This window comes from Mesoplodon densirostris, chromosome 3, assembly GCF_025265405.1.
Source record: "Mesoplodon densirostris isolate mMesDen1 chromosome 3, mMesDen1 primary haplotype, whole genome shotgun sequence".
Classification (NCBI taxonomy): Eukaryota; Metazoa; Chordata; class Mammalia; order Artiodactyla; family Ziphiidae; genus Mesoplodon; species Mesoplodon densirostris.
The window spans coordinates 42,902,833-42,958,288 of NC_082663.1; the positions used below are offsets into that span (position 1 = coordinate 42,902,833).

The window sequence follows — 55,456 nt, forward strand, 5'->3', positions numbered from 1 at the left end:
TGTTTTTGACTTACCACTCAGAGAAGCACTGAGGAAAACATCTCTCAATATTTTATGAGCTAGAGGACATTAACATCTCAAAGAGTACATTTTTCCCTTGAGGGTCACCAACCTGTGAAATGAAGGTCAAAAAAGCTGAGTGTGAACATGATTAGGGCATGTTCTTAAATATATACCAAAATGTTCACACAGATTTTTAGAGTAATGGAAAGGAGCTAAAGGAAATGGCTCCCTTCTGTTTTCAGATTTTTTATTTTTTGTAGATTTTTTTTTCATTCTAAGAAAACAGATATGCGTTTTTCTTGTTGTTTGTTTTTTGCGGTACTTGGGCCTCTCACTGTTGTGGTCTCTCCCGTTGCGGGTCACAGGCTCCGGACGCGCAGGCTCAGTGGCCATGGCTCACTGGCCCAGCCGCTCCGCAGCATGCGAGATCTTCGCGGACCGGGGCACGAACCCGTGTTTTCTGCATCGGCAGGCGGACTCTCAACCACTGCGCCATCAGGGAAGCCCCGGATATGCGTTTTAAGGAAAGGTTTTCTAGAGTCTACCCGTTCTAGAAAATACTAACCTCTGTGGAGAGGAAGTGTTCTATGTTTAAAACCTTCTTGAGTGTATGCGCATTGCATACACACTGCAGAAATGAAAAGCACAAATGTGTTTATAGTGGTAAGCAAACCTCCCCCCAGCCCCTGCCTCCTGATCACTCTGTTACCCTCTCAGGAGGTACCTGCCATTCCCCATGACACAACTTTCAGAGAGATTCTATTTGTACAAGCAAATACCTACTTATAAAAAAGATAACTTGTAGTGTATTATATGCTGTTCTGGACTTTTATTTCGTACCTAACATGTCTTGGAGATCCTCCTATAGCAGTGGATAAAGAGTTGCCGCATGGTTTTTCAATGTAAGTTTAATGTTAAGGCATTACAGTTAATAAATTATATGTTGGGCTGCCCTGGTGGTGCAGTGGTTGAGAGTCCGCCTGCCAGTGCAGGGGACATGGGTTCGTGCCCCGGTCCGGGAAGATCCCATATACCGCGGAGCAGCTGGGCCCGTGAGCCATGGCCACTGAGCCTGACGCATCCGGAGCCTGTGCCCCGCAACGGAAGAGGCCACAACAGTGAGATGCCCGCATACCGCAAAAAGGAAAAAAAAAAAAGAAATTATATGTTATTTATTTTTGCCAATGAAACAGCAAAGCTGCAACTAGATTAATCCTTAGTTTTCTGGGCTTTAGTATCAAATAGTTCAAAGCTTTAACATTTTTCTCTCCCCTGGGGCTCTATTTTCCTTGCTAAGATGCCCCATTCTATGCCTGTCCAACTCCCATCTGAGGTTCGACATCGTCTGGTTTAGTCCTAGGATCTCATTTTTGATGAGTCAAACGTAATAAACCCAGATGGCGTGGCTCAGATGTCCCTTAAGTTTAAAAGATTAAAGGATGAAGTGAAAGTAAATATATAGGACAGAGGGCTGAGGGTTTGTTGAATGTTGGATATTTGAATGTGTGTGCGTGCGTATCTTAATTCCTAATCAATTACAGCTAAAGTCACCTCCCCCCAGCTTTGCACTTGGCGACTAGGATTAATGCAGTTTTAGCTCATATCATAAGACGAGTGCACATCTCTGGGCTGTTCTGATCCGCTAGATCACTGTAGTTCACAAGAACAGAGCACCCCCTCAGATATTTCTCAAACACCGTTTCTGATTCTCTTTTTCTCTGGGGGTAAGCAAGGCAGACACACTTGCCAGGGATAACTGAGAATGTAAGGGCAATCCTTGACGCAGCAGCTCGAGCAGGCTGTGTGCTAAAAGCAACTTCGAAACATGCCCTATAAATAGCCGTTCATTGTCAGCAGCAGTGAAAAGACAAGAGGGAGTGTGCGGCGCTGTGATTCAGGCCTAATTAGAGAGTTGCGTCTGCGCAGGGTTATAAGCGAAGAGCGGCTCCAACAGATGCTGTAGTCAGTCGGCAACTGCGAGGGTTCAACACGGACAACGTAGCCGGGGCGGAAGGAGTTCGATGCTGGCTTGGCCTCCACTATGGCAAAAATCATCTTGAGGCATCTCATAGAGACTCCAGTGCGATACGAGGAGGAGTTTGAAGCTCGAGGGTTGGAAGACTGCAGGCTGGATCACGCTTTATATGAACTGCCCGGGCCAACCACCGTGGACCTGGGGAAAGCCAGGGTGGCCCAGCCTGCCCCCGTGGACACCGCAGAGATGCCGCCCCAGAGGGACGAATCCCGCTTCCAGGTCCTGCTGGACGTGGTCCAGTTCCAACCCGAAGATATCATCATTCAGACCTTCGAAGGCTGGCTGCTGATTAAGGCTCAGCATGGAACCAGAATGGACGAGCACGGTTTTATCTCAAGAAGCTTCACCCGACAGTATAAACTGCCCGACGGCACTGAAACCAAAGATTTGTCTGCCATCCTCTGTCACGACGGAATTCTGGTGGTGGAAGTAAAGGATTCAGTTGGGACCAAGTGAAATCTTATCGGTGCCTGTTCATACAACATGAAGAAGATTCTAGCTCAGCCCATGGTATCACGAGAATGTGTGTATTACCTATGTTTGAAATGATTTTTATGAAGATTAAAAATATAGACATAGTTCCTGGTATGTTGAGGTTGTCTTTGTTACTTTTACTCAGAAAGGAAAATTGTTAAATATGTTCCTACAGCTCAAGTTGTTGCTATTCTTACACCTGAGAAACATGAACAGTTTAGGAGACCATAGTCTGATAGCAGAGACGACTCAGAATTATTTCTTCGTTACTCCAACAATGCCAGAGAAGCTGCATTTTTAACAATTGATGGCAAAAGAGCCACACTAATTTAAGAAATTCTTATCCATTTTATGAAAACTTTCTATATTGCTGAAAAGAGCTGTGATCCCCTTTGCTTGATAAGCTTTTCTTTTCAGTATATTTTATTACAGTGGAGTGGAGCTTTGTAAACAGAGTCTGAAGGTTAAAATATAGTATTTGAAAACTGGGTCTGAAATATATTTATGATTCACTACATTTGTTACTGCCTTAAACTTATGTTGGGATTTTCAGATATAAATCTGATTTTTAAAAGTTCCAAATACGTGCCTCTTTTTTTTTTTTTTTAAGCTAAACTGGATCTTATCTGCAGTGTTTTCTAAAGCACAGCGTATGTTCTGTGGATATTTATGAAACATTAAGATGTATTAACTCATACTCATAAATTGAGTTTAGGAAACCACTTTAAAAGTACAATTATTGAATTCAAAAAATTTTAAAGTATGCTTTTTAAATGTTACTTAAAATTTTAGATTTCAGAAGATGGCAAAATGTACTGCATCTTCTCACTGCATAATCCTTGGCTTTAAATAGCCTGGCAGGCAGTGGAAGTTCGGAGGCCCGAGCTTACATGGGAGTCTGAGTTTTTACAGCACAGGGGCTGCTTCTGTTTCCCCCAACTGCTACTTTGGCCCAAGGGAGCGCCTGACACACTGGTGATTAGGAATATTGTGTTCAACAGCTGGTCTGTGACATTCCAAAGATTTGCTATCTCATTCTGTACATATGAAATATTTCTTTGAGGAAGGAGCTGCTTTTACCCCATACCCCATGTGAGGCTGAGGACAGTGCTATGAATAGAAGAGGAATTCGGGTGTGGAAGACACCAGGGTAGCTACTGACTGCTGACAATACTGCTGAACTCCTCTATGGTGCTTTATTCGTAGTTCACATGCAAACACGAGAGACATGAAACAACAGAAAAATAAATCGGACAGTTAAGCAAGTGGTTTTGAAAACAGAGATGTTTGTTTACAGTCTAATTAAATTGACAGGATTTTGAAGCTTCATGTTCATATGAGGTTACGGCCCATGCAGTGATGTTTGTGCATGCAACTCTAGAATCACAAATTCTGTTTGACAAAGTGAATATTACAGACCACCTCTGCTACATAACAAAGTTAATGGTAATTAATGGGATTGCATCTACTAATATGATTAGAACTGAGATACCATTTGTCCCACATTATTCTTTCCCATTGCTGGACAGAATAGTGTGAACACGAACTAGTGCTTTGAGAAACAAACACAAAAACCCCTCTCATGTGGCCTTGATCTTACTCTAGATGAGATCTTACGTCTGAGAAAGTTCAGAAAGTGAATTCTCACCACCAGGAGCCACTGATAGGAAATGTTTAAAAATTATCATTAAAATAAGCACATCATTCAATTAGCATTTATTTTTTCTAAGACAAATTTTAAAGTAATACACAGCCATTTTTTTGATTTGGAAAATAGATCAAACATTATCAAAATTAAAAACCATTTATTGGTTGACAACATTTTCAACTAATCTTCACCATTCCTTACTTTAAATGCTACTCTAACGTATAAATGCTTGTGGTTGTAGGTTGGGGATAGAAATGGTTAAAAAAAAAAACCATTAATATTCTTCTACGACCATGAGAGAGCTACTTTTTTTTTTTTTTTTTTGCGGTATGTGGGCCTTGCGCTGTTGTGGCCTCTCCCGTTGCGGAGCACAGGCTCCGGATGCGCAGGCTCAACGGCCATGGCTCACGGGCCCAGCCGCTCCGCGGCATGTGGGATCTTCCTGGACCGGGGCACGAACCCGTGTCCCCTGTATCAGCAGGCGGGCTCTCAACCACTGCACCACCAGGGAAGCCCCGAGAAAGCTACTTTTAATTCCTACTTCAATCTTCTCTTGCACATAAATACATGTATCACTCTTCACAAAATTAGGACTATATTTGCAAGGAGTTTTTTTTGTTTTGTTTTTTAACATCTTTATTGGAGTATAATTGCTTTACAATGGTGTGTTAGTTTCTGCTGTATAACAAAGTGAATCAGCTATATGTATACATATATCCCATATCTCCTCCCTCTTGCATTTCCATCCCACCCTCCCTATCCCACCCCTCTAGTTGGACACGAAGCACCGGGCTGATCTCCCTGTGCTATGCAGCCGCTTCCCACAGCTATGTATCTGACATTTGGTGGTGTATATATGTCCATGCCACTCTCTCACTTCGTCCCAGCTTACCCCTCCCCATGCCCGTGTCCTCAAGTCCATTCTTTACACCTGTGTCTTTATTCCTGTCCTGCCCCTAGGTTCTTCAGAACCTTTTTTTTTTTTTTTAGATTCCATATATATGTGTTAGCATATGGTATTTGTTTTTCTCTTTCTGACTTATTTCACTCTGTATGACAGACTCTAGGTCCATCCACCTCACTACAAATAACTCAATTTCATTTCTTTTTATGGCTGAGTAATATTCTGTTGTATATATGTGTCACATCTTCTTTATCCATTCATCTGTCAGTGGACACTTAGGTTGCTTCCATGTCCTGGCTATTGTAAATAGAGCTGCAGTGAACACTGTGGTACAGGTATCTTTTTGAATTATGGTTTTCTCAGGGTATATCCCCAGTAATGGGATTGCTGGGTCATATGGTAGTTCTATTTTTAGTTTTTTAAGGAACTCCCATACTGTTCTCCATAGTGGCTGTATCAATTTACATTCCCACCAACAGTGCAAGAGGGTTCCCTTTTCTCCACACCCTCTCCAGCATTTATGGTTTGTAGATTTTTTGATGATGGCCATTCTGACTGGTGTGAGGTGATATACCTCATTGTAGTTTTGATTGGCATTTCTCTAATGATTAGTGATGTTGAGCATCCTTTCATGTGTTTGTTGGCAATCTATATATTTTCTTTGAAGAAATGTCTGTTTAGGTCTTCTGCCCATTTTTGGATTGGGTTGTTTGTTTTTTTGATATTGAGCTGCATGAGCTGCTTGTAAATTTTGGAGATTAATCCTTTGTCAGTTGCTTCATTTGCAAATATTTTCTCCCATCCTGAGGGTTGTCTTTTTGTTTTGTTTATGGTTTCCTTTGCTGTGCAAAAGCTTTGAAGTTCCATTACGTCCCATTTGTTTATTTTTGTTTTTATTTCCATTTCTATAGGAGGTTGGTAAAAAAGGATCTTGCTGTGATTTATGTTATAGAGTGTTCTGCCTATGTTTTCCTCTAAGAGTTTTATAGTGTCTGGCCTTACATTTAGTAATCCATTAATCTTTAATCCAGTAATCTTTAATCCATTTTGAGTTTATTTTTGTGTATGGTGTTAGGAAGTGTTCTAATTTCATTCTTTTACATGTAGCTGTCCAGTTTTCCCAGCACCACTTATTGAAGAGGCTGTCTTTTCTCCATTGTATATTCTTGCCCCCTTGATCAAAGATAAGGTGACCATATGTGCGTGGGTTTATCTCTGGGCTTTCTATCCTATTCCATTGATCTATATTTCTGTTTTTGTGTCAGTACCATACTGTCTTGATTACTGTAGCTTTGAGGTATAGTCTGAAGTCCAGGAGCCTGATTCCTCCAGCTCCATTTTTCTTTCTCAAGATTGCTTTGGCTATTCGGGGTCTTTTGTGTTTCCATACAAATTGTGAAATTTTTTGTTCTAGTTCTGTGAAAAATGTCATTGGTAGTTTGATAGGAATTACACTGAATCTGCAGATTGCTTTGTGTAGCATAGTCATTTTCACAATGTTGATTCTTCCAATCCAAGAACATGGTATGTATCTCCATCTATTTGTATCATCTTTGATTTCTTTCATCAGTGTCTTATAGTTTTCTGTGTACAGGTCTTTTGCCTCCTTAGGTAAGTTTATTCCTAGGTATTTTATTCTTTTTGTTGCAATGGTAAATGGGAGTGTTTCCTTAATTTCTCTTTCAGATTTTTCATCATTAGTGTATAGGATTGCAAGAGATTTCTGTGCATTAATTTTGTATCCTGCTACTTTACCAAATGCATTGATTAGCTCTAGTAGTTTTCTGGTAGCATCTATAGGATTCTCTTGGTATAGTATCATGTCATCTGCAAACAGTGACAGATTTACTTCTTCTTTTCTGATTTGGATTCCTTTATTTCTTTTTCTTCTTTGATTGCTGTGGCTAAATCTTCCAAAACTATGTTGAATAATAGTGGTGAGAGTGGGCAACCTTGTCTTGTTCCTGATCTTAGTAGAAATGGTTTCAGTTTTTCACCATTGAGAATGATGTTGGCTGTGGGTTTGTCATATATGGCGTTTTGTTTGAGGTAAGTTCCTTCTATGCCCACTTTCTGGAGGGTTTTTATCATAAATCGGTGTTGAATTTTGTCGAAAGCTTTTTCTGCATCTATTGAGATTATCACATGTTTTTTCTCCTTCAGTTTGTTACTATGGTTTATCACATTGATTGACTTGCATATATTGAAGAATCCTTGCATTCCTGGAATAAACCCCACATGATCATGGTGTATGATCCTTTTAATGTGCTGTTGGATTCTGTTTCCTGGTAATTTGTTGAGGTTTTTTGCATTTATGTTCATCAGTGATATTGGACTGTAGTTTTCTTTTTTTGTGACATCTTTGTCTGGTTTTGGCATCAGGGTGGTGGTGGCCTCACAGAATGAGTTTGGGAGTGTTCCTCCCTCTGCTATATTTTGGAAGAGTTTGAGAACGATAGGTGTTAGCTCTTCTCTAAATGTTTGATAGAATTCACCTCTGAAGCCATCTGTCCTGGGCTTTTGTTTTTTGGAAGATTTTTAATCACAGTTTCAATTTCAGTGCTTGTGATTGGACTGTTTATATTTTTGATTTCTTCCTGGTTCTGTCTCAGAAGGTTGTGCTTTTCTAAGAATTTGTCCATTTCTTTCAGGTTGTTCATTTTATTGGCATATAGTTGCTTGTAGTAATCTCTCATGATCCTTTGTATTTCTGTCACGTCAGTTGTTAGTTCTCCTTTTTCATTTCTAATTCTATTGATTTGAGTCTTCTTCCTTTTTTTCTTGATGAGTCTGGGTAATGGTTTATCCATTTTGTTTATCTTCTCAAAGAACCAGCTTTTAGTTTTACTGATCTTTGCTATTGTTTCCTTCATTTCTTTTTCATTTATTTCTGATCTGATCTTTATGATCTCTTTCCTTCTGCTAACTCTGGGGTTATTTTTTTGTTCTTCTTTCTCTAATTGCTTTAGGTGTAAGGTTAGGTTGTTTATTTGAGATGTTTCTTGTTTCTTGAGGTAGGATTGTATTGCTATAAACTTCCCTTTCAAGACTGCTTTTGCTGCATCCCATAGGTTTGGGGTCATTATGTTTTCATTGTCATTTGTTTCTAGGTATGTTTTGATTTCCTCAGTGATCTTTTGGTTATTTAGTAGTGCATTGTTTAGCCTCCATGTGTTTGTACTTTTTACAGGTTTTTTCTTGTAATTGATATCTAGTCTCATAGCATTCTGGTCGGAAAAGTTACTTGATACGATTTCAATTTTCTTACATTTACTAAGGCTTGATTTGTGACCCAAGATAAGATCTGTCCTGGAGAATGTTCCATGAACACTTGAGAAGCAAGTGTGTTCTGTTGTTTTTGGTATGGAATATCCTATAAGTGTCAATTAAGCCCATCTTTTTTAATGTATCATTTAAAGCTTGTGTTTCCTTATTTATTTTCATTTTGGATGATCTGTCCATTGGTGAAAGTGGGGTGTTAAAGTCCCCTACTATGATTTTGTTACTGTCGATTTCCCCTTTTATGGCTATTAGCATTTGCCTTATGTATTGTGGTACTCGTATGTTGGGTGGATAAATATTTACACTGTTATATCTTCCTCTTGGATTGATCCCTTGATCATTATGTAGTGTCCTTCTTTGTCTCTTGTAATAGTCTTTATTTTAAAGTCTATTTTGTCTGATATGAGAACTGTTACTCCAGCTTTCTTTTGATTTCCATTTGCATGGAATATCTTTTTCCATCCCCTGACTCTCAGTCTGTAGGTGGCCCTAGGTCTGAAGTGGGTCTCTTGTAGACAGCATATATATGGGTCTTTGCAAGGAGTTTGATATCCTGATAATACTCGTTCTTGTCTGTTGTCCTCCCCACCTCCCACTAACCTAGACCCATCCTCTTCCCTTCTTTGTCCCAGTCTGAGCCCAAGCAGGCTTACAGGCCACGTCATTCTAGTTTCCAACTGGGTTCAGCCAATGGGAGGCACTGACTGCAGAGAGGGGCTGGAGAGAGGTGGTGGTGGGCAGGAGGAGAGAAATGTCAGGGCATTTCTTTCCCCACTGCCAGCCTGCTGCAGACGGAGGCTCTGGCAGGACCTGCATCCCCCCAGGACAGGAGCTTTGGAGAGACAGCCTGTCCCCCAGGATTTGGACGCCGGCATCCTAATCCTTTTGCCCCTTCAGCACATGGGGTGGTGACGCTCTCTGCCTTTTCTTGTTCCTGGTGCTTCACGAGCCTCTATTGATTCCCTTTATTTTGCCTGCTGTCCCATAAGTGATTCCTTCATTAAAGTCCTTTTCAGGAGAGAAAAGAAATTTTCACATATTGAGATATGGTGAAGTCATGGCTAATACATGAGTTTACCCGAATTTTAACTGCTAACTAAAACAGCCTGTTTGTACCCTATCAAATGTACATTGTACATCTGCTTTAACTATTAAAGAAAAAGGCACATTGACTAGAAGTAAAGAATGTCCATGTTAAAAATAAAGATCAGGGCTTCCCTGGTGGCGCAGTGGTTGAGAGTCCGCCTGCCGATGCAGGGGACGCGGGTTCGTGCACCGGTCCGGGAGGATCCCACATGCCGCGGAGCAGCTGGGCCCGTGGGCCATGGCCTCTGGGCCTGCGTGTCTGGAGCCTGTGCTCTGCAACGGGAGAGGCCACAACAGTGAGAGGCCCACATACAGCAAAAAAATAATAATAATAATAAAAAAATAAAGATCAAATGCCTCCCTTCCTGGCCTGCCAGTGCTGGAACTCCTTTGATGATAAGACTCCCTTCCCAGGTGCCAAGGCCATACTGACTTGCTATGTTTCTGTTTTTCTGAAACCTTGAAGGAATGGATTCCTGACTTATTTGATGTTCTTGGTTCTGACAAGATATAAAAGTGTGTTAAATCCATGCTTCTCTGGAGCAGTTCTCTGGAGCGATTATCTGAGAAGCTATCTTCCAAGCTATAATCCTCAGTTTGGCTCAAATAAAACTCTTTTCTATTCCTATTATAGATTTTTTAATTGATTGTTTTCATCAACACAGGAGATGGAATTCTGGCTTGTTTTCTTCGTTTGTTTGTTTTTGCCAGAACCCTGATTGATTGACCTCTTCTTCTTCTCTTCTTTTTTTAAAAATTTTTATTGGAGTATAATTGATTTACAATGTTGTGTTAGTTTCTGCTGTACAGCAAAGTGAATCAGTTATACATATACATATATCCACTCTTTTTTAGACTTTTTTCCCATATAGGCCATTACAGAGTATTGAGTAGAGTTCCCTGTGCTATATAGTAGGTCCTTATTAGTTACCTATTTTATATACAGTAGTGTGTATATGTCAATCCCAATCTCCCAGTTTATCCCTTCCCCCCTGCTTTACTTCTTACCTGATTAAAAAAAAATAGTGCATTACTTTCTTTTGCTAGCAAACATGAACTGATTTGTAATGGCTATGCACTATTGCAACACAGATAAACGGTATTATAATTTAACCATTCCTTTTCACTACTGGCCCCAACAGCAAGCAGATGACACTATTAAATTGGAATAATTTAAATTAGAATAATTTATTTGTAAAGAGACTAATTACAAAGGAGTGAGCAGGGTGGAGAGGAGCTACAAGGCAGTGTCATAACTTGAGGGTAGCATTGTGGAGCTCTTAGGTCCCCCGGTCCAGAGGGATGAGAGGAAGAAGCAGGTCTTAGAAATCAAAAAGAAAGTCAGATGGAGGAGACCATCAGCTGTACCTTTCATTTGAGGGACCAGCCCAAGGTGACCTCATAGGCACCGGGAGAATAAATACTTTCCCCCTCCAGTCTCCTACCAGGGCACCCCATTGGCTGAACTTATCTGATAGCCGGAGGGTGTGGGCTTCCTGTAAATACAGTTCAACAACCTCCCAGGGCAGAGAAAAGTGGAGAGTGACTCCTGGGGTCCAGGGGCAAACTCCAGCACTTCAGTAAAGTGAGGACTGTTGCCATAGCTCTCTCTTAGGAAAGCTTTTCTACAAAATACAGCCTGAGACAAGGATTGAAGAGCCGACAGTTTATTTGGGGTGTGTAAGCCCAGGATGGTAAAGGTGAGGAAATAGGGGGAAGGAAGCAAGAAAAAATGGGAAACAAAGTGATGCAATGTGCTGTCATGCTGGCCACTGTTTCACAATGAACTACAAAGAGACTGCAGCCTCTGGGCAGGGATGTTGGCTCAGCACCTGGAACTTCTCCAAAAAATTTTCAGGAAGAAATCAAATCTTAGAGCAATCCACAGGGAAGAAAGGAAAGGGAATTTGCCCCATTCCGTACTATATCCTATATCTTATCAGTCAAGGTTCAACTCACAGGGAGTAGACCTTCCTATACTCTGAGTTATATCATCCAACCCCTTAGTGGCTGCTCAGAAAATCAGACCCCATGCCCCACGGTGTGACATTTCATCCAGGCTAGGAGCAGAAGGATGACTCGGCATGATTAAGGCTCAGTCAGGGTGAGGAGTGCAGCCTCGGGGATTCCACTTGGACTCTAGCTACCTAAGGAGGCTAGACAAAGGCTCTGGCAAAGGTGGCAGCATCGCGGTCTGGGAGGCAGGGGATACTTTCAAAAAAAGAAGCCAGGTGAGAAGGTACACAGGGTCTGTAGCCACAAGAGTCTCAGATCCAGAACTGTAGGAAGAGGGTGCCAGGCAAATCACACAGTCGTACAGCATCTACACTGCCTTCAAACTATGGACTGTAATATCACCTTATATTTTGATCTAATTTTTAATCTGCTTAGGTGCAAAGTCAGTCCTCTTAAACTTCTCTGGATTTTTCTTTTTCTGAAGATAGTGGACCAATCCTGGAAGTCCAGAAGATTTTGATTCCACGGATCTCCCCAAGTCCAAACTGCCCTTATCTTATTTCTCACCTACTTGTGATGATCTGAAAATTGCTGTTAATGCGTCTTAGCACATCCAAAGAGTGATTTCAAAAAATACAAATAACAACTTCAGGTTAAAAAAAAAATCCAAAATACCTAATAATCATTTACTCAAGCTTAACGAAAATCATTTTTTCAATAATGACCACTGTTCTCTTCAGAGGTTCTCAAATAATTAGTTGGAAAGAAGAATTAAAATGTTGGTTCATTATGCTGGCTAATAGCTTAGACATTATATTTTGAAAATAACTCTCTGTTAGCAATTGAGTTGGCTAGATGTTCTCCACAAAATAACAGAGAAGTATTTTAAATTTGAAGAGTAAATGATTCTAAGTAACTATTTTCTTCTATATTTCCTTAGCATTGTTTAATATATAAGAGCATGTATGTTTGCATGTATATGTTTATAAAATCCTGTTTATTAATGTTTTCTAACTTCAAGGACAAATACAAAAAAACATATTGTGGTAAGATAAAATGGTCTCTATGATACCATTCTTTGTAATTTGTTGAGACCTTCTTCATGACCCAGTATGTAGTAAGTTTTCTTAAATGCACAATGTATATATGAAAATAATCCATGTGTATATTTTCTATTTGAGAATATATATGAACAATCTCCTAAAGAAGGAGACAGAAGCAAAAATAAACAAATGGGAGCTAATTAAAAGCTTTTGCACAGCAAAGGAAATCATTGACAAAATGAATAGACAACCTACTGAATTGGAGAAAATATTTGCAAATGATATGACCACTAAGGGGTTAATATTCAAAATGTATAAACAGCTCATACAACTCAATATCAAAAAAAAAAAAAAAACCCAAACAACCCAATTAAAAATGGGCAGAAGACCTGAATAGAGACTGCAGTGAAACCCGAGACAGTGGGCATGCGAGCAGGGGGCAGGCGGACATCTTGGGATCCGAAGAGTGGCCAGGCCGGCTGAGCAGGGGGCTGCAGACACCAGGTCTCTTCTCAGAGAGATGGACCATGGAGACTGAGCTGCTGCCATGACTGGAGGCTTATTCATCTATAATCACAAGGGTGAGGTGCTCATCTCCCAAGTCTACTGAGATGACATTGGGAGGAATGCAGCGGTTGCCTTTCAGGTCAATGTTATCCATACCGGGCAGCAGGTAAGCAGCCCCATCACCAACACTACTCGCACCAGTTTCTTTCATGTTCAGTGGTCCAACATCTGGCTGGCAACTGTCACCAAGCAGAATGTCAATGCTGCCATGGTCTTCGAATTCCTCTGTAAGATGTGTGACATAATGGCTGCCTACTTTGGCAAGATTAGCAAAGAGAACATCAAGAACAATTTTGTGCTCATATATCAGCTGCTGGATGAGATCCTAGACTTTGACTACCCAGAGAACTCAGAGACAGGTGTGCTGAAAACCTTCATCACCCAGCAGGGCATCAAGAGCCAGCAGCAGACAAAAAAGAGCAGTCTCAGATCACACTGGGCAGATTGTCTGGTGGTGGGAGGGCATCAAGTATAGCCAGAACGAGCTCTTCCTGGATGTGCTGGAGAGTGTGAACCTCCTCATGTTCCCACAGGGGCAGGTGCTGAGTGCCCATGTGTCAGGCCAGGTGGTGATGAAGAGCTACCCGAGTGGCATGCCCAAGTGCAAGTTTGGGATGAATGACAAGACTGTCATTTAGAAGCAGGGCAAAGGCACAGCTGATGAAACAAGCAAGAGCAGGAAGCAATCAATTGCCATTGACAACAGCACCTTCCACCAGTGTGTGCGACTCAGCAAGTTTGACTCAGAGCACAGCATCAGCTTCATCCCACCAGATGGAGAATTTGAGCTCATGAGGTATGGCACCACCAAGGACATCATCATTCCTTTCCGAGTGATCCTGCTAGTTTGGGAAGTGGGATGCACCAAGCTGGAGGTCAAGGTGGTCATTAAGTCCAACTTCAAGCCCTCACTACTGGCCCAGAAGATTGAGGTGAGGATCCCAACCCCACTGAACACCAGTGGGGTGCAGGTGATCTGTATGAAGGGGAAGGACAAGTACAAGGCCAGCAAGAATGCCATCATGTGGAAGATCAAGTGCATGGCAGTCATGAAGAAATAGCAGATCAGTACTAAGATTGAGCATCTGCCCACCAACAACAAGAAGAGATGGGCTTGACCCCCCATTTCAATGAACTTTGAGGTGCCATTCGCACCTTCTGGCCTCAAGGTGCACTACTTGAAGGTGTTTAAGCTGAAGCTGGACTACAGCGACCATGATGTCATCAAATGGGTGCACTACATTGGCCACAGCGGCATTTATGAGACCTGCTGCCAGCTGCCTAGTGACAGCTAGCCCCCCCCCACCCCCCTGTTCCATAGGTCTGGGTGCCCTCTACCACCACACATCAGTGTCTCCTCCCTCCTGCTTTGCTGCTTTCCATTTGCACCAGCCCGAGTCTAGGTCTGGACCAACCACACTGCAAGCAGGGCTCCCTGAGCAGGGCAGTTTCTGAGGCTCCTGCTCCTCCATGCATCTGCCTGCCCCAGCCCAATGCCAGGCTCTGAGTTCTGCGACCAAAGCCAGATGGGCCCCATCTGCTCCCCTCCCCTGTGGCCATATCCCTCTGGAGTGGGAGGATTGGCTGCCCCTCACCTTAGAGCTCCCCCAAAGGCCAGAAATGGATCCCCAGCCCTCAGTTCCCACTTTGCTTTGGGATAGTGTGAGCTTCATTTTGTACATGTGTGACTTCGTCCAGTTATAAACCTAATAAACTCTGTAGAACGGGAAAAAAACAACAACACCTGAATAGACACTTTTCCAAAGAAGACATACAGATGGCCAACAGGCACATGAAGAGATGCTTAACATTGCTAATCATCAGGGAAATGCAAATCAAAACCACAATGGGATATCACCTCACACCTGTCAGAATGTCCATCATCAAAAAGATCACAAATAACAAATTGTTGGCAAGGATGTGTACACTGTTGGTGGGAATGCAAATTGGTTCAGCTACTGTGGAAAACAGTACAGATGTTCCTCAAAAAACTAAAAATAGAATTATATGATACAGTGATTCTACTTCTGCGTATATATTCAACAAAAGCAAAAACACTAGTTTGAAAAGATACATGCATCCTAATGTTCATAGCAGCATTATTTACTACAGTCAAGATATGGTAGCAATCTAAGTGTCAATCAACAGATGAGAGGATAGAGAAGATGTGGTATATATACACAATGGAATACTACTCAGCCATAAAAAAGAATGAAATTTTGCAATTTACAACATGGATAGACCTGGAGGGTACTATTCTTAGTGAAATAAGTCAGATAGAGAAAGACAAATACTGTATGTTATCACTTATATGTGGAATCTAAAAAATAAAACAAACTAATGAATATAACAAAACAGAAAAAAAAACTCCTTGTATTATCTAGTAATATATATTAAGATCCCATATTAGAGAATTAGAATTTGCACATACCACTTAGCAGTATCCATTTCAAAACATATCTGAATAACAAAGCTTTTTATATTTGACATTTCCCCTCAGTTTTCAAAGCTATTCTTTCCCAATAATTTTCTTCAGAACTTAAGAACACTTGGGAGCTGCTCTACCAAATGTTAAAACATATTTTCATGCTACAATAATTAAAACACTGTGTTATTGCACAAGAATAAATTAATCAATGGAACAGAGTAGGAAACACTGAACAGAATCCCATTATAAAAATTTAGTTTGATAATGGTAGCTGATAAAATAAATAGGAGTATGATTCAATATATGCACCTAAGATAACTGTATAGTTATCTAGAAAAATTAAATTAAAGGCTTATCCCTATTACACACTACAATCAAAAAGAAAAATTACAAATGAATTTTAAAAGTACTAAATGTAAAACACAAAAAAATGCCACTGTGCTGGTTATTCTTTATTCTCTCGCCTTTCACTGCCCTGTTCTGTGCCCCCAGGGGACAGCTCTCTGGTTTCAAGTTGGATTTACCCAGCTGACGGCACCAGCAAGACAGCAGCCTTGGAGACAGATTGGAGTATTTTTGATCTTTGACTCTTGCTGTTTCTATTCCAGGTTCTGGCAGAGGTTGTCTCCGTCTGTCAGCAGCTCTGATGAGACTTCCCTCTCTCCTCTGGCTGTAGCCCACAATGGACCAATAGTTCTGTTTCCTTTTCCCTGTTCCTCAGGCTTAAGGGGGTAATGACTTCCCATTGTTACTTGTCTCTGGGTGCCTATAAGTCTGCATCAATTCTGATGTGTGGGAGTTTTTCCCATATCACCAAGCAATTCTGCCATGCCAGCTGGGTATACTAAAATTCAACTCAGTTCTGACACTATCTACCCATAGATCCTACAAGTTAAGGGGTCAGCCCAACAAGATTTCTCCCCTAACCCCAACTTCAGACATCAGTTGCAATCCCAGGTTATTACCTGTGTTTCTGATCAACTGGCTATAGACTGGCGATTCCAATGATCCCTTCCTTGGGTTGGATTAATTTGCTGGAGCAGCTCAGAGAACTCAGAGAAACATTTTACTTATTAGATTACTAGTTGATTATAAAAGGGTATATAACTCAGGAAGAGGCAGATGGAAGAGATGCATAGGACAAGGAATGGGGAAAGGGTGAGGAGCCTCCATACTTTCTCTGAGTGCCTCTCTCCTCGAATCTTCACATGTTCACCAACGTGGAAACTCTCTGAACCCCTTCCTTTTGGGTTTTTATGGAGGTTTCATGATTAATTCAATCCTTGGCCATTGGTGATTGAATTCAATTTCTAGCCCCTTTCCTCTTCCAGGGATGAGGACTGAAAATTTTCCAAACCTCTAACTACATGATTGGCTCCCCTGGCAACCAGTCCCCATCCTAGGTTACCAAGGGGCTTTCCAAAAGTCACCATTAACGTAACAAAAGACAACTCTGTGACTCTCTCCACTTAGAAACTACAAGGATTTTAGGAGCTCTGTAACAGAAATGGAGACTAAGACCAACTATATATTTCTTACTAGAAACCCCAATATCACAGTGTCTCAACATTTTTGTTGGTCCCTCAGCCTTGCCCACATCTCTGTAAATAATCACTTTATTATATATTTTTTAAAAATCCAAGCTAAGTGTGCTTTTTGTTTCCCCTCAGAACTCTGAATGATGTATCCAACTATATATTCTTCCTTTGGCACAAAAACGGCATCTTTAAACAAACAGAAAGACAACAAAATAATAGGAGAACATAAAAGGAACTTTTTATAAATTAAGGAATATTTGCAATTTTTTGGATTTTGTCTAGTCTATGTTTGAGACTAAAAAGTATGATGATATTCAGTGTTGCTGAATATGGTAAACAATACCTCTTTGTTGTTGATTTGTACCATAAATTAGCACAGTCTTTCTGCCAGTTAGTATGTTAAGGCTCAGTATAATTTTAGAAGTAGAAGAGTAAGAATTAAAGAATTTACTCTAATGATACAATAAAAACTTGCACAAAAATTTGTGAGGCATTCTTTACTTTGAAGTATTGAAAATGTAAGAAATTTGTTAAGCAAACTAAAGTCTATCCATATTATAAAACACTATACTGTCAATAAAAATCATCTTCCAGAAAAATATTGAGTGAAGTGGAAAAATGCTCACTAAATTTAAGGAGGGAAAGCAAGTTACAAAAGGTATATAAAATTCTCACCTTTATTTTCAGTGGGCATATCTCCATGTCAATAAGTTTTTGTTTAGGATGTGATTCTAATGGCAGTATTGTACTTCATAATATGGATATGTCAAAACTTATTGTATGTGGAGAAGAATCAAAGATTAAGTTTAAAAATGCCAAAAGAGGAGAGGGATCAAGATGGTGGAGTAAGAAGATATGGAGCTCACCTCCCACCATAAACATATCAAAGATATATCTGCATGTGGAACAATTCTCATGGAAAACTAACTGGAAACTGGCAAAACTCCTACACAACCAAGGCTGCAAGAAAGATTCCCCCACATATACTGGGATCCCCAGTTCCAGCTGAGTAAATAAGTGCATACCTATCGATAATTACTTTAACTGTCAATGGACTAAATGTTCCAATCTATAGACATGGGATGGCTGACTGGATAAAAAAACAAGAAACTCCAATATGCTGCCTATGAGAGACTCACTTCAGGGTAAAAGACACACACAGACTGAAAGTGAGGGGATGGAAAAAGATATTTCATGCAAATGGAAACAAAAAGAAAGCAGGAGTAGCAATACTTGTATCAGACAAAACAGACTTTAAAAGGAAAGCTATAACAAAAGACAAAGAAGGGCATTACATAATAAAAGTGATCAATACAAGAAGAGGGTATTACAGTCATTGACATACATGCACCCAGTATAGGAGCAAAACAAATACTAACAGACATAAAGGGAGAAATTGACAGGAATACAATTATAATAGGAGAGTTTAGTACTCCTCTGATATCAATGGACAGCTTTCCCAGACAGAAAATCAATAAGGCAACAGAGATCCTAAATAACACAATAGAATAGTTGGACTGAATTGATATCTATAGGACAGTACATCTAAAAAACAAACAAAAAAACCCACCAGAATACACATTCTTTTCAAGCATGCATGGAACATTTTCTAGGATTGACCACATACTAGTATACCAAACAAGCCTCAACAAATTTAAGAGGATAGAAATTATTTCAAGCATCTTTTCTGACCACAATGTTGTGAAACTAGAAATCAACCACAGAAAGAAAAACAAGGGGAAAAAAATGATCACAAGAAGACTAAATAACATGCTGCTAAAAAACCAGTGGGTCAACAATGAAATCAAAGAGGAAATCAGACAATACCTCAAGACAAACAACAATGAAAACACAACCTTACAAAATCTATGGGATGCAGCAAAAGCAGTTCTAAGAGGGAAGTTCATAGTGATACAGGACTTCCTCAAGAAAAAAGAAAAATCTCAAATAAACAACCTAAACTGTCACCTAAAAGAATTAGAAAAAGAAGAACAAACAAAGCCCAAAATCAGCAGAAGGAAAGAAATAATAAAGTGAGGAAATAAATAAAATAGAGATAAAAAAGTAGAAAATATCAATGAAACCAAGAGCTTCTTTTTGAAAAGATAAACAAAATTGATAAACTTTTAGTCATACTCATCAAGAAAAAAAGAGAGCCCGGGTTTCCCTGGTGGTGCAGTGGTTGAGAGTCCGCCTGCCGATGCAGGGGACATGGGTTTGTGCCCTGGTCCGGGAGGATTCCACATGCCACGGAGCGGCTGGGCCCGTGAGCCATGGCAGCGCGTCTGGAGCCTGTGCTCCACAACGGGAGAGGCCACAGCAGTCAGAGGCCCGCGTACAGCAAAAAAAAAAAAAAAAAAAAAAAAAAAGAGAGCCCAAATCAGTAAAATCAGAAATGAAAAAGGCGAAGCTAGAACCAACATCACGGGAATACAAAGGATCACAAGAGATTACTGTGAACAAGTATTTGCCAATAAAATGAAAAACCAGGAAGAAATGGACAAATTTCTAGAAAAAATACAGCCTACCAAGAAGGAGTCAAGAAGAAACAGACAATTTGAACAGACTGATCATTAGAAGCTAAATCGAAACTGTAATAAGAAAAACTCCCAGCAAACAAAAGTTCAGGACCAGATGGCTTCACAGGAGAATTCTACCAAACATATAAAGGAGAGCTTATACTATCCTTCTCAAACTGTTCAAAAAAACTGAAGAGGAGGGAATACTCCCAAATTCATTTCACAAGGCCATTACCCTGAAACTAAAACCAGACAAGGACACTACAAAAAAAGAAAATTACAGGCCAACATCTTTAATGAATATAGATGCAAAAATCCTCAACAAAATATTAGCAAACCAAATCCAACAATACATAAAAAGGATCATACACCATGATCAAGGTGGATTTATTCCAGAGTCACAAGGATGGTTCAGCATAGGCAAAAGTGTTTTACTCATTCAATGAACATGTCCCATCTCTATTCTATTGGATTATTCTGAAGAAATCAGCATTTTTAGGACCAAAAGTCCTAAGAGGTTATGAGCTATAAAATGCAATAAGCACAGATCACTTTTATTTCTAAAAGCCTAGTTTTCAGTGCATTGCAAATTATTTTCCAATTTGAACTGTAGACGCAGCCCAGAACTTCATTTAAGCTCAGAGTTTATTAGTGGGGGAGATCAAATGAGCTGTCTTGGCTGAATGCCAGGCCAGGAAAGTATGTCTCCTTTCCTCACTTCCCCTGGTGGATTTGACTGGATGGGACAGCCACCATCATGCCCCTCTGTGAAATGCTACACTGGGGTTGCCAGGGTCTTCAAAGCAGCTGCCAAGCACATACCATTCTCCTGAAACACTACTCTTCGAAAGGGTGGAATTTCCTTGTGCTCTTGTTTCATCTCCCCAAGCCCAGTATCCTCAAATTCTCCAAGCAATGCTCAAAGTCTTGGAGAACTCAGTGTGGCTTTAATTTTCAGTTGCTATCAAATGGGATACAATTAATTTCTTGTGGAACTGATTTTTTTTTAATTTGCCAGGAAATTCTAAATAGGCTCTTTTGGTGCTAAGTCTATGAATAAACTTTATTCTTGGGGAAAGGAAGAAATAACTAAACCTCTAAGGATTGTAACTTCATGGCCAAAAAACAGAGTAATTAGGAAAGTAGACTTTGAAAGCAAACAAATATAGACAGACGGGGGTTTGAGTACCAACTTGGCAACTTTCTAATCTGGTCATTTTGGTCAGTTTGCTTAACCCCTCTATGCTTCAGTTTCCTCACCTGTAAAATGGGGGTAATTATAGTACTGATCACATGTGTTTTGAAGATTAAATGAGATGAAGATATAGGGTGACCAACAGGCCTGGTTTTTGCCCAGGCCTGAGGGGTTTCTTGGGACACAAGACTTTCAGTGCTAAAGCTGAGATATTCTGAGCAGACTAGGATGGCTGGTCACCCTATAAGAGGTCAGGTTCTTATATAATGCCTGGTATCCATAAATGATAGCCATTATTTTATGTATTACAAATATCTTTAAGCATATTCCCATGGACATGTTTTCTACATAGGTTAATTAGACACATCTCGACTTTAAGCTTTATAAAAAGACTAAAACACATAACCAAAAAAATGCTTCATTAGTAGATAAGCATCACTGTCCATTTTTAAGGTCTACTTAGTTATTTCTAAAATTCTACAAGTCTAATTTTTTGCTTACTGACACCAAGTCTTGGAAAACCTCACATCGCTCTGTGAAGTAGTACGTAAGTACATATTTCTTCAGAAGTGCACCGTGGCAAGATAAGAAGCTTTGTCACAATAAGAAATGACTTGTAGAATAATCTTTTTAGTACAACGAATAAAAAGTCATTTAGGGGACATCAAGCTTTTGGATACAATATTTCCATGTGAAACATTTCTAGTTAAGAAGGCCTACTGAGTGGGCTTCCCTGGTGGCGCAGTGGTTGAGAGTCCACCTGCCGATGCAGGGGACACGGGTTCGTGCCCCGGTCTGGGAGGATCCCACATGCCATGGGGCGGCTGGGCCCATGAGCCATGGCCGCTGAGCCTGCGCGTCCGGAGCCTGTGCTCCGCAACGGGAGAGGCCACACCGGTGAGGGGCCCGCGTACCACAAAAAAAATAAAATAAAAAATAAGAAGGCCTACTGAGCATCCTTCTTTATCAGTCCTCTCCTACCTGTCAGTCCTATTTAACGATATAAATTTCTCTTTTGTCCTTATTCTCAGGTATTGCAGAGACTAGGAGGGAGCTTATCAGGTGACCTCAGATCGTGGCAAACTCCTGGCTGACCAAAAGCTCTTGGGATCACATTGACAAATCAGGGGAAAGGGATGCAGAGCCATTGTTTTCTAAGTTTGTCTGGTTTTAAGAGTCACCTGGGGCTCTTATTAAACATACAGATTTCCGGGTTCCTCCAATAGAGATATTGATTCAGAGAGGGGGTGGAGAGCCCTTGAACCTGTAATTGATTGGTGTCCCCTGAAACGTTTATGATGGAGCAAGTTTGGAAATGGTTCTCAGCCAGGGATTGTCATTATGCCTGGGCGTCTCCAAGCACTTAATGCCCTGGGACCAAGGATGATAAACATCTCACAGTGCTTGAGCCAACACAGTACACAAAACAAACCCTGGAAACAGGACAACCACTGTAGAGAATTTTAAATGGAACTCTACACTTCAATTAGACACTCCATTAACGTTTATTAACTTAACAAAATTATCAATATCCCAAGGAGCTAGACTAAATATAGGCTGACCTGGTAATTTTCCAGCAGATGATGATAACATCTTCCTCTTGAGGGATAAGGGAAAATTACTTTCATACAAGCAATTATTTTTAAACTGATTTATTCCTGTTCTTATTTTCTTCAAAGATTATATAATGCTGTGTTTTATATGTAACACCAGGAGAGAGAGTACTATTCCTTTCAGAAGGGACATTCTGAAAGAAAAGAAATAACCATGTGTAAAAAGATATTCTTTGACAAGTCTTGTTCTTCATTCCCTTCCTACTTACTGCTCATCAACATGGCATGCATAATGCTTGTCCATTTACCTTTTTACTCTTCCTGCAGTGGTTCTCAAGTATAGTTCTCTATACCTGGAAGGTTTAATTTTCCTAGGGTTCTGTCTTCTCCTATTTTAAGTTTTCTGCTTGTATTTTCTTCTTCCCCAAGTGCCTTCATTTCCCCTGTGCTTACTTTCTGTCCATCTACTTCTCTTTCTTTCATTTTCTCTCTAGCATTTAGTCTCTCCAGCCTTTTGATCTAGAACCTTTAGTGCCTGTATTATTCCTTGGATGTTACAGGCCAGCTGCCTGATGTGGGAGGACCAGCTGTCCCAGTTTGCCCTGTACTAAGACCCCTCTGTCCCAGGCCAACCAGGATGGCTGATCACTCCACTTAACCAGTAACCTGGGGAAATAATACTCTGACACCAGGTGGAGGGGGGAGTAACACTGTTATTGGTAGTACCCTGCTGGGTTGCTGTAGTTTTTAAATTAGTGATTGTTGGAAGAGCATGCAAATGCAAATAAACCAAATAGGGGTCAGAACCAATTATTAGCAAGAGTTTCTCTGGTCCTTTCTCTGAAGGACCAGAGAAACCAAGTATGTGACTAAAAGAGACTTGGAAGATCAGTGTGAGAGACTGAGTTGGTCACTAGAGCTGAAGGCTGTGAAGCGGATGTGTAGCCCTGCCTGTGGAGAAAAGAGGAGAGTTTTGGCACTGAGATGTTTGAGCTGAGTAAAAACCACTGATGACGTAGTCTATTCCAGAGAAACTGACAAATCAGGAGGCCGCATTGAAGAGGCAGAAATGGCTCTTCCTGCTTCTGGGAAACATTGTGGAGGCTGAGTCTTACCAGTCTGAGTTGCAGGATCAGAGACTTCTCATTGGCGAGCTGAGTGGGAGTTCTCTCAGGGGCTCAGTGGAGCCCCGAACAGCCTTCTGTGGCTTTCTCCAGTGCTCTGGCTCAGAGCGAATTAGAGTAGTTAGGGGCTAAAGTGTCTGACCAAAAACAAGCTTCACCACCCCTGTCGTTCTACCATGAAAAGGATCATTCCTCTTTTACCTTCAGATTGTCTTTGAACGTGCCAATATCCTTAGTCAAAGGCCATACTATGATATAACTCATCCCTACTGCGATGCTAACTGATGACCCAGGGTTTGTTTTATTTTTAGGAGCCATAGGAATAGCAGCTTTGTCACCTCTTCACTTCCCCTGTGAGAGAGGATTCCTGCTTCCAGGCACACACGATGCCTATTTGACAAATTAGACAATTTTGAATACATGACTTATTCTTCCGTAATTAATTCACTCTAGCGGAAAGCACAGAACTCTGAGATTCGTAACAGATGAAGGGAGTGAAATCCAAGACTCTCAAGTACTTCTGGGGGAAATCAGACTCAACCATTGCTCCTTGTTTTCATTCAGCAAACTGCTTATTGAGCATTTAGTACATACTGAGCACTCTGCTTGGTGTTGTAGATAAAACAATGAAAACAGTGTAATTCTTGACCTCAAGGCATGGATGCTATGGTTTTTAGAAAGTTACATACATATGAATAATAAAGGTGAAAGGTGCTAGAGTCAAAGCATATTCAGGTTACGAGGTAAGGGTGTAGTCTGTTCTCCCTGGGCTGTGGTCCCTGTAGAGATCTAGCCTACCAGCTCTGGAGGAGAAGGTCTGTGACTGTGATTGATTTATTCATCATTGATCTCTACTGCCTCACACTTCGTAGGTGCTCAGTAAATAGCTTTTCAATGAGCAAAAGATGGTGTTGCCATAAAGCATGGTGGATGTGCACAGACACGATGCAAGTAGTTCCGCCCAAGGGTCCAGGTACTGCACGATCGGGCCCTGCCTCCCTCTCCAGCTGCCACCTCCCATGCCCTGCTCCCCTCCCGTCATGCTGAGCAGCTAAGGCTTTATCCTGAAAGCAATGGGGAGGGGGGCCCGGAGTGTAGTTTTATCTCGGGCTCTGACATGGTCAGCTTTGTGTTTTAGAAAGATAATTCTGGCTGCAGTGTGAAGGATGGATTAGAGGGGGAAACTCTGCAGTAGGGAAGATCATTCAGCGTAGCAGTCATTCAGTTGGGAGAATGCACACAAGAATTGCCTGGTAACTGTCCAGGACCCACCCCAGACCATTTGAACCAGAATCTCTGGAGATGGAATCCAGATATCAGTAGTTATAAATTGTCCCAGGTGATTCCGGTGAGACATGAAGTTGAGAATCAGTAGCATAAGACGGGTGCAGAATGGAAAAAGGGGGCATAGATACTCGGGAACAACACCACTAAGTAACAGAGCAGGGGCCATGAAGACAGGGAGGTATTGAATTACTCACAGGTTCTGGCTGGAGTCATTGACATGGGAGGTAAGGTGACTGACCTTTCTAACTTCTCTGGAGTATCATGCTTTCAGTACCGATGCTCCCTCATCCCAGGGCAGTTGATCACCCTACAGGAAGGATAGTGATAACTTTTACCAAAATAAGTAATAGGCATCAGAGTGTGGTTGGGAGAAAGATGATTAATTTTTTTTTTTTTTTTTTTTTTGCGGTATGCGGGCCTCTCACTGCTGTGGCCTCTCCCGTTGCAGAGCACAGGTTCTGGACGCGCAGGCCCAGCGGCCATGGCTCACGGGCCCAGCCGCTCCACGGCATGTGGGATCCTCCCGGACCAGGGCACGAACCAGGGCATGAACCCGTGTCCTCTGCATCAGCAGGCAGACTCTCAACCACTGCGCCACCAGGGAAGCCCAAGATGATTAATTTTAAACATGGGTGACAGCTGCTAAGTATTGGTGACTAAGGCTGTCCTAAAGCTCACAGCTGAGGATCCAATGAGCTAAATACCCCACATTCTAAATTCCTAGAATCACAGCTGTTAGGGCCATACATCCTTATCAGGGCTTGCTAAGAGAAACCAGGAAGCAGAACAAGCACCACCATATCCCACCCTAATATAAGATGAGGTTGAAAGGGAGAAGGCTGTTGTCTTTTGTAGAAGTACTTTACTCATGTAGAACTACTTATTTTCCAGAACAGGGCAGGGTGGCCCTGGGCTACCTCTCATCCTCAGAGCCGAGGGGAGGAGGTGACAAGAGAACTGCTCACAGGTGTGTGGGTCTCCGCCTGTGCCGGTCCCTGTCTGGACGGTTAGAGGGCACAGGCTCACTGTCCAGCCCCCGTGCTACCAGGGTAGAGGAAATGCACATTGGGGAGAGATGCTATGGTGCGGGCCTGCCAGGTGAAGCAGGGCCAAGACTGTCCTCACTCAAACCCCACGCGGTTTGGAAGATGGATCCCACATGTGCCTGAAGACGCAGGAGTTTGGCTGTGGTGAGTAGATCATATTTGGAGCGTTGTTCTTACCTGGGAAAGCCACAGCAAAGAGGAATGGGGTATATGGCTGCCAGCTTAGGGGCTGGGCCTGAAGCTGAGAAGGAAGCTCTCTCATGAGGGACCCCTAACACCCAGAGCTGCTGCTCAGATGAAGTTGTCAGCCTCCACCTGCCCACACTGAGCACAAGGACAGTAAGCTGGGTCCCGCAAGGCCCCTCTCCCTTCCTTAACCCTCCTTCCTGAGCTCTACCAGAGGGGTATGGGATGGAAAGACATGGGCAGGTCTGTGTGGGCCAGACCGCATCCAGAGCCTTGTTCTGCTGCGGGGTCAGGAGAGGAGATGGGAGAGAAGAGAGACAGTGATTGGGGATGAAACTAGAGCTTTGAGACAAGATCACTGAATCTTGTGGGTAGGAAGTCATTGTTTTAACAGCTGGAAGTAACTGTTCTAAGAACTGAGGGGGCCAGAAAGTTAGAGAATTGGGCTGAAATCACTAAGGAAGCCCACTTTCCATGGGAAAGGGGATTTTGACGCAGCAGTCACTGCCATGTCATGAGCGACCCTGAGGAGGGACCCAGGTAGTGAGAAACCGAAGCCTTCTGCCAGCAGTGAAGTGGGCCCTTCAGATGACTGCGGCCTCATGGGAAATCCTGAGACAGAACCTAAGGCACTCCTGCATTCCCAGCCTCCAGAAATGTGAGATAATAAATGTTGTTTTAAGTTGCTAGTTTTGAGATCATGTGGCCATAGATAAGGAATAAGAGTCGTCCTGAGTTGGGCCAAGGAGTTCAGGCCTTTATATCTGACTTGCTGACTAGTCATGGGGTGCAGCCCGCTTCTCGAAGAAGGATGACTTGGACGAGGCCGTTTCCTTCAGCTAAGGCAGCCCCCGAAGAGGGCAGTCCGCTGAAGGCTATTTAACAACAATATTCTCACCAGCTGGGTGACTCCGTCCTTTATTCCTCATGAGGGATCTGGGCAGCTCATCACAGCATTCACCATGAAGTGTTTAGTTTGGGGCTTCTATGGGCCTCCAGAAAGAAGCTTCCGGAGCACAAAAAAGGTGCTGGTAAGCTAGGACTCAAGAGTTTGAGAGTCTGGGAGTGTCCACCATGCATCCTATTCTCTTCGTTAACACTGCTCTCCTTTTAAATGTTGGGGTTTCCTGGGGTGTCATTCTTGACTTCCTCTACATCTCTGAGTAGAAAAACCAGGGAGATTGATGTCCATAAAGCAAGGAGGAGGAGAGAAATAGGAAGAAGGTGGTGGTCGTTTAATGTAACGGTTGGGGTCTCGGGAGAAAACAGATGACAGACTCAAGGGGAGAGACAGAAAACCCTTGATGAAGGGACTTTTGACAGAATTGTGGTCAGGGGTGGGGGGAGCACCAAGAGGGACCTTGAGGCACCACCTGCCACCAGGTCTGCAGGGGTGAGGGCAGGGAGGGCACGCAGGGGAGGATCTTTGTGGATCTGTCCATCAGGAGCTGTGGCCTTCCGAGAGGGACCCAGCGATCCAAGGACGCTTGGTAGGGCCAAGGGCATACGTGCTGGCTTCACTCTCCTCCTGCCCTCTGGGTTTCCGCCAAACTCACCTGGGAGCCAGATCGTCCAGGAGTCCGTTGGTGCAGCCCACACAAGTCAGCTCCCTGCTGGCTGTCCCCGGCGGCACAAGGCAGGGCGGAGGAGGTTGGAAAGTGGCTCTGCACGGGCAAAAGTGAAAGGTGTTCAGCAGACAAGAATTAGATGTGCTCATGACCAGCTCCCTCCTAGAAGCGATTTAAAATAACTGCAAAGGTTGGGGTATACTTAAGTTTTAAGGATGATATCTGAGAGAAACTACTCCTCTCTTCTCCCATAGTGTCCCTGATGCCACTGACAGGTCGTAGATAAAGAGGCCACGAGTCTGATCCCCGGAGTATTACTTTCCTAGGAAATTATATTCAGCTCTGTATCTTGACTGTGGCATTGTACTAGAGTCTGGCAAGATGTCCAGAGGTAAACAGGAAAAGGGTACAGGAAAACTACTTTTTACAACGGCATGTGAATCATCAATCATTTCAAAATAAAACATGCAATTAGGGCTTCCCTGGTGGCGCAGTGCTTGAGAGTCTGCCTGCCGATGCAGGGGACACGGATTCGTGCCCCGGTCCGGGAGGATCCCACATGCTGCGGAGCGGCTGGGCCCGTGAGCCATGGCCGCTGAGCCTGCGCGTCCGGAGCCTGTGCTCCGCAACAGGAGAGGCCACAACAGTGAGAGGCCCGCGTACCACAAAAAAAAACCCCCCAAAAAACCATGCAATTAAAATCACATTCCCTTATTCATATTCCAGTCATTCCACTTATGATAATTGAACTTGAAGCTTTAAAAGTGATGCAGGAGTCGCTGAGCTAGTTTGCATTCTCGTCTCATCAGAATGAAAACTCTGAGTCACCTGATCTGCTATGATTTGGATCTTGCTTCTGTCGAACGCAGCTGTTGCTGCCTTGAATAAGGAAGAATGAATCTCAGGCCCGGGAGAGGGGCCTGAGGCCTCGGAATGCCAGTGTCCAAAATAGACCATAATTGGGTCTGTTTCACATGCACACTTGGGTCTACTTCTTGCACTGATATTGTGATAGAACAGCTCTGCGCGGCAGGCCATGCTTCTACAGACAGATCTTAAAATCCTTAGATACTGTATTTATGAGTCTGTTTTTGTTTGTTTTTTAGATTGCCAGAGGGTGAAGGGGATTAAGAAGAACACACCTGCAGTTATAAAATAAATAAGCTACAGGGATATCATATACAGCATGAGGAATATGATCAATAATATTGTAATAATTTTGTATGGGGACAGAGGGTTACTAGGCTTATCATGGTGGTTGTTTTGTAATATACGCAAATGTCAAATCTTTATGTAGTACATCTGAAACTAACAGTATTGTACATCAACTACATTTCAGTAATAAAAAATCTTTAGATGCTATTGCTTCCTTTCAGAGGCTCTTAGTTAATGGAATTAACTAGCTTATGTATCATTAGAATAAAGTAGTAATTTAAAAAACAAATCTACACTAACAAGCTCATTTGGGAAACAACAGCTGCTCCAAGATTCCAGAGGAGAAGGGGGAATTAAAAACCTGATCCCAGCTGAAGACATTTCTAGACTGAAAGTGCCTGATGTCTAACTCAGTTGAAATGTGTTTGGAATATGTGTGGAATGTATAAAGTTTCCTTGTACTTTTTTTCTTCAGATTTTTTTAGCTCTATGATGTTACATTTCACAGGCTAAATATGGAATGGCTTGGTAGCCTACGATTACAGAACAAAAAGGATAATTCTTGGCCCTGTATACAAAACAACTCTCACGGATAGTGTGTGCTCTTTATTCTTGTCCTTGAAGATTAAGGTTTAAGTAGTTTTATCTCTGGGTAGCGTGTGCTTCATACAGGATGACTCTGGATGCCTTTTTCTGTATATAATTGGTACAGTCAGGACTGAAATTTTATTTTCCCTCTCCTCATAGAAAATAATATAAGCACCTTATTAAACAGCACCTAGACCAGGAAATGCAAGGGCGTTATAATACTTCTAAGCTCATTCTGATCTTAGTGAACAGGTTTAGATTCAGGACAATACCGGAAATGATTATAAAGTGCATGCCTGATCAATTTCAATGGAGTCATTATTTAGTGTGAGTTTATGAGTGAATTTAATGCACATCACTGTCAAATGCAGCCACGTTTGTGGAAAAATAGGAAGTCATTACAGTGCCGTTTCATAACAGAAATTGTACTATCAAGACCCATAGATGTCACCACTAAAAATGGTCCCTTTCCTAGGCATTTACACTTGTGTCTTGACCACCCAAGAAAGAGTAGCTGAGGAAGGTCAGCAGAAGGTCAGGTCTAAGGCAGAATACACGATTCCTTTATGAAATAAACTGCCTTGTTTTATCTGGCCCCTTAAATGATCCCACTAATTACATTCAAGCAACCAGGGTGGGGACAGATTAGATTACGTGGAATTTAAAACAAAGGGTCTAGTGCATCTCCATGGCTGTTTTGTTAGAATCTGTTAGCTATAAATTACATTTAGAGTTGTTACTATCATTTATCTTCAACTGCTTATAACTTCCCATCATCAGAGTGAACCGCCAGGTGGACGAAACTCTCTGGGCCTCTTCTCAGTTCAGGAAATCAGTCAACGGCATCATGGAAATTTTCCTTTTGTATTCAATCCTGATTTAGGTTCAGAGCCTAAATTAAGTCATTGCTGTGCAGTTGTGTGACCTTGGGGAAGTTATATGACTTTCCTGAGCTTCGATTTCCTCATCTGTAAAAGGAGGGTAATGTGAGATTCAGAAGTAATGTATCTAAAGCACCTAGCACTTCTGTGCTAGGCCATAATAGACCCAAATCAATAGTTGTCTCCACCAAATAAAGCATATCAGCGGGCTTGACTTGAAATTTATTCCTACTTTAAATAATTTCCCGATAATAAATCTGAGACAGATTGATAACAGCCTTTTACGGCTCCTCCTATATGTGAAAGCAGAACACTTAGGGCTTGTTTCAGAGATAAAAGACTAGATAGTGCCCTCTAGTGGTAAACGGGTAAAACGCCTGAAGGACATTTATTTTTTTTACTTGGATTCAGACTGAAATCACAGAAATACCCAGAATGTAAAACCATGGGGTCAAATATAATTAATATTTGGATTGGGTTTTAACTTTCACACCATCCTATAAAACAATGAAATGAAGGACAACCTTCTTACCTATTATAAAACAAATTGCAGTTTAATCCTATGAGCAACAAAAGAATCAGAGCCAGAAACTATTTTCTTTTTCAATCAAAGGTGACCACTTGGATTCATTTTTGCACTCATGACTAAGTACTACATAAAGAAATTAGTTCAGTAGGATGAATTAACAGACTTCCTTCCAAGTTCATATAGTAGTACATAACTGATTGTTTCACAGGATTTCTGGTAGTCTCTGACAGTTTAAAAACAGGAATTGGGCTATATAATCTTCTCCAATGATTCTCTCTAAGCATTAGTTGATACAGAACTTCCCTTAACTGGACATTGACGAAGCTGCTCCCATCTAGCTCCTGAACTCTCAGAATCTCCACTTCTATCAGCACTATTGCCCTTGAAATTCAATCAGGGCAGTGTCAGCTAGTGGTTAAAAGCAAGAACTCTTGAGGCCAGACTGGGTTCAGCTCTATGACTCAGTTTTCTCATCAAGAAAACAGCAGTGTTGGGGCTTCCCTGGTGGCACAGTGGTTGAGAGTCCGCCTGCCAATGCAGGATACACGGGTTCGAGCCCTGGTCTGGGAAGATCCCGCATGTCACGGAGCGGCTGGCCCCGTGAGCCACAATTACTGAGCCTGCGCGTCTGGAGCCTGTGCTCCGCAACGAGAGGCCGCGATAGTGAGAGGCCCGCGCACCGCGATGAGGAGTGGCCCCCACTTGCCACAACTAGAGAAAGCCCTCGCACAGAAACGAAGACCCAACACAGCCATAAATAAATAAATAAAATTAAAAAAAAAAAAAAAAGAGCTGGTGACACGTACGTGCACCGAGACAGGGCGAATTGGAGAAAAAACAAAAAACAAAAAAAACTCAATAGGTTACCAGAGTAATTCAAGGTAAACTACAAATAAAGGATAATTGAGACAGTACCCCATTAAAAAAAAAGAAAAGAAAGAAAACAGCAGTGGTAACACCAGCTGCGTCCTAGGATCGTTCTAAGGGTTGAGTAAGTTCATATGCGGGAAGTCATTAGAACAGATCCGGGAATTACTATTATCGCACAGCTCTTATGTGCCCATCCTTCTCAGCATTACAGAGAATGCAGCAGAAGCTTAAGATCTAGGCCCTGCCCACAAAGAGTTTATGATTTACATGGGAAGACCTTGTTAGAGGGGGCGTCTTTCCCCACTTCTTGGTTTGCAAGGGGAGGACTTTTCCTGAAACACATCCAGGGCCACTCATATTCTTGTCCTCCCCGTGAGAAGTGGAGTGACTCAGTGGGAGTGGGGTGACCTTGGGGACAACCCCATGAGGAAGAGGTGCATCTTTTTAATGCAGGTACAGGAGGCTCATTTGACCCTCACTCTACAGCACATCCTCCAACTTAGCTCGGTCAACAATACGGGTGATGACTGGATTCTGCCAGCCAACCATTTGGTCTAGTTCTCCATTTGTTCAGAACTCAGTCTGAGAACTGGACAGCTATTTATTGAGGGGACCCCCTTGGAGACCCCAACAGAACATACTGATCCATAAAAGCAATTCAATACTAACCTGTATGGTGTGGACCTACCATATAAACCTGTCCAGAAATAAGAATCTGGTGTAGGTTGAAGCAACAGAAAAGAGTTTCATGGAAACGGGACTTATGCTGGCTCTTAAAGAATGGGATAGAATTTGGGTGGGAGGAGGGAGGAAAAAAGAATCCTTCGGCAAGCAGAGCAATTTTTCCCTAAAACTTGCAGCAATTTGCACATCTATGCAATTGGAATAAAATATAAAATATTGGTTAAAATTAGAAAGTCATTTTCTGTTTGATGACTACATGGTGCCATAGCCAAGCTATGAAATAGGTGACGTAGTTCTTCGCTGCCTGATTTTCCAATCACATGTGACCCAAGTGCCGGGAAAGTTCTAAGTACTTTACACATATGAGTCACTTATTCCTTAAAAGAATGCTATGATCTAAATATTATTATGTCCCCCATTTTACAGCTGAGGATACCAGAGCACAGAGAGTGGTAATTTGTTCAATATCAGTAAGAGATAGAACAGGGGTTTGAACCCAGGCAGTCTGATCCCAGACTCCATTCTCTCACCTCACCCTGCTTTGTGATTTCTCAGTCCAAGGGACGGGTTTAGGGTAATCCTTCCTTGTGAAGGTGGTCAGTAAAGAGACCAGCCTGACCAGAGTGAAGGTTTGGACTTTGGAGGATGCAACAGGAGGCTGAGAGGTAGGTGGGGCTGGTTGATAGGGGGGTTGGAAAGCCAGGGGTTTGGATGCAGAGATAAAAAGAAAAGGCAGGATGAACCCTAACATGCTCCGCCCACTCAAGAACAATTCTATATTGCTCATTATATTAGTTCCAAAGAAGGCTTCCAGGGTTTCAGTTTGGTTGAATGCACATTACGTAAATATGAGGATATGGCAGAACAAAACCAGCACCTGATCCCTCTGTGCATGGGCTGGGCCACCGATGGGCAGGGCCCGTGAAACACGTCCTCATTCATTCTTGCCTTCCAGCTGTCTGCCTAGAAGACAAGCAAGGCTGGAAGTATGAGTTTGAGACTTCATATATATTTAAGAGCTGAAACCACGACATGTGAAGCTCCCTGAAAAAAAGTTGCTGAAGGAGGGTGGGGAGAAATACTGCTGGAAGAGGGAATTGGGGCAACTCAGTGCTGTGGCAGTCAGCTGATCCGCACAATGTAAGAAGTTCCCGGTCGGCTACTCTGAAGGGGTGGTAGAAGATGAGTACAGGTACGAAGCCCAGAGGTTTAACAGTGAGCTGAAAAGTACTGAGGAGAGGAAATGAAGCTTGGTTTCTTCCCATCCATCACTAGTACATTGGGTAAGGAAAGGAACACCTGGTTCCTGTCATGCTTCTCACTTCTCCACCCTCCCAGGGCACAGGGCATCTTTTAAGTTGGCTAAGATGATGTGGTGGTGAGGGGGGTACACTTTTGAGAGGTTGGGCAATAAAAAGAAATCAGGAAAGGGAAGCAGATTTTTCAAAGGTCTTTTAAGATAGAACTTACCAGAACACACAGCCCACGGTATCATAGGTGTTTGATCCTTCCTGTATAAATGTCGTGATTATGATATTAAGATCTTTGTATCAGTACGGTTCCCACCAGCAAAGCAGAAGCCACTATGACTACTTGAAACAGGGGGATTTAATGCATGTAATTTGTTATGTAGGTGACGGCAAAAGTCAAAAAGCCAAGCTGAGGACAGTGAGGCAACCTAGAAATTAGCAACAGCAGGAAGCCACTTCCTTGCCAAGTCTAGAGGGTCAAAGAGAAGAGGCCACATCACTGGAACTCAGAGGCCAATTTCACCTGTAGAAACTGGGAATGGTGGGCCTGTCGGGAAAACTGGCTGAAGAAGAGGTGCAGCTGCTGCCCGAGCATCCCAGGAATAGCGGGGCGGATAGACTCTAGCTTTTCCCTTCCACCCACTCCAGTCTCCCTCCAGCACCTCCCACGGCCAAGTCCAGCTGGACATTCGCTGACAGGGGAGCCTGGGAAATGCACCCAGGAGCGGTCAGGCCCCAGGACACAGAGCAAAGCAGGGGACTGGCCAGGGGGGCACCTGAGGGCAAACATGTCCCAGACCTGCTCGGTGCTCTTATAACATTTGACCCATCATGGGGATGGTCTCTTCCTTGTACAGAAGAGCCAAGGCCCACCTGAGGGTGAAGTCATTTCTACCGGAAACCAATTAGACTCATTCTTCAGCCTCAGTTCCAGAAGAATCGAGATGCCTAATGGTGGCTCTCGTGTGGTAGGCCACACGGTTTCTCCTAGATGGAGGGAGACGGGCTGAGAAGTAGAGAGTGAAGGGTCAGTGAGAGGAGCCCATGAGCACCTCCCAACACCCTTTAGAAGCTGCAAGAAGAATACTGAGATGGGGAGCAGGGTGGAACAAGGCCAGGCAGGCTGGATGCTGAGTTATGGTAGGAATAGAGACCTCTACCATTTAAGCCAGAGGGTTTACATGTTTCATATACTTTCTCTTTTGTTTTCTTTCAGTATTTTGATAAATTAAGAAAGACATTTGAAACCCCTACATGTGACACTGGTGTTACGATGTTGGGTGGGGTGAGTGGATTTCTGTCCAAGCTTATGCCACAGCTTTAGAGAGGAAGTGGATCCCTGGGGCCGGTGGTCCTGGGGGGATTGACATGACTGAAGCTCAGGGGGAAGTGAAACCCATAATAGAAGCTTCAGGTAGGGAAGAAGTTGCTTGTGTGCCCTGACTATATAGCCCTAACAGTAAGCTTAGTGATCTGGAGTTTTAATAGCTAATAGTTATTGAACACTGTCTAACTCCATGCCCTCTTATATACACTGCCTGTGTCAATTAATTTAACCCGCATAACAACCCTACGAGGTAGGTGTAGATTATAGATGTGGAAATTGAGCTTAAAGGTTAAGTAACTTGCCCTGGGTAAACTGTGGAGCCAGGAGTGAATTCCAGGCAGGCTGTTTCCAGAGCCTGCCTGTTTAAACACTATAGGCAAATCTAAGAACCTTGAAAAAAAGAAGAGAAGATGTCTTTCAGGAAAGAGAGAAGATTCTGGAAAAGATAAAATGAGGGAGGGAGCTCTTAGAAGGAGATGGGAAGGGCTGGAGAGGAGAGGACAAGTGACTGGTTCTGTGAGAAAGTCTCTGCTACATTAACATGACATCAGCCAAGCTTGAACATTTCTGCGGGGAACACTGTGTTGTACAGTCTGTGTCTGATGATTCCAATAGCTAGATTCTCTGTGAATCTGTTGTCTGTTGTTCCTGTTGGTTCTTATTCAGGGCCTTGTCTCCTCATGTTTTGGCAATCATTGAGAGGTGGGGTTGTATATGAAAAATAAGTTATGGAAATATGTTGAAGCCTAGACTTGTGTTAATCATCCTCAAAAAAAGACTTTTGTTTGTTTCTGGGGAGTGCTGGCAATCTGGGATCAGCTTAATTCAAGTTCAAGGCCTGAGGTTTTCTGAACTACCAGGTGATGATAAACCAAGGCTGGTATGAGCTGAGTTATTTCTGATTTACTTTTTCTCCTCTGGTTGTGGGAGAGGACTTTTGGGTCTTAGGCCAAAGCAAAGGATTACTTACCATGGAAAAATGTTATAAAAATAATGAGAAAGCAACGAATGGATTGCTATTTTCATCACGAGTTGGTTCTATCAACTCCTGTGATTCTGGGCTATGGACTGAGACGGGTGGCAAGGTGAAAGGTCAGGGTGAGGACACAACCAGTAAACTGGACAGAGAAGTACAGAAATGGATGAGTGGAAATTCAATGCTGAGCTTTTAGAAAGACCCTGAACAATCTAACCTCACTCTCTGCTTCAGAGAGTGAACATTAGTAATGAGGGTACCACAAGCTGTGACATCCTGTCACATCACGAAGAGACAATGAGGGTGGGAGGAGGGTCCCTGCTCAAGCACAAAAGGGCCCAGGCCAGTGGGCTCCCTGACCTTGTATTTCCTGCCAGACCATCTCTTGGCTGCTAAGGGGGCTCCCAGGAGCTGCAGAGGGCAAACTGAGTGCCATGACTCAAAATTGCCAGGGGTGGGGATGGTCAGGGTCTGGGATTTGATTTGATCCTATTTTAATAATCAATTAGCTTAAAGAAGGTAATTTGGATAAAGAAGATGTGGTACATATACACAATGTAATATTATTATTCAGCCATAAAAAAGAATGAAATAATGCCATCTGCAGCAACATGGACGGACCTAGAGATTATCATAATAAGTGAAGTAAGTCAGAAAGAGAAAGACAAATATCATATGATATCACTTATATGTGGAATCTAAAAAAAAACATACAGGGACTTCCCTGGTGGTCCAGTGGTTAAGACTCTGCGCCTACACTACAGGGTGTGTGGGTTCGATTCCTGGTCGGGGAAGTTCCACAGGCTACACTGTGTGCCCTGCCCCCCCAAAAAAGACTCCACGCTCCCAATGCAGGGGGCACAGGTCTGATCCCTGGTCAGGGAGCTAAGATCCAAAAAAAAGATGCAAATGAACTTATTTACAAAACAGAAACAGATTCACAGACCTAGGAAGCAAACTTCTGTTTACCAAATGGGACAGCGGGGAAGGGATAAATTAGGAGTTTGGGATTAACATACAGACACTACTATATATAAAATAGGTAAGCAAAAAGATCTACTGTATAGCACAGAGAACTCTACTCAATATTCTGTAATAACCTAAACGGGAAAAGAATCTGAAAAAGAATAAGTATAAATATATGTAGAACTGAATCACTTTGTGTACACCTGAAATTAACACAACATTGTAAATCAACTATACTACAGTATAAAATAAAAATTGGCAGGGGTGGGGATGTTCAGGATCTGGGATTTGATTTTGTCCTATTTTTAAGCTAATAAATTAGCCCGTTACTATTTCACGAATGCTGGCAGAAGACATTGACTTGTGCTTCAGAGAGAAGGGACTTTAACACTCATGGCACAGCGTGACCACACTCAAGGCACAGCATGACCACTACCACATTGGCATGGACTCCTCTTGCCACCAGCAAGTCCCCTGGGGGTAACACAGGGGGCCTGGGATGGCCACATGCGCATGCGGTGAGTTGCATTACAGGAGAGGACACTGAGCTTGGGGAGTCCAGTGTTTTCGAGCCAACAGTCAACAGCCTCCCCTTTGTCCCAGGGGGACACATTATCTCATTCCTCAAGGTTGCCCTTTGCAGACACAACCCTGAGAAAAGACCCAGGAGAAGCATGGCCCTGCCTTCTTGCCACAGCCAGCAAGAATGCACAGGGCCTTTCAGGGCTCATGGTAGAATAACTTTCCCCACAGAGGTGGTGTTGGGGGATAACTTAAAATGTGAACAATCTTAAAAAGATTATTATTTTCCATTTGTAGTCTCCAACAATGGGGGTCAAGGCCCCACTTGTTAGGGCTCTGCTATTTTGGGGGACCCAGTCTGGCTAGCTAGCACGGCTTCTACCACTGTTGTCTGCTGAAGTTTGCTGCCTCCTTTCAATCAGCTGTGCTTGTTTTCAATTATGTCCTTTTGCATGCTCTGCTGATTTTGAAAGCAGCGTGCACAGTGGCATGGTTGCTGATCTTGGCATTAAGAAAGCTGGGTTTAGGTCCAAGCTCTACCATTTACCAAACAAGAGACCAACGAGCCCATCAGGCAATTCAAAGTTGGGCTACCATAGTACCTTCCCTTTGTTTAGTGAAGTACACTTCAAGATCATCATGTTGCAAGTCACACTTCTCCTCCTCCCAAAACGTGTGCCTCTGCCTCCTGCATTCTTTATCTCATGTAGGGACACCACCTACCTGTCCAGATTCTTGTTCTCCATGCCTCTGCCTCAGGCGTGCCAGCTTTCCCTTCTAAGTAGTATGGTTCTTATCATCCGCTACTCACTCTCCTCCCTGACATTGTCCATCTTTATCATGTTCCACCTGGAATCACTCAGTAGTTCCCTCAGGAGCTTCTAGCATCAGGCTCACCACCCTCCAGTGGAACCATCTTACTGCCTGGTCTTTTCATTTCCCTCATTTCAAATACCTCTCATCCTTGTCCAGTCCAGGCTCCTTACAGCATGTTTTTTCCTTAAGTCCTTCTACACCTCACCTTGTATTATTATTACTTACTTCTTGTGTTTCTCAGTTCCCACCATGGTGTTTTACATCTTTGGGTCTTTGATGTTCTTCCTACCTGGAATGTCAATCCTGTCTATGACTAAGCCCTACTCCTTTAAAAACTCAGGTCTGGTAATAGCCAATGATGCAATACAAGAAAAGGAAATTAGGAGTATAAAATTGGAAATGATATTATACTCCAGGAAAACCCAAAACAATCAATAGAAAAATTACTATAAGCAATAAGATAATTCAGTAAGGTAGTCTGATCAAAATAGTACCCAGAAACATCCATCAAATAGGGAACGGAATGTTTCAATACATTATGGTACATCCATATAGTGTGATGTTATGGTATAGTAAAAGAGAATGAGGACACTCTCCATATCCTGACATGGAAATATGTCTAAGATATGTTGTTTAAAAAAGTTGCTTTACAATGTATATAATATGCCACTTTTGTGTAAAGGAGGAGGAGGGATAAATATATTTGTGTAAGGAAACTCTTGCATGATGACAAGAAATTATAAAAGTTTTTGCTTTTGGACAAGGATAGTGGAGAGGGTTGGAGGTAGAGAGGACAGTATATGGGCAAGACTTTCCACTGTATATTTTATGTTGTTGAGTTTTGAATTAGATGAGTTATTCAAAAGACTTAAAACAAAAACAGAATAAAAACCAAAACCTCAAGCAGCACCCCTGTTCCTTTATGTCTCCTTCATATGACAGGAAGTCCAGTGTGGTGGCTGGGAGCAGAGGCATGGCATCCTGCAAACCTGGATTTAATCCCATGGCTCCACTTACCAGCTTTTTGACCTTAGGAAACTCATGTATTCCCTGAGTCTCAATTTCCTCCTTTATAATTTGGGAATAACAACCCTTGAAACAACCCTTTTAGATGAATATTAAGTGTGATAATGTTTGTAATGTAATTAACACAGTGCTTTATATAAAATCAGCACTTGACATTTTATATGTACATATTTACATATACCTACATATGTGTGTTTGTGTATATACATGTATACACACACACACACACACACAGTTGACCCTTGAATAACATGGGGGTTAGGGGCGCTGAAACCCCATGCAGTCATAAATCCAAGTACTGCTATCTCTGCTTCAAAAACAAAGGAATTGATAAATGTCTCACCCAGGGGCAGAAAGTTGAAACAGTTTGGATAGAATCAGGACTCAAACCCTAGTTCTGTTGATTCCAGATGCTGTGATCTCTAACTGAAAACAAACTTGTCCCCATACTTCATTTAGAGATATGTAAAATGGCCATAAAAAACAAACTTAATGGTGACCAAAGGGGGAAGGGGGTGGTGGAGGGGTAAATTAGGAGTTGGGGATTAGTGGATACAAACTACTATGTCTAAAATAGATAAACAACAAGGTCCCATTGTATAATACATTGTATAATATATTATATAATATAATCCCATTGAACTATATTCAATGTCCTATAATAAACTGTAATGGAAAAGAATATGAAAAATATATATATATATAACTAAAACTCTTTGCTGTACATTAGAAACTAACACAGCATTGTAAATTAACTATACTTCAATATAAAATTAAAAAAATAAAGATCTTTAAAATGAAAATACAGGTATTATATTTATTGGAAAAAAATCCATTAATAAATGGACCCTTGCAGTTAAAACCTGTGCTGTTTAAGAGTCAACTGTATACACACACACACACACACACACACACACACACACGGATACAGATATAAATACATACCTATATGTTCCAGGAGAAGTATAGTTCATGCTACAGCTTTACTTCACAGGGCTCAGATGTTCTTTCTCCCTCCAGGATTCAGACAGGTAAGAAGTAACTTGGACTTTCAAAACAGGTGCTGCAAACTGGAAGCCAATAGAGCAATTGTTGCCCGTGAAAACATGTTATCAGACTCACATAATGTTTTCAGAATCAGGACATTTTACATACAAATCAGGGTTTCTGGCTTCTTAGAAAAATTAAGGCATATGGCAATACAGGGCCCATATTCCAGCTTGTCCCCAGGGGACAGTGCTGAGTGTCAATGTCCCCTTTAGGCGGGGCGAACTCTCCTCATTTCACCACAGGCCCCCAACTTCCTACCACTCACCACCCCCCATCCCCACCAGTCCCATTTATGTTACTTCTCTTTCCCACATGGGCATTTGAATTGATGACTTCTTACTTAAAATGTTATTTTTCTCTCATATTTAAGCATCTATCTTTCACATTTAAATAATAGGTCTGCTCTGAACCCACCTCACGTAAGTCAGATTACTGGATTAGCACATAGTTTTACCCTTAGATTGTGTTATAAATGGCAATGCTCTCCTAGAATGCTATATTAAGTTCTCATGGTGATGGATGTTCTGTCTGTTGCATGCATATTCATTTCCCTTCCAACTCATTTCCTCATCTTAGAGACATTTGTTAGTGTGTTTTGATAGGTGTCTTGGGGGAGTTATTAAGATATTGTGAAAACCGATCCTGAATAAATTTTCACTTAGGTTTTGTTTGGCAGTTTCTTCTTTTAGATTTGTTTGTTGCTTTACTTCTCTGAATTTTAGATTCTCCTGCAATTTCTGACCTCCAGGCAAAGGTGGATGAATGCAGTTCTGAAATGGTAATGAGATAAATGCTTCATCAGAATTAACAGGTGAGAGAGAAGGACACAGCTGCTCCAGGGAGAGCCACCCTCGTCTGAGGAAATCAAGGGCTTCTCTCAACAGGATGCTTTTCTTCTTTTTTCTCTTCCTCTTCTCTTCTTGATCTCATATAGTCTAACTTTAGAAATGACTTTTTTCTTTTCTGAGCTAAAGGATGAAAATGGAAGACTCCTCCTACTTCCACATCTAAGAACTGAAACTCACTGTATTTATCCCAAACATCTCCTTTGATTCTTCTCCCAACATTGGCTAATGTCCACTTTGTAACATGCTTATATTTCCTATAGCTGCTACATATTTGTTGGCTTCCAACATGAACTACTTCAGTACCTCCTGTATTCCTGCCATTAGGATAGCCACAGAGAATATATGTGTAAACCAAGGATAATGTCAATCTGTAAGAACCATCACCTCAAACTCGGAATTTTCACTCTGAACTCCATGTAAAGGGGGCAGATTGGTAACAAATCCACAACACAATGGGACAGATGCCATGAAATAGATATGAACAGAATGCTGTGAGAACACAAGGGAAGGAATAAATTATTCTGCCAGGTTTGCCAAGAGAAGCTTCTTGGGGGAAGGTTAACAGGATTTCAAAGTATGACCAACAGTTTTGCCAAACAGATAAAGAGAGGTGGGTACTCCAGGCAGAGGAAAGAGCCCATGTAAAAGTCCCAAGTCTTGACAGGCACATAGCCTATTGAGGAAACAGTGGGAAAGCTAGTATGGCTAAAGTGGAAAGTAGATAATACCAGGGCATTTGCAACAGTCCATTATAGTAAGAAATGAGCCTAAACTCAGGTGGTGGTGGAATGGATGGAGGAGAGGGGCTAACCTGAGGATACAGGTGAGAGAGGAGGGGGCAACAGGAGTTAAGGGTAACTGAAGTTTCCATCTTGGGAGTATCTCTGTACTCTAACACCATCACCAGAGGAGGAAAACCCAGGAGGGGGCGGGTCTAGGATCAGCCAGCAGGTTTTGGATACCGTGACCTCATTGAATGACCTCTGTGGCTAAATCCAAATGGATGTTCTTCATTTTCATTTGCCACTGTGACTTTTTCCGTCTCTTCTGTGAATTTTTTTCTATTTCCTAAGACATCACTCTCCTGAATTTCCTCTTACCTATTTGATCCCTCCTTCTCAGGCATGCAGAAGAAAAGGGGTGTTTGAAGGAGTTTATCTGTGGTTGGCTACAGTTCCTACCTCTTGTCCACACTCTCTCACTATGGTAATTTCCCATTTCACAGCTCCTCAATTACTACCTATGAACTGGTGACTTCTAACTCCAAGTCTGCATCCTTCATCTCTCTCTGGGTTCCAGAACTTTTTGTGCAACTGCCTACTGAACATTTCCACCTGGGTGTCCTGTAGGCACCTCAAACTCAGTGTCTGAAACTACACTCTAATCTTCCCAAGCCAAACCTGCTCTCATGTATGACTCATCTCAGCAAATGACCCCTCTATCCACTTGGTTACCCAGGCTCCTCTCAATTCTAAGTTCCACTGGACCATGTCCGTCTTGGTTACCACTAACATAGTGAGTGGCCCACACATAGCAGGCATGTATTGGTATAACAAATGAAGAAGGCAGATTGGCTCCTTAGGTTTCTAAGTTCTGTTAATCCTCCTGGAATAAAAGTCATTCTCTACCCTCCTCCCAACCCACTTTGGTCTGAATTAATCAAAGCAAGCACCATTTGCTTCAGAAAGACTTCCCTAACTACCACCCCACATCCCTCCAAGATCTGCTAAGTTCCATAATTTCCTGCATACATCCTAACCATAGCTCATAGCATATGGCTTCCATGCCAAGTTCATCCACCAGCTCCCAGAAGGATGAATGAAGCAGGTATCTTCTTTATATACTAGTGCCTACTTGCTTGATGGAATGAAGCAAAGAAGGAAAGACAGACTGACAGGAATTCTGTGACAGACATCCAAAACGTATTTTAAAATGAGTGTGGGGCTTGGAAGAAGTCTGGGACAGACAGGGATGTGAATTATCTATGGTGATGCCACTGGGGTGATTGCTTTTGCCTTGGAAGATGTGTGAGGGACGAACTCTCCTATGTTTATAGGAGCTGAGATGGAAGTTGGTCTCTGGTATAAGGTACCAAAGAGTAACAAGGACTCACAAGAACATCCTTATCTAAAGGAGAAAAGCCAATAATTACTATGTGGAAGTGCTGGCCCAGTGTAGTCAGATCTTCTGATTTTTTTCCAAAAGAAGTCAGAAATCTATATTTTTGGATGAATGAAAAATCTCCTACATTTTAAATGTTGGTCAAACTAAACATCAGGCCAGATTCAGGCCTTGGCTTGACAAACTGTGACCTCTGGTACAAAACATTGAGGAATGTTGACTTCTAAACTATCAAATTGTGTATATATTGACAATGAAACAGAGGCCACAATTCGAAAGAGGACAGTAAAAAAACAAATGAGGAAATGTATCTTTAAGAACACCCTCATCAATCAATAGCTGAGTTAACTTAGGAAACACATGTTTGAAGAAAGTGGAAATTTTATAAAGGGAGCTATCAGGTAAAGAATATTGAATCAGGTTCTTGATTTGATTTTGGAGTAGGAATCAGCTGTGTGTGAAAGGGGTCCAGTACTAAAAAAACAATGGATTTGTCCAATAACCTGGCAGACAGTTTTTAAGGTCCTTGTGCTATATTCTCAGCTATAAATACCACTGCAGAAGAAGCAAACATCATAGAAGTCAAATATGAAAATGTGTCTAAGTCAATGATCTCTCTGCTCACTTCAAGGATGAAATGCACAATTTGGGAAATTGATGTTAATTAAGAATTGGAATGGATTTTGTTCAAGATGGTGGAGTAGAAGGAGGTGTTCTCACTCCCTCTTGCGAGAACACCAGAATCACAGCTAACTGCTGAACAATCATCGACAGGAAGACACTGGAACTCACCAAAAAAGATACCCCACATCCAAAGACAAAGGAGAAGCCACAGTGAGATGGTAGGAGGGGCACAATCACAGTAAAATCAAATCCCATAACTGCTGGGTGGGTGACTCACAGACTGGAGAACACTTATACCACAGAAGTCCACCCACTGGAGTGAAGGTTCTGAGCCCCACGTCAGGCTTCCAAACCTGGGGGCCTGGCAACGGGAGGAGGAATTCCTAGAGAATCAGACTTTGAAGGCTAACGGGATTTGATTGCAGGACTTTGACAGGACTGGGGGAAACAGAGGCTCCACTCTTGGAGGGCACACACAAAGTAGTGTGTGCATCAGGACCCAGGGGAAGGAGCAGTCACCCCATAGAGACTGAATCAGACCTATCTGCTAGTGTTGGAGGGTCTCCTGCAGAGGCAGGGGGTGGCTGTGGCTCACCATGGGGACAAGGACACTGGCAGCACAAGTTCTGGGAAGTACTCCTTGGCGTGAGCCCTCCCAGAGTCTGCCATTAGCCTGACAAAAGAGCCCGGGTAGGCTCCAGTGTTGGGTCACCTCAGGCCAAACAACCAACAGGGAGGGGACCCAGTCCCACCCATCAGCAGACAAGCAGATTAAAGTTTTACTGAGCTCTGCCTACCAGAGCAACAGACAGCTCTACCCCCAACCAGTCCCTCCCATCAGGAAACTTCCACAAGCCTCTTAGATAGCCTCATCCACCAGAGGGCAGACAGCAGAAGCAAAGAGAACTATATCCTGCAGCCTGTGGAAGAAAAACCACATTCACAGAAAAATAGACAAGATGCAAATGTAGAGAGCTATGTACCCGATGAAGGAACAAGATAAAACCCCAGAAAAGCAACTAAATGAAGTGGAGATAGGCAACCTTGCAGAAAAAAGAATTCAGAATAATGATAGTGAAGATGATCCAGGACCTCGGAGAAAGAATGGAGGCAAAGATTGAGTAGACGCAAGAAATGTTCAACAAAGATCTAGAAGAATTAAAGAACAAACAAACAGAGATGAACAATACAATAACTGAAATGAAAAATACATTAGAAGGAATCAATAGCAGAATAACTGAGGCAGAAGAACGGATAAGTGACCTGGAAGACAGAATGGTGGACTTCATTGCTGCAGAATAGAATAAAGAAAAAAGAATGAAAAGAAATGAAGACAGCCTAAGAGACCTCCGGGACAACATTAAATGCAACAACATTTGCATTATAGGGGTCTCAGAGGGAGAAGAGAGAGAGAAAGGACCTGAGAAAATATTTGAAGAGATTATAGTCGAAAACTTCCCTAACATGGGAAAGGAAATAGCCACCCAAGTCCAGGAAGCACAGAGAGTCCCATACAGCATAAACCCAAGGAGAAACATGCCGAGACACATAGTAATCAAATTGGCAAAAACTAAAGACAAATAAAAATTACTGAAAGCAGCAAGGGAAAAATGACAAATAACATACAAGGGAACTCCCATAAGGTTAACAGCTGATTTCTCAGCAGAAACTCTACAAGCCAGAAGGGAGTGGCATGATATACTTAAAGTGATGAAAGGGAAGAACCTACAACCAAGATTACTCTACCCTGCAAGGATCTCATTCAGATTCAATGGAGAAATCAAAAGCTTTACAGACAAGCAGAAGCTAAGAGAATTCAGCACCACCAAACCAGGTCGACAACAAATACTAAAGGAACTTCTCTAAGTGGGAAACACAAGAGAAGAAAAGGACCTACAAAAACAAACCTAAAACAATTAAGAAAATGATAATAGGAACATACATATCAATAATTACCTTAAACATGAATGGATTAAATGCTCCAACCAAAAGACACAGGCTTGCTGAATGGATACAAAAACAGGACCCATATATATGCTGTCTACAAGAGACCCACTTCAGACCTAGGGACACATACAGACTGAAAGTGAGGGGATGGAAGAATATATTCCATGCAAATGGAAATCAAAAGAAAGCTGGAGTAACAATACTCATATCAGATGAAATAGACTTTAAAATAAAGAATGTTACAAGAGACAAGGAAGGACACTACATAATGATCAAGGGATCAATCCAAGAAGAGATATAACAATTATAAATATATATGCACCCAACATAGGAGCACCTCAATACATAAGGCAAATGCTAACAGCTATAAAAGAGGAAATCGACAGTAACACAATAATAGTGGGGGATTTTAACACGTTACTTACACCAATAGACAGATCATCCAAACAGAAAATTAAAAAGGAAACACAAGCTTTAAATGATACAATAGACCAGATAGATTTAATTTATATTTATAGGATATTCCATCCAAATACAGCAGATTACACTTTCTTCTCAAGTGGGCATGGAACATTCTCCAGGATAGATCACATCTTGAGTCACAAATCAAGCCTCAGTAAATTTAAGAAAATTGAAATCATATCAAGCATCTTTTCTGACAACAACGCTATGAGATTAGAAATCAACTACAGGGAAAAAAACGTAAAAAGCACAAACACATGGAGGCTAAACAATACGTTACTAAATAACCAAGAGATCACTGAAGAAATCAAAGAGGAAATAAAAAAATACCTAGAGACACATGACAATGAAAATACAACAATCCAAAACCTATGGGATGTGGCAAAAGCAGTTCTAAGAGGGAGGTTTATAGCTATACAAGCCTACCTCAAGAAACAAGAAAAATCTCAAATAAACAATCTAACCTTACACCTAAAGGAACTAGAGAAAGAAGAACAAACAAAACACAAAGTTAGCAGAAGGAAAGAAATCATAAAAATCAGAGCAGAAATAAATGAAATAGAAACAAAGAAAACAATAGCAAAGATCAATAAAATTGAAAGATTATTCTTTGAGAAGATAAACAAGATTGATAAACCATTAGCCAGACTCATCAAGAAAAAGAGGGAGAGGACTCAAATCAATAAAATTAGAAATGAAAAAGGAGAAGTTACAACAGACACTGCAGAAATACAAAGCATCCTAAGTGACTACTACAAGCAACTCTATGCCAATAAAATGGACAACCTGGAAAAAATGGACAAATTCTTAGAAAGGTATAACCTTCCAAGACTGAACCAGGAAGAAATAGAAAATATGAACAGACCAATCACAAGTAATGAAATTGAAACTCTGTTTAAAAATCTTCCAACAAACAAAAGTCCAGGACCAGATGGCTTCACAGGTGAATTCTAGCAAATATTTAGAGAAGAGCTAACATCCATCCTTCTCAAACTCTTCCAAAAAACTGCAGAGCGAGGAACACTCCCAAACTCATTCTATGAGGACACCATCACACTGATACCAAAACCAGAAAAAGATACTACAAAAAACGAAAATTACAGACTAGTATCACTGATGAATATAGACGCAAAAGCCCTCAACAAAATACTAGCAAACAGAATCCAACAACACATTAAAAGGATCATACACCATGATCAGGTGGGATTTATCCCAGGGATGCAAGGATTCTTCAATATACAAAAATCAATCAATGTGATACACCATATTAACAAATTGAAGAATAAAAACCATATGATCATATCAGTAGATGCAGGAAAAGCTTTTGGCAAAATTCAACATCCATTTATGATAAAAACTCTCAAGAAAGTGGGCATAGAGGGAACCTACCTCAACATAATAAAGGCCATATATGACAAACCCACAGCAAACATCATTCTCAACATTGAAAAACTGAAAGCATTTCCTCTAAGATCAGGAACAAGGCAAGGACATCCACTCTCACCACTATTATTCAACATAGCTTTGGAAGTCCTAGCCACAGCAAGCAGAGAATAAAAGGAAAAAAAAGGAATATAAATTGGAAAAGAGGAAGTAAAACTGTCACTGTTCGCAGATGACATGATACTATACATAGAGAATCCTAAAGATGCCACCAGAAAACTACTAGAGCTAATCAATGAATTTAGTAAAGTAGCAGGATACAAAATTAATGCACAGAAATTTCTTGCATTCCTATACACTAAAGATGAAAAATCTGAAAGAGAAATTAAGGAAACACTTCCATTTACCATTGCAACAAAAAGAATAAAATACCTAGGAATAAACCTACTGAGGGAGACAAAAGACCTGTAGGCAGAAAACTATAAGACACTGATGAAAGAAATTAAAGATGATACCAACAGATGGAGAGATATACCATGTTCTTGGATTGGAAGAATCAATATTGTGAAAATGACTATATTACCCAAAGCAATCTACAGCTTCAATGCAATCCCTATCAAATTACCAATGGCATTTTTTACGGAACTAGAAAAAAAAATCTTAAAATTTGTATGGAGACACAAAAGACCCCATGTAGCCAAAGCAGTCTTGAGGGGAAAAAAACGGAGCTGGAGGAATCAGACTCCCTGACTTCAGACAATACTACAAAGCTACAGTCATCAAGACAATATGGTACTGGCACAAAAACAGAAACATAGATCAATGGAACAAGATAGAAAGACCAGAGATAAACCCACGCACCTATGGTCAACTAATCTATGACAAAGGAGGCAAAGATATACAATGGAGAAAAGATAGCTTCTTCAACAAGTGGTGCTGGGAAAACTGGATAGCTACATGTAAAAGAATGAAATTAGAATACTCCCTAACACCATACACAAAAATAAACTCAAAATGGATTAGAGACCTAAATTTAAGACTGGACACTATAAAACTCTCAGAGGAAAACTTAGGAAGGAAACTCTTTGACATAAATCACAGCAAGATCTTTTTTGATCCACCTCCTAGAGTAATGGAAATAAAAACAAAAATAAACAAATGGGACCTAATGAAATTTCAAAGCTTTTGCACAGCAAAGAAAACCATAAACAAGACGAAAAGACAGCCCTCAGAATGGGAGAAAATATTTGCAAATGAATCAATGGAACAGGGATTAATCTCCAAAATATATAAATAGCTCATGCAGCTCAATATTAAAAAAACAAACAACCCAATCCAAAAATGGGCAGAAGATCTAAATAGACATTTCTCCAAAGAAAACATACAGATGGCCAAGAAGCATATAAAAAGCTGCTCAACATCACTAATTATTAGAGAAATGCAAATCAAAACCATAATGAGGTATCACCTCACACCAGTTAGAATGGGCATCATTAGAAAATCTACAGACAACAAATGCTGGAGAGGGTGTGGAGAAAAGGGAACCCTCTTGCACTGTTGGTGGGAATGTCAATTGATACAGCCACTATGGAGAACAGTATGGAGGTTCCTTAAAAAACTAAAAATAGAATTCCCATATGACCCAGCAATCCCACTACTGGGCATATACCCAGAGAAAACCATAATTCAAAAAGACATATGCACCCCAATGTTCATTTCAGCACTATTAACAATAGCCAGGTCATGGAAGCAACCTAAATGCCCATCGACAGACGAATGGATAAAGAAGATGTGGTACATATATACAATGGAATATTACTCAGCCATAAAAAGGAACGAAATTGGGTCATTTGTAGAGACGTGGATGGATCTAAAGACTGTCATACAGAGTGAAGTAAGTCAGAAAGAGAAAAACGAATATCGTATATTAACGCATATATGTGGTATTTAGAAAAGTGGTACAGATGAACCAGGTTGCAGGGCAGAAATAGAGACACAGATGTAGAGAACAAACGTACGGACACCAAGGGGGGGAAGCGGGGGTGGTCGTTGTGGTGGTGGTGGTGTGATGAATTGGGAGATTGGGTTTGACATGTATACACTGATGTGTATAAAATGGATGACGAATAAGAATCTGCTGTATAAAAAAAATAAATAAAATTAAATTTAAAAAATTTTTTAAATTGGACTATGTTTTAAATTATATTAAAATTACTTTTATACTTTGAGCATAATAAAATACTACACAAACTCAGTACTTCATTAAATACTATTGTAAACCCATGAGGTGAGTTATTTTTATTCCCATTTTGCAGACTAAGAAACTAGTGTTCAGAAAGCTTCATTCATTTATTGATTCATTCATTCATTTGACAAATATTTATTTGATTTAATATGCTGGGCATACAGTGGTGAACAAAGCAGACAAAAATCCCTGCCCTCATGGAGATACTAGTCCTGGTGAAACCAGGTAGACACAGAGACATAGTAAATAGCCTTCCTTTCAGACACAAAGCTGCCCTTGCACCCAGGCCTCCTATTAAATCTCAGCTACAAAACTTCTAGCAAGTGGTCACTATTCTTTCATAACAGCAGTTTTGAGGAGCCAGCAGGGGGCAGACCTGCGCCCCAGACAGTGGAAGTTCTCAGGACAACTGAGTAGCCGCTGGCCCTCTCCCCAGCCTCGTGACCTCAGCAGAGAACCCTCTCCGCTGTCTGTGACACTGCTCTGTCCATGGAAGAGCTGCTGTGAAAATACAGCAGCAAATAAGATTTTAAAACATGCAAGTGCTTGTAAAATCCTATGTATATATTTGTGTAATTCTTGATACAGTAAACAAAGAGCTTTCAAGTAAATTGTAAATATAGTGTTATTTATAATAGTATACAAATAGCCAATTATAAATTAGCCAACTGTGAAATTTCCAGCAATCTCAGAAAATATGGAGTGGTGTTCTGGGTGGTTGAGTTAGCTTTAAGGTTGTTGCTTTAAAGAGAAGTGTCATTTAGCTGTCCTTAGAAATATTTAGTTATAGCTGGCAGCCCAGGGGCTGAGGCAAATAGAGCCAGACACAGCAAGAGCTACTGAGAAGAGCTGACCTCCAGGGAGATAATAAGTGGGTGTTCCTTCATTCATGCACGGAACAAATATTTGTGGGTTTCCTACCATGTCTGTTTTGTTCATTGCTGTATTCTCACTCCCCCAGACTTGCTGCCCTGAAAAAGGTTTACATTCTAATAGGGAGAGACAGTGAATATATCGATGTGTTTATATTAGGTAGTAAGTGCTATGAAGAAAATGGCTCTGGATGATGGAAGGAGATGGGGAAAGGGGAGATGGTATTTATCAGAGGAATTAAAGCCCGCTGCCTCAGTAAACAAACCATGTAATCTCACTGGCTTACCCAACAAAGGCTTTTTCTCTCACAAAATCCAACTGGGGTTGGTGACTCAGGGGCCCAGGCTCCCTCCGTCTTACTTCCGGGTTCTCCAAGGCAGGAGAAGACAGGAGGGATGGAGGAGCCACAGTGACTCTGAATGAAGTGAAGGTGCAGCATGGTGGATCTCTGGGGGAAGAGAAATCCAGAAAGAGAAAACAGCAAAGACAGCAAAGCTGGGCAACATGGAAAATCAACAACTCTTCTTAGATCCATAAAAGAAGTGAGGTCACAGGACAAACCCCCCAAAACTGGAGAGACCCACAGGAGAATATAGAGAATCACAACTTACAAGAGGAGAAACCTCCACAGGAACCAGTGTCAGGGTAGGAAAACCTGAACTGTAATTCAGGAATTGCTGGAGGCTTAGTGTGGACAACTCCGAGAGTTACCAACTCCAGGGAGACTCAGTCATCAGGGGGTCCCACACTTGTGTGCGTTTTACCTCTTGGATCTCTACCAGGTTCTCACAGTGAATACTGCAGAAATATTCTGGCAGGGAGAAAGGAACCATTTTGAAATATGCCAGAGTATTCTGTTCTTCTTAACAAGGCCTGCCCTCAGGAGAAACTATTTAACCAGAGCCTAACCTGCTTGGGCTTTAACAGAGCCCAGCTGACCTAGGGGAAGGGAACTGGCTCAACTGCAGCCCCCTCTAGCCATCCAGTCCCACCTAAGAGAAGAACATGTGAAGTTCACACTCCAGAGGTAAAAGCTCATTAAACCTAATCATAGACCTAATCATAACCTATATATATATTTTTAAATTTATTTTTAATTTTATTTATTATTTTTATTTTTTTATTTTTTGCTTTATAACAAATTAAATCAGTTATACATATACATATGTTCCCATATCCCCTCCCATTTGCGTCTCCCTCCCACCCTCCCTATCCCACCCCTCCAGGCGGTCACAAAGCACCGAGCTGATCTCCCTGTGCTATGCGGCTGCTTCCCACTAGCTATCTACCTTACGTTTGGTGGTGTATATATGTCCATGCCGCTCTTTCACTTTGTCACAGCTTACCCTTCCCCCTCCCCATATCCTCAAGTCCATTCTCCAGTAGGTCTGTGTCTTTATTCCTGTCTTACCCCTATGTTCTTCATGACATTTTTTTTCTTAAATTCCATATATATGTGTCAGCATACAGTATTTGTCTTTTTCTTTCTGACTTACTTCACTCTGTATGACAGACTCTAGGTCCATCCATCTCATTACAAATAGCTCAATTTCATTTCTTTTTATGGCTGAGTAATATTCCATTGTATATATGTGCCACATCTTCTTTACCCATTCATCCGATGATGGACACTTAGGTTGTTTCCATCTCCGGGCTATTGTAAATAGGGCTGCTATGAACATTTTGGTACATGTCTCTTTTTGAATTATGGTTTTCTCAGGGTATATGCCCAGTAGTGGGATTGCTGGGTCATATGGTAGTTCTATTTGTAGTTTTTTAAGGAACCTCCATACCGTTCTCCATAGTGGCTGTACCAATTCACATTCCCACCAGCAGTGCAAGAGTGTTCCCTTTTTTCCACACCCTCTCCAGCATTTATTGTTTCTAGATTTTTTGATGATGGCCATTCTGACTGGTGTGAGATGTAGTTTTGATTTGCATTTCTCTAATGAGTAAAGATGTTGAGCATCCTTTCATGTGTTTGTTGGCAGTCTGTATATCTTCTGTGGAGAAATGTCTATTTAGGTCTTCTGCCCATTTTTGGATTGGGTTGTTTGTTTTTTTGTTATTGAGCTGCCTGAGCTGCTTATAAATTTTGGAGATTAATCCTTTGTCAGTTGCTTCATTTGCAAATATTTTCTCCCATTCTGAGGGTTGTCTTTTGGTCTTGTTTATGGTTTCCTTTGCTGTGCAAAAGCTTTGAAGTTTCATTAGGTCCCATGTGTTTATTTTTGTCTTTATTTCCATTTCTCTAGGAGGTGGGTCAAAAAGGATCTTGCTGTGATTTATGTCATAGAGTGTTCTGCCTATGTTTTCCTCTAAGAGTTTGATAGTGTCTGGCCTTACATTTAAGTCTTTAATCCATTTGGAGCTTATTTTTGTGTATGGTGTTAGGGAGTGATCTAATCTCATACTTTTACATGTCCCTATCCAGTTTTCCCAGCACCACTTATTGAAGAGACTGTCCTTTCTCCACTGTACATTCCTGCCTCCTTTATCAAAGATAAGGTGACCATATGTGCGTGGGTTTAACTCTGGGCTTTCTATCCTGTTCCATTGATCTATCTTTCTGTTTTTGTGCCAGTACCATACTGTCTTGATTACTGTAGCTTTGTAGTATAGTCTGAAGTCAGGGAGCCTGATTCCTCCAGCTCCATTTTTCGTTCTCAAGATTGCTTTGGCTATTTGGGGTCTTTTGTGTTTCCATACAAATTGTGAAATTTTTTGTTCTAGTTCTGTGAAAAATGCCAGTGGTAGTTTGATAGGGATTGCATTGAATCTGTAGATTGCTTTGGGTAGTAGAGTCATTTTCACAATGTTGATTCTTCCAATCCAAGAACATGGTACATCTCTCCATCTATTTGTATCATATTTAATTTCTTTCATCAATGTCTTATAATTTTCTGCATACAGGTCTTTTGTCTCCTTAGGTAGGTTTATTCCTAGATATTTTATTCTTTTTGTTGCAATGGTAAATGGGAGTGTTTCCTTGATTTCACTTTCAGATTTTTCATCATTAGTATATAGGAATGCCAGAGATTTCTGTGCATTAATTTTGTATCCGGCAACTTTACCAAATTCATTGATTAGCTCTAGTAGTTTTCTGGTAGCATCTTTAGGATTCTCTATGTATAGTATCATGTCATCTGCAAACAGTGACAGCTTTACTTCTTCTTTTCCGATTTGGATTCCTTTTATTTCCTTTTCTTCTCTGATTGCTGTGGCTAAAACTTCCAAAACTATGTTGAATAAGAGTGGTGAGAGTAGGCAACCTTGTCTTGTTCCTGATCTTAGTGGAAATGGTTTCAGTTTTTCACCATTGAAGATGATGCTGGCTGTGGGTTTGTCATATATGGCCTTTATTATGTTGAGGAAAGTTCCCTCTATGCCTACTTTCTGCAGGGTTTTTATCATAAATGGGTGTTGAATTTTGTCGAAAGCTTTCTCTGCATCTATTGAGATGATCATATGGTTTTTCTCCTTCAATTTGTTAATATTGTGTATCACGTTGATTGATTTGCGTATATTGAAGAATCCTTGCATTCCTGGAATAAATCCCACTTGATCATGGTGTATGATCCTTTTAATGTGCTGTTGGATTCTGTTTGCTAGCATTTTGTTGAGGATTTTTGCATCTATGTTCATCAGTGATATTGGCCTGTAGTTTTCTTTCTTTGTGACATCCTTGTCTGGTTTTGGTATCAAGGTGATGGTGGCCTCGTAGAATGAGTTTGGGAGTGTTCCCCCCTCTGCTATATTTTGGAAGAGTTTGAGAAGGAGAGATGTTAGCTCTTCTCTAAATGCTTGATAGAATTCGCCTGTGAAGCCATCTGGTCCTGGGCTTTGTTTGTTGGAAGATTTTTAATCACAGTTTCAATTTCAGTGCTTGTGATTGGTCTGTTCATATTTTCTATTTCTTCCTGATTCAGTCTTGGCAGGTTGTGCATTTCTAAGAATTTGTCCATTTCTTCCAGGTTGTCCATTTTATTGGCATAGATTTGCTTGTAGTAATCTCTCATGATCTTTTGTATTTCTGCAGTGTCAGTTGTTACTTCTCCTTTTTCATTTCTAATTCTATTGATTTGAGTCTTCTCCCTTTTTTTCTTGATGAGTCTGGCTAATGGTTTATCAATTTTGTTTATCTTCTCAAAGAACCAGCTTTTAGTTTTATTGATCTTTGCTATCGTTTCCTTCATTTCTTTTTCATTTATTTCTGATCTGATTTTTATGATTTCTTTCCTTCTGCTAACTTTGGGATGTTTTTGTTCTTCTTTCTCTAATTGCTTTAGGTGCAAGGTTAGGTTGTTTATTCGAGATGTTTCCTGTTTCTTAAGGTGGGATTGTATTGCTATAAACTTCCCTCTTAGAACTGCTTTTGCTGCATCCCATAGGTTTTGGGTCGTCGTGTCTCTATTGTCATTTGTTTCTAGGTATTTTTTAATTTCCTCTTTGATTTCTTCAGTGATCACTTCGTTATTAAGTAGTGTATTGTTTAGCCTCCACGTGTTTGTATTTTTTACAGCTCTTTTCCTGTAATTGATATCTAGTCTCATAGCATTGTGGTCGGAAAAGATACTTGATACAATTTCAATTTTCTTAAATTTACCAAGGCTTGATTTGTGACCCAAGATATGATCTATCCTGGAGAATGTTCCATGAGCACTTGAGAAAAATGTGTATTCTGTTGTTTTTGGATGGAATGTCCTATAAATATCAATTAAGTCCATCTTGTTTAATGTATCATTTAAAGTTTGTGTTTCCGTATTTATTTTCATTTTGGATGATCTGTCCATTGGTGAAAGTGGGGTGTTAAAGTCCCCTACTATGATTGTGTTACTGTCGATTTCTCCTTTTATGGCTGTTAGTATTTG

General features: G+C 41.4%; 1 protein-coding gene and 1 pseudogene across 1 annotated transcript; both read left to right on the forward strand.

Annotated features, from left to right (window-relative positions):
• The first annotated feature begins 2,044 nt into the window (after positions 1–2,044).
• On the forward strand, positions 2,045–2,494 carry HSPB3 (heat shock protein family B (small) member 3). The gene has a single exon (XM_060091693.1). It carries the CDS (start codon positions 2,045–2,047, stop codon positions 2,492–2,494), a length of 450 nt encoding a protein of 149 aa, XP_059947676.1.
• Positions 2,495–12,978: 10,484 nt separating this feature from the next.
• On the forward strand, positions 12,979–14,293 carry LOC132486750 (AP-2 complex subunit mu-like; annotated as a pseudogene).
• The last annotated feature ends 41,163 nt before the right edge of the window (positions 14,294–55,456 follow it).

Bases quoted from the DNA above. Each gene is read 5' to 3' on its own strand.
- HSPB3 (XM_060091693.1), top strand. From the start codon at position 2,045: ATGGCAAAAATCATCTTGAGGCATCTCATAGAGACTCCAGTGCGATAC.